The sequence below is a fragment of the Papaver somniferum genome, unplaced genomic scaffold (genome assembly GCF_003573695.1).
Source record: "Papaver somniferum cultivar HN1 unplaced genomic scaffold, ASM357369v1 unplaced-scaffold_139, whole genome shotgun sequence".
Taxonomy (NCBI): Eukaryota; Viridiplantae; Streptophyta; class Magnoliopsida; order Ranunculales; family Papaveraceae; genus Papaver; species Papaver somniferum.
The window spans coordinates 354,974-427,062 of NW_020623156.1; the positions used below are offsets into that span (position 1 = coordinate 354,974).

Genomic DNA, 72,089 nt, shown 5'->3' on the forward strand with positions numbered 1-72,089 from the left:
ATTAGTTGTGATTCTTCTGTGAATCTTGTCTTTAAATACTCTGTAATGTGCAGACAATATCCACACGAATCATTATTACTCTGCAGAGATTTTTCTCTCTTTCATTAGTGAATACACTACCATTACCATGTAGCAAATAATTAAATTCACGACGTAAGCATGGACGAAGCACTTACAAGCATACACCAATTGCATATAAGGATCCTCACATTTATTTGCTTGATTCAACAAACGGGAGTACTCCATCGACTGCAAGAGGAGTAGTGAGAAGAATTGATAAATTTTAACCGATAAGGAATAGTTATACATATGCACAATATCATTCACCTCTTCCCCTCTCTGAAGTTGGCTTCTTGGTTCTAATAATGAGACCGGAACAATCTCTAAATATGTAATATCCATTCCAATGTACTTCTTCACCATATTCTATATGCATAGACCTTCTCGTTCCTGCAAATGAAACAACAAATAACTATATGGATAAAAAGAAAAAAAATTGACGAAAACATAAGATCCATAAAATTGCTAAAAGGTTTTCCTTTGGTAGAAAAAAATGAAGGATACCCAAGTTATACCTCTAGCTTCCATCTTCCTATAGTAGCTTCTACTGCTGCATCCGTTATGTCTCCTTCTAGACTTATGACTTCCACTTTTCCATGACTGAAGAAAGCGGAAAAATTAAATTATCCACATGTCTCAATGAATAACCTTTTTTTGGTATAACGTACTGAGAGAATCGCTAAGCAATCGAAATTAATTCTACTTGGTACTCTTTCTTACCTGTTAGTGGATTTGTTCATAGAGAGGTTTCCAATACTCCACAAGTTAGACTTGATTGAGGAAAACAATCCACCAGTACTATTGGACACTGTAATACTGTGTCAGTAATCTGTGTAACAGGTCAATATTATTCAGCACATTGACTTGACTTTTATAGTGTGTATGTGTGTTTCACACAAGTGCTGTCTTATTATTACATTCCAATGATTTGCCTTAAATAGGCTTGTAAGAATACAGTTTTGTATTGTTTTACACATTATTGAATAAACTCGTTCTCCTTTGTATTACATCTTTTTCATGGTATCTTTCTACGAACAATCTTTTCACAACAATCTTTTAAGCAAATTACCGAATCACACAATTTTTTCAATAATAATTTCAGATTCGTTCTAGATCAATTTGTTCTTGTCTGTTTTAGGTCAATATCTTTCATATCAATTTTTGGGATTAAACAAGTTTCTGGTGCACATCCGTCAACAGTGATACTTTTCTTTTTATGTCCTTGATTGTCTACACAAGAAGAAGAAGAAACATGGCTAATTTTTCCGCTGCTTCAGATGGTAACTTTACTTTACCTTTCTCTAATATTGGAAATTTCTTTTCAGAAAAGTTAGATTCGTCAAATTTCTTGATTTGGCATGGATAATTTGAGTCAATTTTGTATTCCAGGTCTTTGTATGGGTATGTTAATGGTGAAGAACAAGAACCAGAAAAGCAAATTATGATTAATGGGGTTCTTTCTCTTAACCCAAAGTGGATATATTGGAAAAGGCTAATTCATTTGTTATAAGTTTTTTAAAAGCTACATTCACATCTTTTGTATCTGGTGATGTATTGGGTTTGTCTACTGCAAGGGAAGTCTGGTCCTTTCTTGAAGTTAGTTTCAAGAATCAATTTCTTGCACGAAAGAGTATGTTAAGAAATCAGTTGTTTGCTTGTAAGAAAGGTATTACATCTGTTACTGTGTATCTTCAAAATTTAAAGAAAATAGTTGATTCCTTAGCTGCTATTGGAAAAAAAGTTAGTGAGTATGATCTGGTAATGTATGTTTTAAATGGTCTTGGAAGGGAGTTTGATAATTTTATAATTTCTGCAAAAAATAGAGAAGTGCCTTTCACATTTGCAGAAATTAAACCTAGGTTGCTTCATACTGAACAATGGATCCTAGATCAGCATCAGGACACAAGTATGATCTTTGATTCTCAACAACCAACTGGTTTTTATTCAAGGAATGAGACTACTATAATTCTGGCAATGGTTATGGTATAGGCAGAGGAAGGAATTCAGGGAATGGTACTTATAATAATAACAAGAATTTGCAAACTTATAAACAAAATGGTGGTTCTGGCTCTTCTAGTAATGCTGGTACTTATGGTGGATCTTCTAGTAATGCTGGTGCTTATAATAGTGGTTCGTAACTGGCAGAAGGGATTTTTCTCACGTGGAGTGCCAAATTTGTCGAAAAAGAGGACACTACGCTACTAGATGCCATTTTCGATATTATCCTCCTCCCTATACTGCTACTAATGGTTCATCAAATTTATCACAACAACAACAGCATGCATTCACTTTTGTAGGGGAAGATGTACATTATTCAAGTTTTACTGCACCATGCACTTCTGAGACTCCTCAATGGTTAGCTGATTCTGGTGCAACTGCACATATGACTGGTAATGAGGGATTGCTGCAGAATACTTCATCCTACAAGGGAAAGGATCAGGTGCAAGTTGGTAATGGTAAGTCTCTATCAATAACTTCAACTGGAACTTCAGTTATTTAAACACCTACAACAAGTTTTAGGCTCAACACTGTTCTTTTGGTTCCAGATATGGAGCATAATTTACTTTCCTTAGCTAAGTTTACTAGAGATAATTCATGCTACTTTAAGCTTCTACCTTATGGATATGAAATTAGAGACTTGTCATCTGGTAGATTGCTTTCTAGAGGAACTGTTGTTAATAATTTGAATCCCATTCATAACTCTTTTATGTCATCCATAGCTCTCATTTCTTTATCTGCTTCTTTGAATGCTCCTTCTCATCTTTGGCATGACAGGCTTGGTCATCCATCAAGTGTTATTATTCAAAAGTTATACTCTATAAAGAAAATTGTTTTAACTTCTCCTCAATCTTCTACATTGTGTCATCCCTGTCAGTTGGCCAAAAGTAAAAAGCTTCATTTTCCATTATCTTCCTCTCATGAACAAAAACCCATGTCTTTAACCCATTGTGATGTTTGGGATCTAACAATCCCATCTTTAAATGGTTATATATATTATATTATTTTCATTGATGATTTTAGTAGGTTTCATTGGATTTATCCAATGGAACTAAAAACAGATGTTGCTCAATGCTTCACTCATTTTAAAACTCATACTGAAAATCAATTTTCAACTAAAATAATTTCTTTTCAAGTAGATGGTGCTGCAGAGCTTGTTAAAGGAATTTTCAAAACTATTTTAGAAAAGAGTGGCATTCTTATTAGGATTTCTTGTCCTAAAACACCAGAACATAATGGTCTTGCTGAAAGAAAGCACAGACACAATACTGAAATGGGTAATACTCTGTTATTTAATGCTTTTTGTCCAAAGGAAATGTGGTATGATGCTTATCTTACTGCCACCTACCTCATTAACAGAACACCAACTAGAATTTTAGATTACAAATCTCCTTTTGAAGTTCTTTTTGGTGTTTCTCTAGATTATTCTTTTCAAAAAGTTTCTGGCACTATTTGCTACCCTCTAGAACTGATAAACTTTCACCTAAATCTGTTAAGTGTGTCTTTTTGGGTTATAGCCCTTTACATAAGGGATACAAATGCTACATTCCCATTAATAAAAATCTTATATCTCTAGAAATGTTGTTTTTGATGAATCTCAGTTTTAATTTTCTAATTATGTGTCTACAATTTCAGATGTTTCTTTAAATGAGCTTTCATCTTCTTCTGTTTTTTTACTTGTTGAACTTTCAGTTGATTATCAAAATACAAATTCGACTTCCACTATAGTTACTAGAGATCAGAGAGGCACTTCCAAACCCAAGCTTTTTCCAGATCATGTTTCTCATGCATCTATTGAATATCCTATTTCATCTTCTTATGCATCTTTATTAACAACAGTTTCTGAACCTAAGACTTTTAAGCAAGCAATATTAGTTACTGAATGGCAATTTTCTATGAAAGAGGAGTATGGTGCTTTGAGAGATACTGATACTTTGGAATATGTGCCTCCAGAGTCTCACATGAATATTTTAGGTTGCAAGTGGGTCTATAAAATAAAGCAGAAACCAGATGGAACTATTGACAGGTTTAAATCAAGACTAGTTGCTAAAGGATATGACCAACAAGATGGTGTGGATTATAATGAGACCTTTAGCCTAGTTGTTAAGAGTACTGCCGTGAGAGTTGTGTTATGTATGGATATCTATCATGACTGGAAGATTAGGCAACTTGATGTGAGTAATGCATTTTTGCATGGATATTTAGATGAGGAAGTCTACATGTCACAGCCACAGGGGATTTACAAATACAGATTATCCTTACAATTATGTTTGCAAACTTAAGAAAATTTTATATGGATTGAAACAAGCTCCTAGAGCATGGTTTCATAGATTCAACTATTTTCTTTGTGCAAATGGTTTCAAAAAGTCCATTTCTGACAATTCAATGTTTGTGTTTACTTCAAATCTTGGAATGCTTCTTTTGTTGCTCTATGTTGATGATATTTTATTAACTGGTAGCTCATCTGTTATGATTGATGCTTTGATTACTTCACTTAAGAAAGAGTTTCCAATGAAGGAATTAGGTGATTTGGGGTATTTTTTGGGAATTGAAGCTGTCAGGAATTCAGATTCTATTTTACTTACACAGAAGAAGTATACTTTGGAATTGCTCACAAGATCCAATATGTTAGATAGTAAACCTTGTGATACACCCGTTGTGAAGGGGACTAAAGTTTCAGTTCATGATGGAAATAAGTTAGCAGATGCTGCTGAGTATAGGACAATTGTTGGCAGTTTACAATATTTAACCATCACTAGGCCAGATATATGCTTTCGAGTGAATTATGTTTCACAATTTATGCATTCTCCAACTGATGTTCATCTGCAGTTAGTTAAAAGGATACTCAGGTATTTGAAAGGGACAATTGGTTTAGGAATTATTTTAAGGAAAGATAGTTTATTACATTTGAGAGCTTATACAGACTCAGACTGGGCAGGTTGTCCAGATACAGGAAGATCTACTTCAGGCTATGCAGTTTTTCTTGGAAAAAATTTGATTTCCTGGTCATTCAAAAAGCAACCTACTGTCTCTAAGTCATCTGTTGAGGCTGAGCACAAATGTCTTTCAATAGCTTCTGCAGAATTGAAGTGGCTCTCATATTTGCTTTCTGAATTGCATATTCTGTTTCTAAACCCACTATGCTTCTATGTGATAATACTAGTGCTTTATCTTTAGCATCTAATCCGGTTTTTAATGCTAGGACAAAGCCCATAGAGATTCAATACCATACTATAAGGGAGCTGGTGGAGCAAGGATTTCTCGAATTACAACATGTACCTAGTGAAGAACAAGTTGCTGATATTTTTAAAAAGGGTCTTTGTGCTCCTACTTTTTCAAGATTATTGCAGGCTTTGATGGATAACTCTTTGCAGTATTATTAGCAGTCTTGGACACTGTAAGACTGTGTCAGTAATCTGTGTAACAAACTGTTCTGGTCTTACTTTTCAGAACAGTTTGAGGGGGTGCATTGGACACTGTAAGACTGTGTCAGCAATCTGTGTAACAGGTCAATATTATTCAGCAGATTGACTTGATTTTTATAGTGTGTCTGTGTGTTTCACACAAGTGCTGTCCTATTATTACATTCCAATGATTTGCCTTGCCTATAGGCTTGTAAGAATACAGTCTTGTATTGTTTTACACGTTATTGAATAAACTCGTTCTCCTTTGTATTACATCTTTGTCAAGTACCGTTACCTCCCTGTGAAGTCATCATAGTATGAACCAAGTGTTTTGAAATGAAAACAAATTCAAAATGATTCAATCCTTGTATTTTCTTAAGATTCCATGGAGGCTCAGATCACGCAATGTGGATCTAAGTCTGCATTAACAAATCGGTACAACTTAACCGCGATAATACACAGAGATGCGTGCGCGGTGATCATTAAAAAATGTAAACACATGGACACCTTAAAGAAATTAATTTAAATGCTTTCATGATTTCCTAAACTTTTATCCTGCTAGACATCATATTTACTTGGCATCAGTGATTCTATTAATTCAACTTTTCATTAAAAAAAAAAAGATTCTATTAATTCAATTCGACTCCCTTCGGACATGCCGCAACCCGCAAGCATGCATTTTCAATTCCATCGTGATTCGTCCCATGTTACTTACACACTTACACACACTGGCTTCCCCAGCGTGCTAATTAATGTGATAGCCGTGTGCTAATTAAGGAGACATTGTTGTTTAGTCACTGGCCCTGGCACAGTTGTTTTATGGTTTTTTTTAAAGGTACAAAACCAGCTAACCAGATTAAATATTGATGGGAAGCAATCAAGGAGTACTTGCCATAGGAGCAAGCTCCAGGTATCTACGGTTTTCCTATCTTAATTTCAAAACATGTCAGACATTTATTAAGAGTGACTTCATGAGGATTTAAAGAATTTGGGAACCCCATTCTTTTCACTCAGTTAAAAACACCTCACCGACCATTCTTATGCCCGAAAAAGAAAAAGAAAAAAACAGACGTAGAGAGCGCCAATTTGCCTAAAAAATAATTGCTAATGTTAGTCAGCTAATATTTGCTAGTTAAAAATATTTTGGGCTTTGGTGCTCCACATGAGTCATTAAATAGGTAATCTAAATGCGAAAAAAGGGTCATTTGTCCAAATATTTTTAAAACATGGTTCAAATGGACGAGTAAAAATTATTATGGGAGAAATGGACACCAAAAAAAATAGCAAGGATGAAACTGGATTCATCCTGACTTAAACTTAAAAAATAGCAAGGATGAAACTAGATGCATCCTGATGTAAATTGAAAATAAGAAAAAGTATTCGAAAATGGGTAGGATGAAACTGTTTACATCCTGGCTATTTTACATTTTTGTCCATTTAAACAATATCAAAACCTAAATGTCCTTTTCACACAGGAATTATTGATTTTGGTCTTTTAACCAATTTTGTGATCTAAATAACCCCTAGCCTAATTATATATAGAGTAGTTCTTGTTGAATAGTTCTTGTTGAACCGTAAAATTGGACAACATGAAAACCACTTAGACACAAGAATGAGTGGCCCCGCCCCCAAAAGAAAAACAGGGGTCCCTTTATGAGTTGCTTGTGAGGGGTGTGGTTTTTTCGTTGTTCACTTTCTCGGTTCATCCAGAATTTTTGTTATATTAAATATGGTTAATTTACCCTCCATTAGACTAGTGTTAATTAATTAAGGTGATTACAGTTATGATTAAGCATATCGATTAGGATGAATGATACTGTTAATTTCTGAAGATCGGAACTTTGTGTTTTTTTTCTTTTTTTTTCAATTTTAGAAGATCAAGAAGGCTGATATTGATGAAAATTTTCGAAAACCTTGTATGCAAAGCGGCTCGCCCCAATTCTTAAAATACTCAGGACGACCTGATAATCAACTCCTAGTAATAATTTTGTTGGATTAAACCCGTTAAAAATCGAGGAAAAAATCTGGGTTTTTTGATACAACGGCTTAGATATAATGTCGACCTAGACGCAATAGATTTTTACGACTGGCAATCTAAAAACTCCAATCCATCATTCCTAGAAACGGCTGGGTGATGATGAACCCTTGGGCGATTCATCATCCAGAATCACCCGTGTTTGTTTGACGACTGGTAACTCATTCGTGACTATAGGAAAAGTCTTGGTAACCTACCCGTGAGCACTGGCGGAACCAAAAAATGAATGTCGGGATGGTCCGAAAACAAATTGGCTTGACTTGGGATGGCTTAAGCCTATTGCTTAGGCTTGATTTTTTTTTACCAGACGCAATTGCACTACAAAATGTAAATTTTTTTTGCCATCCCAAGTCACTACATAGATCCGCCTCTGCCCGTGAGTGCAGTAAACGGCTGGGTAACCCAGTCGCTTTTGATGTTGAGACTCTTAACCGATTCATTTGTTTCTTTTGTTGACTTGGACGAAGATGGTTGAGACTCTAAGATGGCTTGTTTTTCAATACAAAAATAGCGGTTACATCATTAAAATCTATAAAAAGAGACTTTTTTTTATCATCTCTTACTCACCCAAATTCTAGTTTTAAGTTTTCTAATTACGAAGAAAATTCTCCTATTATAAGAGTATTGGTGACGGTCAGACAACATGATGAAGATCTTGACGTTGACACAGATCAAATATCTATATATATGTCTTTTCGGAATCGTATATTCATAGTTTTTATGACTTTAGACAGAAATCGCAACTCGGGATCTTTGGCACTCGTCAAAGAAAGATCCGAGAAAATCTTCAAAGAATGCGAAGTATTCAAATAGTAAATTAAAGTCATAAAGGAATCCCAACCCACTACGCCGTCTGCTATTAAAGTAAGTTTAGAATCAGACGATGTATTAGAAATAGTTTTCGATAATAGTATCTAACTTTTAACTGGTTTGTTTGTTTTTGCAATGGTGTAGGGCACTAGCCGGATACGAGGCAGTCCGTGGGAAAAGTTTGAGTTTGAAGATTGTTATTGTATCTTGGAAAACACTACCTATGATTTTACTATGAACCCTGAAACCTACTATTAAGCATTGTTATGGTCTATTACACTTTATTTCTTTCAATGTAACGCTATTTTATTTCCTTTAGTGAATGAAAAAACCGTTTTGATCTATTGTGTTTTATGTTAGTTTAATTTTATATTTGAAAATTTGAAAATTTATAAGCACTTTCGACTAGGTTTTAAGTCGTAAATACCTAGACGTTTTGACGTAAGCTGATGAACAACTAAAATTATCAGATCTACGACGTGGATAATGGACCACGACCAAAGTTTAAATACGGACAAGGATGGGTGCTTTACCTTACCTTAGATGTAATAAGTTTCCTACTCAATTTTCGACTGGGTATTTGTTGTGTCGGCGAGGAATAGTGGCTGTTATTTTACTATTTCCATAATTAGGACTTGGTTAATTACCTATTCGTACATCTGGTTTTCATATTTTTGTTGTCGTAGTTCATAAAAAATAATTACTTTCGTTCATCAATTCATAATGTTATCATTACATAGATAAGCTGCATTAAATCCCAGTATATTTAAATGGAATATGAAAACTTAGAGCATTACACTTAAATGGAAATACTTAAATAATAAAGTTTTGTTGAAATGATCAAGAAACTCTTTCGTGATCCAATTACATTGTTTATGCTCGAATTCTTTGCGGCGAGTAGTTTGGTATAGGGAAAGAGCCAATGCTTCCTAAAAAAAACATATCAAGATTACGTTAATATATTTTTCAAAACTTACTTGATAAATAACTTTTGCACATACGTACTCTACTTAAAAAGGACATTTCGGAACTCTTCGCCTTCACCCATTCCAATTGCACCTTTCAACACTTCTATTTCTAGGTAGATCTCCTCGAACTTTTACTTTATTTGGTTCACTTATCTTCCATTTTCATTACCATCCATTGGCACAAAAACCATAAATAAATGGTTCCGTTAAGAATCATTACTTCCATCCACGTTAATACCTTGATTTTCTTCATGATTTATGACCGTGAGCGTCGTTTTAACAGTTACAGCATCTTCTTAGGTAGTGTCACGAGTAACCATATTTGTTCTTTTTATTTGCAACAATTTGAGAGCTTGAGGGAGAGATTGTGCAAAATTTCTTTGTTGGAGAAGGAAAATTTTATAGCAAAGAATGACCCAACAGCTAGTGTTCCTTGAAAAAACTCAGTGCAATAACTCATTTCAATCCCAGATTTACGGTTAGGAAAAAAAGAAAAGACCATGCCATAACAGCACACTCGGTTGGGATGTATATGAACCAGCTGGAAAAGTCCATACTTACGGATTGATTAGGGTTAAAATCCAACCGCAATGCTTATACGACATGGTTTATTTTGAGTATCATTTTCGTAATCGCCTTGGTCTGTTCTATTTTTTCGGACCGTAAATCTGGAATTACCATGATTTAATGCATTCAGTTTTTAGAGGAAAAAACTAGCAGTTGGGTCATTCTTTGCTATAAAATGACCCTTCTCCAACAAATAAATTGTGCAAAAAGCTCTCTCTCAAACTCTCAAATTGTTGTAAAAAGGAAAAAAACATGGTTAGTCGTTGCAATACCGAGGTGTATATTGCAATCATTTGAGCGTGGATGACGGTAGTAAAGCATCACGAAGATGTAAACATTTACATAGATGAAACCTCCTATTCTTTTTGGAACGATGTGCTATTGTTTTGTGGCGCTAGACGGAAATCATAACGGAAGATTGTTGAAACTCATTAACAAAAGATACGAGAAGCTCTTTCCACGATCGGAAGCTTTCAAAAATGAAAGTCGTAAAGGAAAACAATCCCAATATACCACGTGCTCAAAGAGTAAGTTTTTCTATAATCCTTCCATCAAAAATTGTTCTGAATAATACTAAATTATAATTAATTTTTTTTCAGTGAGAGATGGTCGAAGCCATTACGAGGATACCCACCTTCATGGTTGTTGTCGTGTCTTGGAAGAAATTACTTATGCTGATTCGGATCACTAATATTGAGACTCATGTTTGCAATGTCGTGACTTTATCTTTAAATTGTTTCTTATGAAATATGTGTGCCTTTTTGTTTCAATGAAATGCTATGAAATATGTATGCCTTTTTCCTTTTTGGTTTTTGGAAAACACAAAACTAATAACGGTTAGAAAGTCCCAGCCGAGTTACGTCTCACGGTTAGAAAAACTGCAAAACCTAACAGTTATATGAACTTACGTCTGTGGAACTTGTGTCACGGCTGGGACACTGCAGTTTCGATTGGAAATTCCTAGCCGAGTCAAAAGAAAAAATTCTAGTTTCTGCAAATACAGAACAATTAACAGTTAGGTTAGTGACAATCGGAATTGTCAATTCACGGTTAGGAGTTCTTAGAGTCCCAAGCGCAACTGTCATTTCACGGCTAGATCGACAAGAAATTCTAGCCATAATCAACCCACAAGCAGTTTTCCTAAACCCTAAATTCATCAATCTTATCTATTAAACCATTCTAAAGGTAAAATAAATGATGAGTTTTTCAATTCTTAACATTCTGGAGGATTTGCTATTGTTTGGGCAGTTGATGGTGGATTTACAGAAACTTCAATTTGTGGTTTAACACCCTCGTAAACATTAGAATAACAACTCGTAAATGATGGGTTCATTCAATCAAAATCGCTCTGATTTTGTCATCTTGAGCTCATAAGTTTTTAGAGATTTGATCATAGGTTTTGTTGTATAATTTTGAGAAGAAGAATGGAGAAAGAGATGGGTGATTTTATTTATTTTTAATTATTGTTGATTTTAGGTAATAAAAATATTTAAAGAGTAAATTTGAGTTTTATCACTTATTTGGTTTCCATTTATCCACGTTTATTTATCCACGAATAGAGCAACTGCAGTGGTGCGAGTATAACCAAAGATCAAAGACCAAAAAAAACGACCAAATTTGAGTTTAGTCTGTAGTGTGACGCTACGGGTAGAAGACTAAATTTGGTGGAGCGTAAACTATATGTTCGCCCGATGGGGCGGAGATAAAAAATGAAGGAAAAAAATGGGGCGGAGGTATAATGCCCGCCCCACTATAAAGAGGTTTCAAAAAAGAATGGGGCGGAGGTATAAACCACGCCCCACACTAAAGAAAAAAAAAAATTGGGGGGAGGTATAAAGCACGCCTGGTGTGGGGCATGGACTTTATGCACGCCTGGTGTGGGGCGTAGATTATATACCCGCTGGTGGTAGGGCGAACATTATACGTTCGCTCGACCAGACCAAATATAGTATGGGATTTGGTCTTGGTCCGAATTTTAATCGATAGTCTGTTCCGCTGTGTCTCGTTTTTTGACCAAATATTTGGTTATACTCGTCCACTGTGTTGCTCTTGGGATATTAGAATCCTATGCGTCCCCAAACTTAAACCTACTGATGCTCCAAAAGAAGCTTTAATTGAATTTTATTTCTAGGAATTACTAGTTAATCCACTTTAGGAAGAACCGGTTACTGTGTAGTCCATCATCAGAAAACAATTACTCGCTGGTCCAAAAACATGCTTTTGGACCAGATTTTTTATTCTCTCGTCCAGCATACGTGCAAGGTGTTTTATGTGTATTTCATAAATGTCGTAATTATCCCTCCGTCCAATCAATACCTAACATAAAAACACGTCAAGCATATTATTTTTATTTTTCAGATCTGAATCGATTAAGAAGAAGAAGACCGAGAGCAGATTCATGAAGAAGAAGAACAAAGAAGAAAAAGATATAATTCAATTGAAGAAGAAGAACAACAAAGAAGAACAAGATATCATTCCATTAATAGATCAGCGAAGAAAAAAAATAAAGAGATATGGATTTAATCAATATTGGGATTCTTAACTTTTTAATCTATTTCCTCGTCTGGATTTGTTATTCAACATTGAAAACGAAGGTAGTCCATTCAAAACGATATGATTTAGTTTATTAAAATGAAGATTAATACTTCTTTCGTCTCCGGTTAGTTTTGATTTCAATTTTTTGTTAATTTTATCTTTGATCAAATTGTTTCGGGTTTTAGGTTCGTATAAAAAAGATTGGGAGATTTTGTACGATCCTACAATAACCCAATTGTTTTTCTTTTTTTGTACATATGTTCATTCAGAACATATTGAATCATCAACATTTTCCTTTTATACATATTTTCTTTCAGTACATATCAACATTTATTGTTGGATCATCTACTCTTTTTTCTTTTGTACTTTTTTTTCTTCTGTACATATTTTCCTTGAGTAAATATTAATATGTATTGTTGTATCAATATGTACTATTGAATCATATACTTTTCCATTGATACACGTTTTTGTTCAGTACATATCAATATGTATTATTGGATATGTATTGTTGGATCATCCACTCTTTTTCTTTGGGTATAAAATTTTTCTTTAGTACATATCAATATGTAGTATTGGATCATCTACTCTTTTTTTATTTTGTGCTCTTTTCCCCTCAGTACATGGTTTCCATGAGTACATATCAACATGTACTATTAGATCAATATGTACTGTTGAATCATACTTTTTCCTTCAATACATATTTTCCTTCGGTACATATCAATATGTATTGTTGATCAATATGTACAATTGGATCTTTTACTCTTTATTTTTCTTTGTACTCTCTTCTTCTACTGTGGTATTTGTGTATTCTTTGTATTCTTCGATCTTGTTTTTACCAGGATTCACCAAATGTAAATTTCTCCATGGTTTTAGTAAACTAGGGTTTTCTTCAATCTTTTTTCAATATGTATTATTGATCAATATGTACAGTTTGATGAGTTTGTTTGATTTTTTTGTTTGTCTGTTTGATGATTTCCTTTTTAACATTTCAGTTTGTTTGGTTGGTTTGAAAATTTGATTTTTCATTTTGATTATTTTTCCTCTAAACCTAATCATATTTTAGTTTATTTTTGATGTTTTGATTTTGCAGTTTTCATTACTGTTGATCGAGAAGAAAGAACGAAGAAGTTGTAGAGAAGAATAAAGAAGGAAGTAGTGGGAGGAAACGGTTAAAGCGTGAGTGAGGATAGCCTGGTAACTTTACATATGTTTAAACTTGTTTGGACTAAAGGATAAATGTTTAATCCCGCTGGACTAGCCACTAACCTGGATCGGGTTTAGTGGACTAAACAGGAAATCCCTCATTTTATTTCCCCGACATAATACATTATCAGTACATGGTAAAAGTGCTCTTACGATGGATTTGAGAGAAGGTTTAGTTCCTTTTTGAAGACCACAAATCAAAGCAAGCTTTTTTGTTTTACTTCTTTGCGGTCTCTTTTCTACTTGTGGTTTTATTAAGCCCTAAGTGATCCTAGTACTCAGCCGTGGTGGAAGTTGCGGTTATTTAAAGGACTCTTTTCGCATTATTACACATGAATGACCCTTTCCTTAACTCTAACCATCAAACCGTTCTTCATTTTAAGGACAATTGACGGGTTGGGCTCGATAATTTGACCCACCAAAACTTCCACATGGAAATTGAATATCATGGCTGAAGCTGCTAATTTCATCATCACAAAAGCCATTTCCTGGCCTAAGCAACTCCTAGGACCAATACTGAACCCAAAAAACTTAGACATGGTTTCATGGTTTAGCTTCCCATTTTCATTGATCGTTCTGGCTTAAACTCCAAGCAATATTTTCCCCACACATGCTCCATCCTTCCAGCGGCATACATCCAGATCACAATTATCATCCCAGGATCGACTATGGTTCCATCTGGAAGCACATCATTTTCCAGAGTGCATCTTCGGTTATGTGGAATCGGAGGGTATAACCTTAGAGATTCACATATTGTAGCGTGTAGGTATACAGCATCTTTTAAATCATCAATATCAAACACCAACGGCATCTTCAGACAGTTATCTTCCTCCGTGAAATTCTTCTTCGACAATACAATAAGCTTTAGTTCTTCTAAAATCTTTGCTTCGACATTTGGATTTTTCGCAACCAACCAAAAGAACCAAGTAAGAGCCGTGCCTGTTGTATCATTTCCGCCGATGAAAAACGACATAGCACTATCTCTAAAAAGTTTGTCATCTTGTATTAAAGCCTCATCATTCTCATTTTGTATAAGGTTGCTCATATCTCCTTCGAATACGCTACTTGTTTCCGCAATCCCTTTAATCATATCTTCTCTCTTGGCCTTAATATATATTGCCAGATGCCGATCTATAGTTTTCCACGCCTTATCCATCTTTCTTTCACTACCAATCATCAATCGACGACATAATTTCCAGCATGCATTTGGCAATACGTTCCTATAAAACAAAGCCTCCGCATCATCGAGACCTTGTGCAAGCTCATTAGGAAGAAGACTGGTAAAAAGATAATTTTCGCTTCTACCAAATAGGACACTGAAAGACGTATCAAAGGTATACCTCAAGAACACATCTTGTAAGTCGATAATTAACGATTTATTAACAGCATGATGTAGAACTCTTCGTGTCATCCTCCTGTGTTTATTCCACGATGGAGAATCCATTATCAGCGAATCACCAAAAATGTCTAATGTCTCCTTGAAATCATCTCCTTTGGGGAAGTTGGTTTTGAGTATGTATTCGATGTTTCCAGGATCACAGGTGACTAGTCCGCTGAAACACCCAAAAAAGGCTCGTCTTTCGACTATAGTGCTTCCCCACAAGTTCACAACATCGACAGTCCAATCATGAATACGATGCATGTTTTGGAAGATCGATGGAAACACACTCACAACTGGCCAACGAACTATATATGACTTGATTATTCTTCTTGTGTTTACGATACAACGAAATGAGTAACAGAGAAGGAACTAGGAAGTAAATTTCAGGCCGCACCCTCCAGTCGTAACAACCTATCAATGATAATGAAACCAGAACAAATTTGAGATACATGTTTTCAGTTGAGTACATGCGAGTTTAGATCTCTGTCATGTACAACGTACCAGCAGCTACATATTTGTATGCATAAATAATTTTAGAAAATTAAAATCACATAATTAATGAAAAACCTAGGATTCAATTTTCTATACACATTACTTTAATATTTATTTCTACACCGTCCAGATCTTAACTATCCTCAAAGGAAACAACACATGGTAATATTCCTTAGCTATACCGAAACTTTAGAAAATATCTGATATATATATATATATATATATATATTAAGACAGTACTACATATCATGTTGCAACGGTTACTTGGAATGCAGACAGCAGGAGAATTTAGTAAGTCTCTGGCCTGGCTTATGTTTGAGTGACGGTACTGAAGGGTCTTTGTAAATTACCATGAACATTTGTAACACCAAGTGATTTTATCATAGGACATGAATATATACTCCAATTCAGCTTTCATTTTACGAGTAACTTGGCAACAGACATGATTCAGCAGAAAGTAGCAGCTTTCGCTAGTACATAACAATTATAAGATGAACAAATGGTGCATGAATACGACTCTTAAAAGGCCTTAAACAACTCCAAAGTCGAAAAAGAGTACAGAAAGTCTATATAAGCTAAACAACCATTAAGGGAGTTGTACCTTGTCACTTTAAAATTAAAACGCACCATATATGATGGATCTGACAGGGGCCATAGGCTGGGAAACGGCCTGTGGAGAAGATCAGGTAACATGTACAAATGGAACCCATCATTTCCGGACTGAATCAATGCACCAACTATAACCAGCTCTAGTTGACTAAAACTAATCTAGTTTGTGCATTTTTGTAAGGTCCGATGTGAATGAATGAATACACGAATAAATGTGTTGTTAAACAATTGTCTAACCTGAGATCTCAAGATCCGGTATTATTTTAACTGTATACATATTCGTAAGATCCAAATATCAGAGATCACCACCTGTTGTGGGAATTTTAACGTCTTCATCGAACTTGACCATCCAAATTGTTTTCGTTTCCACGCTGCATCATCTTAACATGATAGTGCTGATCAGCATTTTTCCTTCTCCATGTATCACGTGATCAACAAATATTTAGCCTCCCAGACCAGTGACGGAACCAGAAGGTGGATCATTTTGACTGAAACCACCTAGCAAAGGAATAAATTCTAGTTGGCCCATTAATAACAAAAAGAAAAGCACATGGTACGTCTTTAACCACTAATTAGTTGTGTACCGGTTTAAGTTTGTTTTTTTTTCTGTTTTTTTTTTTGAAACAATTTAGCGGCTAACGTTAATAGGTAATTATTGTTGCCTTTCCTAGTGGCTGTATGCATCATAGCAGCTTAACTTTCTCTGTAGTTGCAAAATTTTAGTGGTCTTGGTGTTTGGTAGGTTTTATTGTAGTGTGTTTGGTCCTATTTGAAGCAAGAATCAGGTACTCATGGTTGCTGATATGAGGTACCAGTTTAGTGGGAAGGGTACCAAAATCCATATAAGAAGCTGGAAAGTTTTTTGTCCAGTAAACAGGCACCCCATGTTAATACCGTCGCAGGTACTCATCAAACTTTGTTGGCTATTGCAGGCTCCCTGCATTTCCCACTGTCATACTCTGTCTTTTTTTGCTTTTTTTTTTTTTTGAAAGTTAATATATTGAATTGAAGTAAAAAAAAAGAAAACGGAATTACAGGAGGCTATTAGATCTGTTGGATGCCCTTATCTCATTAGTGGAAACTGATATATGAGAACCTGCCAACAGATTGTTATCCTCAGATTGGGGATACACAACATTTAAAAGTAAAAACTTAGTCATAATCTAAAGCAGATTGAATGAAAGATGGCATTTGTCTTCATTGTTGTTTGTGAGCACCTTGATTTCTTGTCTGTTTCGCTAGAAGATCTACAACCTTATTACTACTCCTACGATTGAAGGTAAAACCTAAAAAAGACTCCCATGACTTTAAAATCCTCATGGCTTCAGAGATCATTGCTTGATTTCTCCATTGAATTGTGCTTGCTTGGCCTAGTGCAAATTCAATAACTCCATTGCGATCTCCTTCTATCCAGAAGAATTGACAGTCTATGGTCGTCGCCCACCTTGCTGCTTCCAGCAATATCAGTGCTTCTGCCTCTTCAGGGCTGGAGGCATGGATAGTCCCAGATCCAGGTATCCATTTCCAGAACAAATGATAAAATATGGGTTCAGATTTTTCAATCTAAACTTTTATTTTTCATCTAGTTGGCTCCTTTCAAAACTAACCCATGAATCATGTTCCTATACAAACTCTAAAACATCTCTCACTCTTATCTGGTCATTCACAAAAACTACCGGTAAACAACAAAAATATATACATCTCAAAAAAAGCTGTATCAATCTGTTTTGGTAATTGCTAATTCCATATCAACAACAGCTACCATCATAAGAATGACAATGCATGAAATGAGTTTTTATTTGTCTAATAATCTGCTGAAATTTTCATTACCCCAGTAGCGTTTCAACATGGCATATTTTCTTCATAAAGATGAAGATTTGATAACCTCAATGTAGGGATAGCAGCAAGAGGCGTTGATTTCCTTAAAACAACCCCAAACGTGTCCGCGAGATCAAGTTTAGTGCCCTCAGGTAATTTCCATGCGAATGAATGCAGAAGAGAAGCCAGGACATATATTACCATTCTTTCGGCAAGATTAATTCCTACACAGACTCTCCTCCCAGATCCAAATGGAATAAAATCAAAATTGTTACCTCTGTAATCATATTTCTTAAGAGGGTCATCATCACTTCTTAAGAACATCTCTGGCTGAAACCGTAATGGATCAATCCATGCTTCCGGGTCTCTGTGAATCGCCCATGCGCTGACAAAAATTCTGGAACCCTTAGGAACGGTATATCCACCAACTATTGAAGATGTACCAGAAAGATGTGGAAGCAGTAATGGTGCTCCAGGATGTAACCTTAATGTCTCTTTCACCACTGCATTCAAGTAATGCAACTTGCTCATGTGAGATTCTTCTACCACATTGTGAATGCCTACCACTTGGTGTAACTCCTCCTGAGCCCTTCTTATAACTTCTGGATTGTGCATTATCTCTGTCATCGCCCACTCTACTGTAGTGATTGAAGTGTCAGCCCCAGCTGCAACAACATCCTGTTTACATATTATCATCATATATTAGATAATTCCATCTCAAAACGGGCAAAGAGAATACCATACCACTCATAGCTTGATATTAAGGGTTAAACTAGGTCAGAACTCGGGCACAAAAAGTGAACCTTATGACTGTTAAGTAGATAACTGTACTTGAGATACAATTTCCATTCTAAATCGCCATTTAGAAAAACTAAGCAACTCTTTTATCTAATAATTTAGTAAAGCTAAAAATGACAGCTAAAAGAAGAAGAATATATACCAGGAGCAAGGCCTTAAGCTGGATAATAGTTATTCGTGTTTTAGAATCCTGTTTCTCCATGAGCTCCAAAAGAAACTGTAAGAAATCCTTGCCACTTTTCTCTCTGTGTTCATTATTCTCCTTATCTAATTTCAAGTGTTGATCAATGGCGGAATGAAATATCTGATCCATCTCCTGTATAAGCTTGGTTGCCTCCTTGTCAAATCCTTGTAAATCGAATCTTGCAAGAATTGGAAAAAAATCTGAAATATTGGGTTTGAGAACCAGTACATTCATCCCAATCAATATTCGCTGGAACTCTATCACAACATTAATCCTTTCCTCCCCATGAATTGTAGCACCCCATAACATGCTCAATACCACGTTAAGGATTGTTACGAACACTGGTTCACCAACATTTATAGGTGTATTGATCATACCATACACATCCTTCACCATTCGTCTAACCTCTTTTCGACGCAAAGCATAACAAGAATCAAGACTTGTGTTACTCAATAGTTCTTGGTTGCATATTTTTCGAAGTTTTCGCCATTCTTGATCATTGTGACCCCATATGATATCACTCCAGCCATAGGTCAGAGCTAAGAATGCTACTGGTCTATCCCTACCAGCAAAGTTAACATTTTGATCTTTAAGAATTTCCTTTGCTAGTGAAGAAGAACTCAACACAATTACGCACTTCCTACCAAACTGAAGTTTGATAATCGGTCCATATATTTTCGATAACTTTTCGATGTATACATGGAGATAGGTTCTAAAGAAAGAAGGTTTCCGATCAAGGGTAACCCTCTAGGACCCGGAGGAAGTCCCAATTCCCTGACGTTCCTCCTCTGTGACTTAACAATAACAACATAAACACAAGTTATTAGAACCACAACCACCACAGAGACATACACTCCCATGACTTTATTCTCACCCTTTGCGATGTCGTCAACCCACCGCCACCCTGACAAACCAGCTGAATGTTGTGAAATCATTTGTACTAAAACTGCAGAATATCAACAAAAACTTAAACAAATTTGGATTGAATACTAATACACCACCTTATATTTACAGGACAGAACATCAAAAAGGAGTGACAAAAGACCAGTTGGAGAACCTTAATGCTTTTGATTAAAGGGTTTTTTCAGGAAAAATAAATTCCTTCCAGAATGGAACTAATTCAATGCAGTGATCATTGACATACTATAAAAGCAGCCAAAGAATATAATGACTAAAGGACAAGTACTTGAGTAAGCTTCAAAATTTTATGTCCTAAAAATCTATCAATAAAATTGAAACCAAGTATTTTCTTAACTTGAGTGAGCCTACAAGTAGATAAGGATTAATAAATAGGGAGGGAATCTAATATCCACTTGTGCCAGCTTATCTGAAATGCCTACCACAAGTGTTCACACTCCACCTCCTTGTTTTGATTTTTCTTTTTGTTTAGCCACTGACCAAAAGAGGAGGTCAACATTAATTATAGTTGCCGAAATTTTTCATGCAATTTACCAACATTACCCCTCATTTGATAGAACCAGAGGTTTTCTCGACCACAGATGTTTGTCTTTACCGTCACCGGCAGAAACTTAAGCCAATTATGTTAAACTGATGGTTTGAAGAACTTTCCGACCAACAACTAAGAGAAAATCCTTATTTCAGGTAGATATTTCAAAACCACACCTAGCTAGCAGAATCCTAGACGCTTTTAAGCCGAGGATAGCTTCTCTGCTACCACCAAAAGCACGGAATTAGGCTGACGTAATGATGATGAGGTTCTATACTGATGCGGGGAATTGGAAAATCAGTGGAGGAAGAAATTATAGTGTGAACCTAAACTGAGTAAACTTCAGAAATAAAATAAATAAATGAAACCTTGAAAATATGAAGTTTAAAAACGAAAGAGATTTAACATGATGCATTGAATCTAATAGAGGAAAAAATTCAATGACAATAGAAACAGAAATATGAAACTTGTTGAGTTTTGGTTGATCTCATGAAGTCGTCGGAATTCAGCCATGAATCTCCACTGAAATTAAGTTGCCTCGGCCCCAGTTATAATAGGGAATATAAATTCATTTTTACTCAATGGCAACCAAATCATTTTCAAGAAAAGAAAAGAAAAAAGACGTAGCAACCAAAATATCTGTAGTGCAACTGCAAATTAGGTTGCTGGACCGAGCGTGACCAAAATTCGGGCTCTGGCCAATATTTGACCAATATATTATCAATGACGAAACATTAAAAAGATGCAACTCTGAGAGTTCACACTACAACATACTCTTCACTTTTCCATTGAAAGAAAAGAGTTCTAATGCTATGAAAGAAAAATCATATCATCATAACATAAAAACGAAGCACATCTAAGATCACAATGGAAATGGTTCCAGAAATGATTTTTGTCGTCATACCATTCTCGTGTTCTGCGAAAGTCTAGACAATGCTAGCTTTTAGACAAGTTTCAGTAGTGTCTGTGACTATGTTTATTCTAATACTACTTTTCTAAGGTAGACTTCCTAAAACCAGAGCTATGAAAAACTCATCAATGAAAACATTTAATGCGTAACTTTTTGTTGTTAGACTCACTCAATGTATGAAAACGAAAACAAAGTAGGAAAGCAGATAATTTCATTAATTGCATACAATTGTGCAGTAATACTAACAATACAAAACAAAGCCTAGACCTAACCCGCAGACTTGCATCATGGCAACCAATTTAGCTGTAAAGTGAGTAAAGAAGAAAACTATAAAATCCCAATGACTGGATGTCAGGGAAGAAAATCCCGCAACACACAACTCTTGGTTGGGTAATGTTCGCCCCCTGCTAGTCTCCGTGGGGGGTCCACACGACTGTGCCTTGCGGGATTTTTCACGGACCGAATTGTTGGATTTTTTATAAAGCTTTCAAGTCATAAAGCATGACATCATCTCCTTTAGGCCCTGGGTAGAATTAAAGACTTTTTACACAACTATGTGTCCGCACCTCTGTACATATGCAGCTGATACAGGGTGTTCATAATTGGATGCGCTGAAGGTCTTTCTTTATACTTAAATCGAAGGTTGATTATTTATATGAATAATTTCAAGCAAAATGATCAGATAATCCAAATTTCTAAAGCTTTTAAGTTAAACTAGCAGCTACAACCAGAAGTAAGATGGCTCTGTTTAGCCATTAAGTTGCTTCAAATGAGACTCACAAACATGATGGACCAGAATAACCTAATCTGAGTCACCCTCTGAACTAAAAGTACCAGTGCAAGCCGAAATATTGCAAGCAAATTCAGACAAAGCTAGCCAATGAATTGAGCTTTAACTAATTAAAAAGACGAACAAAGAAGTCCTCAAAATTTTCAGCAATGTAAAAGATCAAGAATCTTTCCGAAATTTAACGGTTTCTCTAACTGTAATATCAGAACTGACTTGGTTAATGTTATGCTTAAAAATTGAAATGTTGCCAAAATGTGCTCAATGAGATTTAAAACTACAAATTTGTTAAAAAAAAAAAAAAAAAAACCTCTTAGGCTTTCACAGGTATGGATAAAAATAATCCTGCAAAGAAGCAAATAACATACCTCTCAATGCTGTCATTCAAAAAACCTTGAAATCTTCTTTATGCATAATCTGTTCTTGCTGTACCTACAAGCATATACTAATTTATCCACTCTAAAAAGTTGAAGATAAACTTGAAATTGCAAGTTGCGAAAACAAGAAAGCAATCAAATAATCGCAAACTAAGGATGTTGAATGAATGTCCTCATAAATCTTCTATGTAATATTGTAATGTGAGTATGTCAGAAAATCTATATGATTCATTTTCATTACTCAAACGAGATAGCAACTTGATTATAATGTAACAGCATTAACAATTTTAGGTGAAACTTTGTCTTCATCAACAGATATTATATCATAACCAAGGTAATAACTAATAATCTACATTAGAAAGGCAAGCTGTGTTCTGCTAGGCAAATGAATCCTATATTCCAAGAACTATAATGCGTTGAACCTCCAGGGATCCCTTTCCGATGGGGGCAACAGATATAAAGTATGACTGTGGAGTATAAATGAAATGCTCAAAGGTAACTTTAGATGTTATTTGCCTTGACATATTGAACACAAACAAATTAACAAACTTCTAAACATGCTGCTGTTGATTTGGATATGTTTCGTACTTTTATATCTAGGCCAGTTCTATTAAACGAAGGGTGAATGATCGTATTGATATTTGATAATTATAAAAACATTATGGATACAAATAGTGGCTTCATGGATTCAAAAAACATGCCATGCCTTCTTTGGTATGGCACTATGCAAACAACATCATATGCACACTACATACAGATCCAAATGCATGAAAACACCATTAATAAGCTCAAGCATAGGTATTTACCGAGTGAAGCTGAGAATCACCTTCAGGAGTAAAATCAGCAATATAGATCCACATGAGTATTCACCATACAAATTTCAGGATCAACCTTTCCAGCAATGGAGAGCAATAGAAGAAGAAATTAACATCAGCATCCAGGCACAAATTATGTTCTTTAGACGCCATAACCACGAAAAGTTTCTTCCCAGTTTGAGTCTTAGCCGTCTTGGCTCTTTCTGAGTACAATACCCAAACCAAAGTTCCTTTGAAAGAACCTTCAGTGGATTTTAAAAGTAGTATAATTTTGATTTTTTTCTACGCTTAGCCTTGGGAATACTTTTACAGAAAAGTGGCTAGCAAAATTGAAGTATGGAACACCACAAACAGGTCCATAAGTAGTTACCAAACCATCGATAATATGAAAATCATAAAAGACAGATCTTCCGACGAGAAAAATCAAACACATGTGATAAATTCGGCATACTCATCATAAAACTTCTTCAGCTCATTTTGGTGACTCTTCTGCTTCTTCGTTAACAACTATTACATTGCAATCATCGATGGAAAATCCAACTCCATGGAAATAAATTTTAGTCCCTTCCAGACAGCATCTGAAGATGCAACATTAAGAATAGCACATCCATAAGTTTTCTCTTGAGTTTTGCCTCAACTAAATTCTTGAGATTCCATGACTAAAATTTCTGTTTGCCGATGAATGATCTGCTCTCGCTGTACGTATGAGGAAATTCTATCATTATAATCTTTGTAAACTATGCTGAACTTAAACTTGCGATCAAAAGATCAGAAAATTAAGGATCTATTCAAATAATGAATCACACACAAGTGAGTAATTCGATATATGTATGAACTGTAAATGAGCCAATCCATGATAACTTAACCAACTTTTTAGAGTGATGAAACAGCATTACCAACTTGGGTGAGTTTGCATCTCCTTCGCCAACAGATAGTAACTGAAACCAAAAGGAGGAAACTTCCATTCCTTCCAGATTCACCTTGTACTACACATTCTAACCCTTACACTCAATGCCCATTTCCAAGATTCCATTCCCAATACCCCAAAACCACTACCTACATCACCATAAACCGGAACCAAATATAAATGACCCCAATACACTTCAGACGAATCAATCTTTTCCTGCATAAACCACCTCTTACTATCCTTTACAAGCCTGCTGAAAACTTCCCTAATCACTTATCAATCAGCATAATATAAAATTTGTAATACGGCGATTCTAATGGACCCAATGCCAAACTAACATTACAGATGAAAGTAAATCCACGTTGTTTTCTTCACCCAGATCCCAGGCAAGATTCTGAAATCTTTGGTGAACGGATTTTAAACGAACAAACATAGAACCCTAATTCCTAATTCTGCAATTAGGATCCGTATGAATTTGTGCTTTTTTGACCTCTCATTCGCAAAACCGAGGGTTTTTAAAATGGACAGAACTATTGATGATCCCCATCATCAAAGACATAACCCTGGTGTTATCAAGCTAGTATTATGAAAGAAATGTTTGACACCATCATCGTTTTGATACTGATTTTGAATACAAGCAGAGATTTTAAAGGTAATTGCATCAAAAATCAATAGTAAGATATCGACATTCGAACGTAAAATTGATAACGATGATGAGTAACTAGGATCATTAGAATAGAAGATTTTACCTTTTCTCCTTCAATTTTTCTGAAAACCCTGAGATAATCTTTTCCTCTGAAATGAAAACTGAAATATTGCATCTTAAGCAGAAGAGAAAACCCTGAGATTTATTTAGGGAAACTCAGGCGCACACCCAAAAAACAAAAAATTCTTACGGCAAGGCCCACAATTAATTTTTGCTACGGTCGCATCCATAATTATCAAAAAATATTTAAAACGCGTAAAAGTATAATACCTAGCTTAATTGTGGGCCATCGGAATTAATTGGGGGCCATGCACTAGAGGACAAAAAAAGGTCACTAGAACCTAATTTGGGTCACCCCTTATAAAAATATTTTTTAAATGGCTAAAATGCCCCTAAATGATTAGATTTAAAATTTAATTAATTAGTGATAATCTTAATTAATTAGAGTTTAATTTTTTTTTCCAGATTTTTTGTCTGCAATTTTTAGTCTAACTTTTTTTCTTTTTTTTGTCCCAGATAATATGAAAAATCGTCAAGGTATTAAAAAATTTCATTGACGACCCTCAACAGTCGTTAATGTTTAGACTGTTTAAGTGACGACTCTAAACTGTCGAAGATTCATTAATGGCAGAAATATACGACAGTTTTGGGTCGTCATAAAAATGATCAATTCCCTGACGACCCTTTGGAAGGGTCGTTACTGTTTTGGTTACGCATTTGACGACTTAAACAGTCGTTAATGTTTTAGAAATGTCGTTATAGACTGTCGTTAATCTCTAAAAAGAGTCGTTAGTGTATGACAGTTTAGAGTCGTTATTGTTTTGATCATGATGTATATGACGATCCTAGACCTTCGTTAATGTCGGTGAAGGGTCGTTACTTGAAAAAAATATTAATCAAGGGTAAAATAATATATTCATCTTCCGATTTTTACACCCCTGAAAAATTTTGGGGGCAAACAAAATTCCATGACCCCCAATTAAGCTAGGGTACAATAGTACCCCTTCAGCGGTTTCCAGCAGTTTCATTAACTTCCCCCGAACGGTCACAACATTTACACTTTCGACCGTTTCTTCATCAGTTTCTTTGCTCCTCCTCCATAAACTCCTTAACGGATCTGCAAAGAAATTTTTTTCTCAATCATTCGAAGAAATCGATTATTAAATCGATGATTGAAGTTGATTAAACCCTAGAAATCAATTTCAATCTCTAAAAACCCTAGAAATTACTTTCAATTTACAAACCCTAGAACTCAGTTCAGGTAAAATGGATGAAACACCAACAAAAACTCGTCTTCAGAAGTCGAAAGAGAAGGAATCAGGTATGAAAACTAGTTTAAATCATGGTATTCTTGCATGCATTCAGTAGATTTGATTTTTTTTTTCAATTTTAACTTTTGTGTCTTGATGTTGATGACCTAAAAGACGAAGAAGAACAAATCAAGTCGAAGAAACAGAACAAAAATGATGAGATTTATCATCTTCTTCATCTGTTAGTGTTTGATTTTGTTTTTTCCAGTTTTGTTTTTTTTTTAATTTTAATTTTTGTTCTAGTAACTGCCAATGATGTACCAGAAGCCGGAAATCCGGAAAAAAAAAAGAACAACAAATCTAAGAAGAAAAATGCTTCTGGTGAGATTTTCATCCTAAATATGTTTACGCATAATTTCTTTTGCTCTATAACTTACCCAGTCTTTGATTTTCATAACTTGCCTGATGATGTTGAAGATGAAAAAGGAGAAAGTGATAGTGACCAACCACTGAAGGAGATGAAAATGAAGGAAATAAAAGATACTCTGAAGAGCAAGGAAGTCTCTGGTATGTATCTTCACTAGTTCATGTGTGATTCAAGTTTCCATAACATGTTATCCAAACAAAAAACATCTAACATGTTATTCAGAATAAAATACTTGTGCATAACCTGTTATGCAGATGCATAAATAACAAGTTATGCATGTTATGCAACAAAAACTGTCAAAAATAACAAGTTATGCAGATAAAAATAAAATGTGCATAACTTGTTATACAGTTGCATGACAGGTTATGCTTACCAAAATAACCTGCATAACACCCTGTCAAACTTTTACTTTTGCATTTGAATCTACTTCAGTTTTTAACATCATTTTTACCTGCTAATGATGATAACCTAGAAGATGGAAAAGGAGAATCTGATGGTGACCAACAACAAAAGGAGACTAGAACCAGCGTAAAGCACGACGTTGTTAAGAAGAAAAAGAAAGTCTCTGGTATGTATTTACATTCCTTCATGTGTGTATGCAACAAACAAAATCTGAATAGCATGTCATGCAGAATAAAATAAATGTGCATGACTTGTTATGCAGATGCATGACAGGTTATGCTTACCAAAGTTACTGCATAACCTTATATGAATAACAATTTTCTGTCTAGATCCTAAAGCAACCACCCCATCAAGGAAATCGCAAAGATTGAAAGATCATGTATCACCTAGTTCACCGAAGCCTGAAGCAGAAAAGAAAAAAAAAAGAGAAGACTAAAAAGAAAGCTGGTGAGAACATAAGTTGCCTACATCTTTCATATTTCAGAACATAACTTGATCTTTTCTAATTATGCATGATTTTTTTCTTATTTGCTATTAGTTTCTGATCGGCAAGCTGAGGAGAAATTAATTTCGAACACTAGTGCATCTAAAGCTACTAAGAGAAAAAAGAAAGCAGAGAAAGCTGCACCGAAGGAAGTTTTAGATGACGATACAGAGAATGAGGATGATACAGATGATTTTGAGAAAGCTGCACCAAAGGAAGCTGGTAAGATTTGCTTGTGATTTCCTTTTTGTGTGATATATTGTCTCTTTACTGTGATTGATTTGTTTCAATGTTGATTTGGTCTGTTTCAGTCAAGCAAGCTGTTGATAAGCAAAAGAAAAGAAAAAGATGTGAACCCAAACAATCAGAAGTCGTGAAAAAGAAGAAGAAGGACATGCAAATTGAAAGTTCCGAAAGTGAAGAAGAAGATGAAGAAGAAGAAGAACCTGATTAGCAATGTGTTGTCTATAAACCAGGTGCATTGAATTCCTGTTATGAATCAGTAAATAGAATTATGTTGATCATTTACCTGCTAGTTTTGTAGTTAACAACTTGTAAAACACATAATGCTTCTTTAAAAAAAAATGCATAATAGGTTATGCAGACAACTGGGTGTGCATAACAAGTCATCATAGGTTATGCAACATAGTAAAATACATTTTAGGGTTATTTTGTTTTTGATACTCAGATTTTGTCCAACTTTTGAGTTTGGTCTAACATTTGCCTAGCTTGCTGTTTGGTACTTGAAATTGACGTTGACTTGTGTTGACTCCATTGTATTTTGACTTCCGTTTAATAATTATCAGAAAAATTATATAAAATCAAATTATTAAACAGTTTACAGTTACACCCTTCTACTTTAAATATATTGAGCTAGTAAGTTTGGAACCCACTTCTCTATATCTCCGCCCCTATCGCCTCCACCACCATATCACTTACATCACGTAATGCAACTACCAGAAAATATATCTATCATTTTCTTTATCGATTACCACTACTGCACCCATCCTATCTTCAACAAACATAATATTAAATCAAATGAATCCTAATATTGTATTTTTGTAGGATATGAAAATTTTACATACAACATCACCACTGCAATAATGGAAGAATCATAAAAACAATAAAAATAAAACTGAATAGATCTCCCAAAATCTAAGAAACAGGGGGTGGTGTTGCACTGTTGCTGAAGATGCTTGAACTCGTGAAGGTAATGTTGGTTGTTGATTAGGATCTAAAAACACTAATTTTATCACCAGGAGCATCAAACAAATGCATCATCATCAGGAACATCTGATTTATTTGATTTCGAGATTTGGGGCTTTTAATTTGAACAAATCACTTTCATTTTAGAGTAAGAATTTCTTGGGTTCTATCTTTTGTCTGAATTTGAGTTGAGATTGAAATTTAGATTCGTAATTGAATGATTTGTAATCGGGTGTGTACGTATCTACCAATTGAACGAGATTGTGATTTGTGAATGATTCAGAATTCCGTATTATGAAGCTCATCAATTCACAAGAAGAATATGATTAGAGTTTAGGGTTTTTTTGAATTACGGCAGAAATTGATTTTGTTGTCAAAAATCGTCACGTAAGTGAGAAATGGATTGGATTATGGGGAGAAGCTTCTTTAATTGGGTTTTTTTGTTGAATATATTCACGGGAGTTATGCAAAGAGGAAGAAAAATTGATTGAATTTGGGAAACTGCTTCTTTAATAGGGTTTTTGGTTGAATCGGTTTGTGGAGTTATGTAGAGTAGTTGATTTTGTTCAAGGGATTATGCAGACAAAAGAGAAATCGATTGGATTTGAGAAAGCTGATTTTTAAATTGAGCTTTTGATTCATGGGTTTATGCAGAATTGTGGTGTCTGTGGAGGCCGAAGAAGATGAACCGATGAAATAGAAAATAAATTAGGTTCAGAAAGACTTTTTTTGGTAAAGTGAAAGAATACAAAAGTATATTAGAGTAGTAATTAGAGTTTTTTAAGTTTTTTTAAGAATTATCAAACGGAAGACAAAATTTAATAAGTCAACACAAGTCAACATCAATTTCAAGTACCAAACACCAAGCTGGACAAATGTTAGACCAAACTCAAAAGTTGGACAAAACCCGAGTACCAAAAACAAAATAACCCTACATTTTAAGAAGTAGTGCATTGTAGGTTATGCATCTGCATAAAATGTGCATAACAGTTTATGCAGATGCCTGAATAAGAGGCATAGGAGGTTATGCAGTCAAAATAGCGGTTCTAACTTAGTAAAATGCAATTTTTTTGCTTTTTTGTTTATGCAGTGAAACCTAAAACCAAACCTGCAACTCAAAGGTACTTATAGAGCAGGATTTCTAAAGGTAGGTACCTTGTTCACAAAAATAAAGGAAAGAGGTGGTTTTAATCCAACGCAGGCTAGTATGATGAATGTGAGTCCATTTGGGAAATTCTATAATTGGGTATCTACTGCGGAAATGGCATTATTTGATGGTAAGAGCAGCCAGCTGATGGATGAGGTCTTTTTATCATACAACCATGATTATTTGAGCCAGCATTCATTCAAGGTGTCCGAAGACAAGTGTATATCGTCAACATCCAGTGAGCTTGCTGCTACTTTTCTGATTCCAAGAGTTAAAATAAATAGAGGAAAAAGATATTCTGACTTTAAAGGAAGAAATAGAGCTGACTCAGTCACTTTCCTTGGTCAAGCAATTCCCACTCAAAACAGCGGCAAGTAAAGTGAGTACAGATCCCAAAGCACGGTAACAAAGGTGTGGGTAGATGATATTCAAAGTCTGGTGTTGGAAAAACTTGATAAGAAAGGTTGTGAAGAGGAAGTTTTCTGCCTTGTTTGCCTCTACATGCTAGTCGTCTTGTTCTTTTGTTGGTCAATGGGAGACAATTTGGACGTCTCATATGTTGGTTTGGTGAAGAATTTGTTGTATCGTTTCCTGATTTGATTCACGAACACCTGATGGACGGCATCAAAACTGTAAAACAAAAGAATCATCAGATAAAGAATATCCCTGGTTGCACTATATATTCTCTTGTGAGTTGGGTTTTTTTTTTTACTTAATCTTTGTCAATAAACCAAATCAATAGAATATCTTATGTATTAGTTAATGTTTTTTGCAGCTTTGGTTGGCTGAGCACTCTGACATATCTGAGTTGGCATCCGACATCAAGGTCAATGACATTGCTACTACACCAAGAGCTGGGAGGTGGGACTTTGCAGCAATGCTCAAGAAGCATATTACAGACTTAAAGGTATTCTTTTATGAACCTTTATAAATAATTGCATAACCTATTATGCATATGCAGTTGTGAATGCATAACCAGTTATGCATTATTTAAAATGATATCTTATAAGTGCATAATATGAGTGCAGGGTTGTAAAATATGAGTGCATAATATGTTATGAACCTTTATAAATAATTGCATAAAATTTTATGCATATGTAATTTTGAATGCATAACCGGTTATGCATTATTTAAAAAGCGACAAAGTGTGAAGCAGTTATGAAATATCTGCATAATCAATTATGAATTATTTGATAATGAGTGCATAATATGTTATGCAGCTCCAATGTTTAATGCATGGTCAGTTATGCATTGCTTTAAATACTTGCATCACATGTTATGCATATTAAATGAGTGCATAATATGTTATGCAGCTCCAACGTTTAATGCATGGTCAGTTATGCATTGTTTTAAAAATGTTGTTATATTTATTATGTATTACCTAATGAGTGTTATTAATCATGTTGCAGTTTGATGAGAACTTTAGAGATGCGTACAGTCCAATGGAATTGGAACTCTGTGAAGCAAGAGAACCAAGAAACAGGAAAACATTATATGAACTCATCGCAATGGATATGGAAGAGAACAGAGACAACTATGAAAACACATTTCAGGACGTTACAGATCATTGAAGAAGAGGAGTTTCCCGATAGTCCTGGAGCAAGGTTGAAGAATGTCCAAGAAATGCTAAAAGACATCAAATAGACTCAGGAGAAATATAGACAGACTGGAGGAGACTTCAATTCTCAGTTGTATGATAAAGTGAAGGAGTTTCTCGTTGCTTCAGGCATAAAATAGGAGGTGCGAGTGGACTCATCAGCTGGCCCTAGCGTCAATGCATCATCAACTGAGCCTAGCATTCGATTGAGTCAAAATTTTCCAAGGAATGAAACACATGTTGAATTGGTATCCTCAACTGAACCACCACCTACACAAGAATCAATTCCAGAAGTTATCAGACTTGATAGCCAAGACCAATCTGCTAGTCAGGGACTCCAGTCTTCACCTTACAAGTTCATGGACCTGGAAAAAGCTGTCAATCTCTACAGCGACAAGGAAACATACACGCCAGAGGAATTACAGACAACACCAAATCTGGCAACAACTCAAGAAAGAATTGAAGCATAGAAGAAATAATTCCTTGTTGGAGGAGAAGATGGTGATGATGGTGATGATGGTGCTGGAGGAGAAGATGATGATGATGGTGATGGTGGTAATGGAGGAGAAGATGGTGCTGGAGGACAACAACAGAATGTAGCAGAAATAGCTGAAGGGCCCACATTTAATCTCCATATTTCACAAGGAGAAGATGGTGCTGGAGGACAACAACAGCAAGCTGTTGAGATTCCAGAAGAGCCAGTCGCAGAAAAGCCGCAACAACCATATGTTGACACGGCCGTTGCTGAAAACAAAGAAGAAGACCCAATTGCAGCCGAACAGAATCCCTCAAATCCAGCCACACAGGAAGCTGAAAACAAAGAAGACTCAAACAAAGCTGCAGAGAAGGAGCTAAATACACAGGCATTGGTAAAGAAAATATAAAACAGAACTGCTTGAATTTTTTTTAATGTATTTGAAAAGCCATGAACTGCTAGAAGTTTGTTTTAATGTCGAATCAACTATATACTATTTATTATTTTTAAACTATACTATTTATTATTTTTAATCTATACTATTTATTATGTTGTTGTTTTTAATCTATACTATTTATTATTGTTTTTAATCTATACTAGTTACTTAATTTTCTCTTGGTTGTATCCAACACATTTTGGTTACATGAATCTGTAGGAAGAAGAACTAGATGAGGAATTTGTTCCAAGAAAAGAATTTGAAAAGAAGAAACCTCTGAAGAAATACGCCACTAAAGGGAAATCAAACACGGCAGAAGAGGCTGTGAAGAACCAACCAGGAAGCAAGGTAAAAATAATCAAGGATAGGATAACATGCAATCAAAGGACAACCAGTATACTACTCAAAGATTGTGAGCTAGGGAAGCAGCAGAAGCAAAAAGACAAGCCTGTTGAGAATAAAGTGGAAGAAGAAAATCCTCGTACGTCTGCTGGCTTGACCTTCAGAAAATTACCTCCGCTGGAAACAATGGAATGCTTTCAAGATTACAAGGATACAATAGAACCAGCCTTGATGGAAGTACTGGAGACATACTTTAAGAATGCCAACATCCTGTAAGTACATCAAAAATACCTTTATGCTTGTTTAAAAAATCAATGCATTACAGGTTATGCTTCTTATGAAGTAAATTCATAAAAAGTTATACTTAAAAAAAAACCATGCATAATAAGTTATGCTTCTAAAACAGTCCATGCGTATCACAAACCTCTAGTTTATGGTTCTGCCGCATGTCACTTGAATAAAACATCTCACTAATTATGTCGTCTGCAGAAATTCGGCTTGGAGTATCAAAGAAGGAGAAGACTCGTACTTGTGGGATATTCGGATTCATGGAGATATAATAAGGCATCTAATGAACAATTAATACCTAGAAGAACAAGTAGTACGCTACTATAGTTATAGGTTGTTCAGAAAGTGGGAAAATGAAAAGCATGTTGATAGTGTTGAACATAGGTATGCGGAGTCTGCATTCATGACGTCAGATGCTTGGGTAAGTCAAAAAAATAAAATCATTTTTCTACATAACAAGTCACCATTGCATATTATCTTATTCCCATATTATTACTTCTGGATAACATGTTATGCAACTATTTTTGAACTGCATAACAAGTTATTCAGCATTGTTTCCTACACCTGTTGTGCATCCTTTCAATTGCACCCACTAACTTTTTTTTCCTAAATAATATTTCTTTTGTAATTCTTTGTTAGAACAAAAGAGAAAGATGTGATTGCCAAATATGTTGGAGAATTCATCTTGAATCTCTCTATTAAAGTTGAGAAAATGTTCATTCCAATGAACTATATGACAAAGGAAAACCCTGCTGGTAGAAATTAGACATTGTTAGAGTATGACTTTTCAGAGGGTGAGTGGAACTTCTATAACACAGTGTTGATAGCTATAAAGTTAACTGCAAGAAACAAGCTGTTTTAGTGGCAAAGGCTTGTATGCCTTATTTGATCCAAAGATATGACAAACTGAATCTATCACCACAAAATCGTGGATATAAAGAGGGAACCGCTTGTATACAAGGATATTTTTAACAAGATTGTTCCTGAACAAGGTCATCACCCCGACTGCCTCATATTTGTATGCTACTATATGAAGATGAGTATGAAGTCAGGCAGAAATGGATGAACTTGGGAAAGGAAGATGCAGTAGAAAAAGCCAACAACAAAAGAGTAAGTATGGTATTGAAAATGCTGACGGATCTTGGAAACAGTTGGGCGATAGATGCCAATGAAGACATCTGGAATGATGCTGCGCGTTAATGTGATGAAGCTGCGCGTCAATGTGATGCCAATAGAAAGGTTGAAACGTAACTTTTTTTTACAACTTGTGTGTTGTTGGTAGGTTGAGAATTTTAACTTGGGAGTGAAAACTAATGGGAAAGTAGTTAGTGTGAAGCTTAACTTCAGTCAGTAGTTATGTGTAATGTGTTGGTTTGAATCTTGTTTGAACAACTTATATCTTGTTATCTTGTCGATGTTTATATATATAATTATTATATATCAATGCTTGTTTCAGTGCTTCTATTTGCTGCAATCTTATTTCATTTAACTGTAATATGATAACGAGGGGGCGCTGCCCCCCTCGACCTCCGATTATAAACATAACATGATATAAATCTTACAAGGAAAATGAAGGAACAACAGGTTACATATAAAAATATAAATATCATGTTATGCAACAAAAAAGCACATCATGAAGATGCAGATGCATGAAGGAACCACAGTTGAATAACTCGTTATGTAGCCATCTTTAAAAGAATAAATACATAACAGATTGTGCATCTTCAAAAAAGAATGCATAACAGATTGTGCATCTTCCAAAAAGAATGCATAAGAGATTATGCATCTTCAAAACATAATGTATAACACGTTATGCATCATCAAAAACTAATGCATAATCTATTATGCATTTAAGAATAAAAATCAAAACATTATCTGATAGAAGCAGAAAAACAAATAGTGAAAAAAAGAAGTACTTGTTCATAAAAAATAATACAGCAACTAATAAAAGAAAAATGAATAAGGTTCAAACATAAAAGTAATAGTCTGAAGAAACAAACAAAATAATTGCTCTCCCTTAACTTCCCTTAGGCTGCTTCGGCGGCTTTGGCGGCTTCTTGTAACAGGTAAGATGTGTACATGTTTGTTTGTTGTGATGACCAATCTCAAAAAAATTACCACAACGCATAGCTCTCTTGGGAGGCTTCTCATATCTGCTCAAATGCCTATTAGCTTGTGGTCTCCCTGGCGGCCTCCTAACATCAGGTACATCGATAATATCATTACCTTCATAAACTTCAGGCCTGTTGTAGTTCAGAATAGGATGAATTGCATGGTTGTAGGCATTTTGAAGTATTCAGTAGTGAAATAAGGTTCAATAAAATCATTTGGATTAGAACCAGACATTGTTATCGATGCGAAAGCATACGCACACGGAAACCCATAGACGCGCCACCTAAGACAGGTACATGTCCTTGCCTCAAGGTTAAAACTATGAGAACTCTCCCCTCCCTCCACTTCATAAACATGAGTATCAGACTGTATAACCATCCAGGTTAAACCCTCATCAATAAGAGCCTTCATCTTAGTTTCATTCTTCCGTGTGAGAAGTGTTATGAAACTTTTACCAGTATTCCGCCTTTCTGACATCATACTCATCACATCCTTCCTTATCTGATCCAGAAGAGCATTTACATGGAGTTTCTTGTGTACCTTCATCCAACTATTGAAGGATTCAACAAGAGTAGAAGATGTCCTCCCATACCTAGAACCCTGAAAAAAGGCATTTGACCACTCTCTGGAGGGATATCTTAAATATAGTCTGCAACCCAACCATAACCAAGACCCCTAATCGTAGCGACGTCAGTTTGGAAACCTTCGGGACTAAGATCATACGCAGCAGCTTGAAATGAATCAATAACGGCACCATACGTTTCATCAGATGCATTAATAGGTAAGTTCATCTTAAGATGATAATAGCAGAAACTATGGAAGGCTCCAGGAAAGTAAAATGGAATCGCTATCTTTAATCCTTCTGCACGATCAGATAGAAATGTAATTGGCCTTTGATCATGATCAAGAACATTACTCAAATTCCTCATGAACCACTCTCAGTTATCATTATCTTCACTAGGTACTAGGGCCATGGCTAGTGGGAAGAACCCTGCACAACAAAAAATATAAAATCAAGCCAGCGTCTACATGAAGTATATGCAGCTAAAAAAATATATAATTTCTTATGCATCTAAACTAAATGATGCATAAGACATTATACAAGTGCATAAGACATTATGCAGCTAAAATAAAATAAGGTATAATGTCTTATGCATCTAAACAGAAATGATGCATAACCAGAAAAGTGAAAACAAATAATGCATAATGTCTTATGCATCTAAACTAAATGATGCATAAGACATTATGCACGTGCATAAAAAGGATGCATAAAATCAATAAGTGAAAACAATAATGCATAAGACATTATGCAGCTAAAACAAAAAATGTATGATGTCTTATGCATCTAAACAGAAATGATGCATAACCAGAAAAGTGAAAAACAATAATGCATAAGACATTATGAAGCAAAAATAAATAATGCATGAGACATTATGCACATATATAAAAAGGATGCATTATCAGAAAAATTACTATTTTCAGCATTGATAGTGGTTGCAGCCATGAGGCATCCTCTATATTTCCCTGTAAGAAAAGTAGCATCGACATAAACCATGGGACGAAGGTAACGGTAACCATATATGCATGCCTCGAAAGCAATAAAAAGACGCACAAACTTATTTGAAGGTGACTCATCTTCTTATTCAGTTGAACTATCCTCGTTCGATTCAGGTTCATCCGTTTGAACTTGAAAATCAATCCAACTCCCAGGATTTGTGTTGCAAATGGAATCTACATACCATACCAGATGCGAATACGACATGGATTCATCACCAAATATATCCGCATATACTTTATCTCTTCCATTGTAAGCTTGGTAATATTTCACATTGATCCCGTAGCTAGTTTTAAAAAACTTTTTCAAATCAGAAGCCTTGAAACTCGGATCACTTCTAATTTCATCCTTAATAAGACTAGAAACAAATTTGTTGCTGAGCCTGTGGAAAAGCCTTTGACATCCAACACCACAACTATGACTGCTAACATACTTATTAACCTTAAGCATCATGTTTTCAACACCAACAACACAAACCTTATACTCTCAAGGGCAGTTTTCTGTAGAGCATTTTGCATAGAACCTGCTAGGTTCATTCTTAGTATATACAAGAACACACCCATCCTTTACCTCGTATTTCTTTACTGCAATACTTACCTCTGCTATACCTCCAAAAAAAACTTTACCAACATCACCAAGTAATTTATCCCAACCCTCAGTCCTAAGAACCTTATCAATAGGCACATAACCATCTTCAAGAAAATTCACCATAGCTTCTTCTGGTGCAGGTTCTATTACACGTCTACTTGATGAAGCTTTACTACGACTGTTGGAAGAATTGGAGCCAACTTCAACAAGTAAATAAAAGCTCTTCTGACCTTTGCAGTGGAAACGAGATACAAAACACTGAAGAAGGACATCAGAATCAACTTGCACAAACTTGCTTCCATCATTAAAAGAAAATCTGACATGATGAGGAAGTAAACGAGTCCACTTATGGAAAACGGTTGTCTTTAAAGTCTATAGAGTTGTGTGCACATCAACAGGATGTGCTAAGAATTCACTGAAGTAGTGAATTACAACTAGTGCTCTAGCAGCAGGCATTTCACCCTGCAAAAACAAAAAAGAGAAAAAAATCAAACATATCTATCCTGCATATTGCTTCACAAGAATTCTTACTCAAAATTAAAAGATCTAATCAACAATAACAAAGACAAGTGAAGACGATCTACATTAACCATAATCAGATCAGAAATCAACAAGATACCAAAATCAATAACATCTCCATTAACGTAACAGAAAACAGATCAAATGAAAAACAAATCAAATGAAAAATCGAATACAACAGAAAAAAAAACTAAAAAATTGGTGTATCAACATCCGAACATGAAATCGAAACAAAAAGATTGAATCGAAAAGATCTACATTGATCGTAACAATTTCAGAACCTAGAAAAATAAAAAAAAATCAAAAACAAGCTTAAAAGATCTAAAAACCGATTCGAAAACCTAAATTAAGCTTTGAAAACCTAAAATAATAGATCCTAATCTTACAGAAACTAAAACCTAGAATCGAATCAACATCGAAACTAAAAAAAAATCAGAATAAAAAACGAACAAACCTGAAAGATTCTATTTCAGATTATCTTTGCTGAGTAAATTCAATGTCTCAATCAGCTACTTCTCAGCTCTCGATAATTCAATCTCTCGCAACTGAAGCTTAGGATCAATGTCGTTCTCCATCTCCTTCTCGATCTCCTTCTCAAACTCTCAGTTATCTCTCGAAAAAAAGAGTTGAGGCTAAACTGGGAAATAAAATAAAAAGGAAAGGTAATTTTGAAAACTCTGGGTGACGGAATAATTTGGAGGCCGATTCTGGGTGCGTGCGTGTGAATTTAAACGCGTGGGTTTCACAGTAGAAAAAACTGTAAAAATGGGTCTCACCGTAGTTTTCACATTTATTTATTGTTAGGATACCGACCCTAAACTCGTCATAAGCCCATGGGTAGAACTCAACTCAAAAACCGGTTGACTAGATGAGGGATCACATTGACTTACAAACTACCCAATTAAGCCCCTATCTACCAATGTGGGACTAAGGTCCCAACATTTATTATTAAACATTATAAACCCAATGATCACGCAATTCTTCAGGAATAATCTTGTATCCGTGGTGAACCCTGAAAGAAACTTTGAGCATCTATGATGAACCTTAGAAGAAAGTAAGTAACCTTCGATTGCAATTTTTGTGCAGCAGGAGATGTTACAGTTTCATTTACATACCTGCGGCTGCCTAAATTGGCATTACACACCTGACACTTGGGCTTTTCTATTTCTACAGTTAATGAGCCCAACGGGTATGGTCCAGTGCAAGGCTTATTAAAAGAACGACTTTTTGGAGACCATTTTTTTCTTTTTCTTTTCTTTTGAGGGGACCATGATTTTGTTTTTGGTAAGACATTTTGAAGTAAACTGAATCCATCCTTATCCAAATTTTTATATTAATACCAAAATTACCCTTCCTAACTAAGTTTGTGTAATGATTAGTTGAAGATTAAGTTAAGTTAATTAGTGAGGTTAAATTAAAATATTGGTTTTTTTTTTATAAGAAGAAGATGATGGTGATGGTGATGATGATGATGATGATGATGGAAAAAAAGACATTTTTTTGGAGATGGGTGTATATGAATTGAGTGATTCGAGTGACGAACTTGTTACTGTTGCTTGAATTGGCCAAACTTTCCTAAAAATGAAAACAATTTTATGTAGATTTTGGCTAGGTCAAACAAGTTCGCATACAATATTTGAAGAACAAGTAGCCGAACTTATCTGGAAATGCAGTTCGGTTAATGTTTCCGAAGAAGCAGGTAGTCGAACTTTACTTTAATGGAGTTTTTGCTTTGTTCGACTATCGGGTTCCGAGACAGGTAGCTGAACTTTTATTCTAGAGTATACATAGTAGTGTTTGGTTTTCAAAACAAATCTTCGACTAAATCGAACTCTACACAAGAGTTTTGAGAGTGAAGTTCGGTTAGGAGAAAAAATTCTCGAATACAACGAACTCAAAATATGTGTTTGCAGAGTAGAGTTCGGTTAGGAGAAAAAAAATTCCAACCGAACTCAACATATCGACTTCCAGAGAAGAGTTCGATCAGCAAAAAATTTTTTGCAAACCAACCAAACTCAGCATTTGTTGTTTTACACAAGAATTATGTTAGGGGACAAAATATTCCAACTAAACTAACCAACCAAACAAAACATATTGGTTTTAGGGAGGAGTTCGGTTAGAAAAAAAAAATCGAACCAACCACAAAAGTTGTTCTATACAAGAGTTCAGTTACGAAAAAATCGTAACAGCCAAAGTGTTCTTCGTGTTCTTGGTTTCATAATGTTTGGTTAGTAAACTAGGGTTTTTTTTAAACTACCTCTAACCGAACATGCTACTGTAACTTCCATTTAAACCCTATTTTGATGATTTCTACTCAATCTTTTCAATCAAAAACGAATTAAAAGTGATGGGTTTTTCAGTCGAACGAGGAACGTCACGGAAATAGGGAAGAAGAAGAAGAGAAGATTTTTTTTTTTCAAAACATAAAAATTTCGGCTGCCTCTTCTCTCTCACACCCTTTTTTTTTGGTTAATGATTTATGTAGATTAGATATTTATGATTAGGTTTGGGTGGTTTTAGGACACCCATTATAAATATAGGACAGCTGGCCTAATCAAGTCATGTTCCCCCATAAAATCGTTCTATTAAAAAAATAATAGTATTTTAGTGTTGAAAATTACTGGTACTACAGTACTAGTTGGTTTCATATGATCACTTAATGACTTTATCATTGTACTATAGTGACACCGACAGAAAACCAGTGGTATACAAAGAGGATTTTCACGTTCCATTTATGCTTCTTCACATGTGGTGTACTATGTCTTTCCATCTATTTAGGTTTTGAAGAATGAAAATGATTTTTAGACAGCTTTGGTAGTTAGCTCCCACAAACAACTGTCGTCGTAGCAAATCAAGCGGCAAATGGTTTAGCAAACCGAGCAGCGGATGATTGTTCCATAGGGAGACTCACGACAACAATATGGGATCATACAATTCCGCAATCTATCAATTCTATTGTAATAGCAGACTCTATGGGTATTACGTACCCCGTGTAATTTCAGTCTAATTTAATAATTTTCATGCTTCAAAAAAAAAAGAAAAATGTCGTCGTAGCTGCTAGCTGAATATATGGACAAAATAAAATTTGACTTTGTTGACTCTATCTTTTAAACAGGGAAATTAAGATTTTATATTAGAAGAAGTGTATTTCTCTCACCCCTATTATTTCCATATTTCTCTATTCCCCATTATTTCCCTCGTTCTCTCTTTTGTAGCCTTGCTTCTTCGTTTCTTCGCCTCTTCTATTTTATGAGTTATAATTGAAGCACAAAATCTCATCTCTTAGCTGAAGTCCGTAAATAGCATAATTTATCGAAAAGTTTAACACTTTTTCTCGTTCCGTTGTTCTGTTATATGATAGTGGCTTACAACATTGCACTCGTTACAAAACAAAAAATTTAAATCAGGATTTAAGTTTTTATTCTACTTATTTATTCAATCCATAAGGAATTGGGTTATAAAACTTCGTTATATTTGGTTTTAGTAATATGATTATTCTTGATCTATTTGCCATAGATCACAAATGGGTTTTATGGTTTTGTTAAGATCTCTGTTTTTTTTATTATTATTATTATTATTATTTGTTAATTATAGTATAAAATTATATTTATTAGCTGAAGATCAGATATTAAATTCTATTACTATTCCACGGTTATGGCAGGAATAGAGGGGTTTTCAACTCTTAAGAAATCCTCAAATATATAATGGATTGAAGTTGAAAATTGGGGCCACGATCCTGAAGAAATGTAGAATTTTTACCTAGACAATGAAAGGGGGAAAGGTCTTTCAGCAAAAAGAACGAGCATCAGAAAAGAATAAAATAAGAATTGTTTGGTAAATAACATATTGTTGTGGTTATATATGTAGGATTTAAAATTCCTAGGAATAAAAACCCACTGAAGACCGGTAAGTATATGAAGTGTGGATGTCCAGCTAAGATGACTGCACGCTTAGTTATAATGAGTAATGTATAGGATGTTTGAATTCAAGGGCATAATATGTATGCATGTACTCTACGTGTTGTGTCGTAATTCTATAGACCGTCTTCTAGATAAATATATTTCAAATAGGTGGAGAAAACATATCCGGAGATCCTACACAAAGAAGAAGTTATATTTTAGTAGTTGTAAGAATTCGGACCTGCAACAACGTTACAGGGATATGTGTACTGGATTCAGTGAAATTGCCGATCATGTAGCGGAAAATGATGACGAATACAATGCCATGAATGCTTGGTTAATTGAGATAATGAAATCCTTGAAAATTATCAATATTCACCGTTAGATGAAAGCTTTGTATCTTAATCACAGATACAAGATATACACTTTGGTTAGGTAAACCGTAACCGAACCGTGTATAAAGACCATGTCCAACATGGTTAGCCGAAACTAGATGATTTGAACTTTAAAAGCTTAACATTCATTTTCATGTCCACTAAGACATTAATATTGAGTCACAATTATGTGATCAAATGAGTCTAGTGTTAGTTAGAGAACTGATCAAATGCAAATCACTTCATATAAATAATTTAATTACACTTGAATCATAATCAACATACTTTGTAAATGTTCTAAGTACAATTACTTGAATTATTCATGAATCGGCTGAGTCACAGTACGCGAACCGGTTTGTAAAACTTATATGCAATAACCGAGTTCCGGAGTGACATAACATTTGCATCTCACGTACCGGTTTGCAAACTTAGGTGCAACTTAAATTTCCGGAGCTGACAGATTTTCAGTTTACGTACCGGTTTGCAAAATTAAGACTTTTAACTGGTTCCGGAGTTCACAAAACTTTTTCAGTTCACATACTGGTTTGGGTATTAAACTGGTTCTAGAACATAGAACTGTTTTGGCTCGCATACCGGTTTGATTATTTTAACGTGGTTCCCATACCACAGTTCCAAAATGGTTTGCATACGAATATGCATATATACCTATCTGGATCATGAAACAAACATATTTTCCCATGATGTACATACGAATATGTGAATCACACAAATCTGAAATTCGATATATAGCTACTCCGCTACGTGTACGAATACATGTAATACGGCTTCAGGCATATAACAGTTTTCTCATTTTATAAGACTGATAACAGTGTCTTGTATTCTGAATATAGTAGTTATATATTTCTCTAAATCAGTTCGAAATATTCTGTTCCAGGCTATTTTCAAATGATGAACTTGAGTCATGATTTGGTTCCGAACAATAAATTGTTCTCCACCGAAATTTGATCAAGTATGAAAAATGTTTATTAAGCTTAGTCATTATATTTCTAGAAATTCGTAAACTAAATATATTCTAGACTCGAAATTCTTGTCTATGCAAGCTAGTTTAATTAGTTATACTACAATCGTCTCAAGGATAGGAAAGTGAATATAACTTGAGAAATAGGTGGTCCGGTCTTCACTTACCTTTTGTTGATGAAGTTCTCGAAAAGCTTCGGTTGATCTTCGTCTTCAAACGATAGAACACAAATGATGATTGGCTCGTTTCTCAACTACCTCTATCCTAGACCGAGACTTAACTAATTGTAGACTAGAAATCAAGATATAGTTTTGACAACTAAATTTGAAAACAAGTTTGATATAGCAACAATTGTGAGTTCGACCGAGCAATGCTCTGACACTATTTTTCCTTGTGTCATCTGTTATATAAGAAGTCCATTGTTTCCATAAAATTAAGTTACAAAAGAGTTTTCTTATCCTCTTATCATCAATTAATGAGTTGAAGTTTCAATTTGAATTGAAAACAAACAAACTTGGAATGCCATCTAGCCAGGATCTTTAGATCTCTCGGCATAAACTGAGGAAACACTAATTATTATATTTTCTGCATGGTAAAATCGGTTTAACAACATGGTGTTTTATTAAAACAGTAGGTGACATTATGAGCTTACCAGAACCTGCAACCAAAAGTAGTCAGATGAAAATTTAATAGTTGAATTCTATACTCAGTTAAGAAGCAAGACTTACTAGCTACCGACGCATTGTGAGCAAGATTTCTCTTGCGTAATCAAGTAGTCTGGTGTATCCTCCCATTGGTTTTGCAGTATGTATTCTTCTATGAAAGTAGTTATCAAAATGTATATTTCGGAACGTTGTTAATTATTTTTGTGCTTTAATGCTTAATTAAAAGGTCACAATCATAAGAAGTCCAAAGTTTCAACAGAAAGAGATTTAAATCAAAACAGTGGTATAATCACAACTATCAAAAGAATGACACAAGAATTTATAACTAAATACTTGTCATTAACTTTTATTTATAGTATCCAATAATCCTTATAAAAATATTAATTGATACTAATCAACAATCTTATTAGTCTATTTCCTTAGAAGACTAATCAATAAATCAATCATTTGATGCACTCTGATTGTTCATTGATGCTTCCTCGGTGCTCAATCTTCCGAAACTGGTCTCATAGGACTTGTCAACAACCATCTCTTATTTTTTACACTTTATCCTCGAGTTATTCTTTCATTAGAGCAAGTTCAACATTTGTCTCTTCAATTTTCTCCTTCAGCTAATCTTGATTTTGAACGAAGATGATGAGGTTATTAATTTCTAAGTTTCTCAAAACCAGCTATCTAGTCCATCATTCCATTAGTTGGAAACCACGTTGTTTCATTAAAATCTTTCCCTTTAAAAGCTATGAGATACGTTTCCTTCCGACATCCATTAGAATTACTGGAATCATAATGCACAATGAGATTATTTTCTTTTTCCTTTCGGTATCGATCCCTTTAGAATTCTTAACCATTAGAGTTTCCTTCTTGTTTTCCTTCGTGATGTTGCGAGTCACTGGAGGCATACTCAAAATCTTTTACAAGAATTATACAGGTGATTTGATATACCTACAGTAAGCAGGAAATTTTCTTAAGAGATTAATTGAGAATATATATTCGTACCGAAAAGAGCATAGGATTTCACTTGAGAAAATAAACACAAATAGATTTGATTATTTTCTTACCAATTTTTAAAAACAAAGTATCTTTAACCACCCTGGTTAATTACATACTTTGTATCTTTAACCATCCTGGTTAATTATATACAAAGTAGGAAATCGACGTACGGAAGAAGCACCACTGCTTGAGCGTTATCTTTAACCACTATTTTGTACAACTCATTCACGCTAGACCAACTAATCCTAAATTTAAACTTTCTTAAACTCAAACTATCACATCTATGTGGTATCGACCCTTTTCTTTGAGACGAAGTCTCAAATATAGACAAATCGAATTCCTCCATTTTCTATTCTAGCAAACACTAATGGATGCACAATCAACATATGATACCCCAAAATAAAATAACATTAAGTTATGCACAATCGACATATGAAAACCCCCCCAAAAAAATCATATTAACAACATCAATTTCACCTACTTAATCAATAACAAAACAACTGAAATAGAGTTAATCCTCAAACTCATGAAAAATACACCAAAAATGCCCAAATAAATTATGTTTACATATATATCAAATTACAACTACATTAATCTTAACAAATCACATTGGAATCATACCAATTTCATAAATTAAGTATCATAGCATAACTATCAATCAAGTTTCATAACAAATTTGTGCCCTAATTGAACCCTAAGTTCATATTACAAAATTTCAACTCAATAACCTCAATTGAAACCTTGAGCAACTGCTATATGACATCATATCCAACTCAATAACATCAATAAATCGAAATCAAAAGACTTAAACCAAAACCAAAACCGAAATCATAACATCAATAAAATCAATCAAAAGTTCTTTTCATACCTAGAGTTAATTTGTTGATGAAAATCTCCCAAAACAGCACCAGTAAAACCTCCACAGCAACTACTTTAGTCCCTTTAAAACCATCCCATAAAAACGTCCTTAAACCCCATGAATCTCGCCATGCAAAGTCGTTTTTTCGTCTGTGGAAGAAGAAGAAAGAAAAAAGAAAAGAGAATGAAGAAGCTCTCTTATGTTCAATTTGTTTGAGTAAAACTGGGACCCTAATTAGATAGCGCCCAATGCCAAACCATTCATCGTTTTGACCGTCTTGACCGAGTCAAGACGCCCACTGTTTGGTCGTCTGCGTGAAATTTGGGGAGACGCTTAAGGCGTTGGTGTCTGACCCTATCTGGTGTGGCGTTTTAAACCTGAATCTTGAATCCCCACTACGCTTGGACGTTGAATTTTGATTACGTGTCATGGGGAGAAACTTAAATCTTGGATCACGACTAGACTAAGCCTGAGATTAAAGACTTAGTCTAGTAAAAAGGATAATAGCGAAGAAATCATATAAGAAAATCGAAAATATGATTTATTTATTTTCTTCTTTTAAAGTAGAAAAAAAACTAAAAAAGTGATGTTTACATAAAAGGAATCACATAAAAGAAGTTAACAAGAAGTGTCCTTAAATCAATGACTTCTACAAGGATTCACGACTTATTTTTTCCTTTTTATGGAGCATAGGATTCACCAAAGTGAATGCCAGATTACGCGTGAAAATGTATATAATTGAAGGGTGATTTTTGTTTTGTATATGATGTGGTTCTTATCAACTTTCCACAGTTGGTCAAAGATTCATGGTAAACGACTAGAAAAACAACTCCAAAGCAATCCCTTTCAAACTATCACCTATGGATAGTCTCATTTGGAGACTAAATCCATCATTTTGAGGAGAATTCGTTTGATAGAAGGAGCGAGGCTATTATGGGAGAAGAGTTTCAGATACACCATGACGCTTGAAAATGCGAAGAACGGGTCATTTGTCCAAAATCCATAAAGTACGGGAGTATGGACTACTGAAATATGAGTTTGGGTGAAAAAACATAAGAAAACTTAGTTAGGTATACCCTTTAAATTTATTATCTTATCGTTTTCTCTCTCATATTCATTTTCACTCTTCATGTTAAGATTAATCGCGAGAAAGGTCTTAAGTTCCGAAATATAAATCGGATTTCAATAAAATTTATGTTTTTGTAAAAGGCTCGAAAAAATCTACAAAACAAGATCCGTTATCGATATGAAATTCGAAAAAGAAAAAAAAAATTGAAACCAGACCGATAATACATTATGCACCCATGTGCACCATGGCAAAAATTTATTTCCCATAAAAATATGCATTATGCACCTAGGCGCAACGTGGCCAAAATTTATTTCATATGAAAATATGCATTATGCACCTAGATACAACCTGAACAAAAATTATTTTCCATAAGAATATGCATTGTGCACCCAGGTGCAACCGGGTAAAAATATTTTTCCTATAAGAATCAAATATATAAGTGCATCTTGTGTACTTCAGGATAAATCTAGGTTTATTTATAATACAAAATAGAAGGGCTTTGGACGGTCGGATAACATTTTGAGAGACAAACGCTGCATCCGACCATCCCAGTCTCATCTTAGCGAAAGACATCTGACGGATGCAAGAGTCGTAATCTATGATCATTATGAATATACATTAATTGGGTTCTGTCATAATTAGGATCATAAATAAAAATTAAATTCAATTAAACAAAACCAAATTTCTTACCAAAAGATAGTCTTTCTGAGTTGTAGACGATATTTTTATGAACTTTGAAATATGGAAACAAAAATAATTAAGACGTTTGGCTTTAATTATGTCATTATTCTATTTTTTCATTGTATTTCTCCATCTACAAATAAACAATAATTTTCTTCAAAAAAATAACCAAATAATTTCTCAAAATTAACAATAGAAAATTTCAATTAAATCCATAAAATTTAATGAAAACTAAGTTATTTCTCCGCCACTGAAGGATTGTGCATAAAAAACCAATTATAGAGAATATCCATGATAACGAGTTATTTTTTATTTTATTTTTTAAATCATGCATCAAAAAGAAAAATAATTTATAAATCATTTATAAATAACAAAATACTCTAACATCTATCTTACAAAAACAAATGGTTTTTGAACCATCTAACGATTGTAAATGTACCTTTTTGAGCCATCAACGGCTCTTAATCTTCTCATAATGGAAAAGATAAATCGTGGGTGAGAATGCAACCCCTTTTTAAGCCATAATCCGACCGCTGAGATCACTTCTTTCACTTATTCTCTTCTTCGGTTACCAAATCTACTTAACGCCAATTTCATTAAAATCCAATTACAATCCCTAAATTAGAGATTTTGTTCCATAAATTCTCTCCCATTGCTCGCCGGTTACACAGGACATTATCAAAAACCATTAATTCAATCCCTTTGATTCATAATAATCAATTTCTTCGGTTACAGAAACCCTTGAAATGCTCGACTACATAAATCTTCCCATGTTTCTCCATTTCATCTTCCCATGTTTCTCTGTTTCTTTCTAACTATCATCTTAGTCTGGATTCTTGCATTCGAACTTCCACAAATCAATTAGTCTGGATTCTTGCATTCGAACTTCACAAATCAATATTTTGTTTGAGCCTCTTTTTCTATTGTATGGGTTCGAATGCGTAGATTTTTACAGTCACAGATAAGCCATGTCTGGTTCCAGCTCATGTAGGGAAGCTTCATACCAGAATTGTTTGTAAGTTTGCAGATTGTGTAGAATAAATTTAACATATAAATATGCTTTAAATCTTCATCACTTTGTATTCTGCTTATTTTATCTAACTTAATCTCGGTGTAAAGGCAAGTTTTGGTACTCATTTATGTTGCTTGCCAGTTGATATTTAGCTTTTCTCTTTGTTATATGGAATGTCGATATCCCATCCTCTCAAAGAATACTTATTTGTGTGCTTTATTGTATAATTTTCGCTTTCACTAATTCATGTTGGTAATTCATATGCAGATGTCTATTCAGACTTGGTATCTCTTGATTTCCCTGGAAAAATCATATGGTATGTAACCAACTACGGGCTCCATCATTTAATTTTCTCTTAGTATGATGTGTTTTCCTAATGATGTTTTTGGTTTTCTCCTAAAGTTTCCTTATGGTGTAGTACTGGATAAGATCATTCACCAACTTTTTATACTGATGATTTGTAGCGAATGATGATAGATCTAGCGAAAATAAAGAATTATGAAAGTGTTGCTTGAAATCAGTTTATGGTCGTATTCTGCTACATCTTTGGCCATATTAATGTGTTTCAGGGTATACAGTGGCCCATAAACTTACAAGATCTGTCCTAGGAAAGTAGCTGGCAAGGAAGGTCACCAGTGGTGCAAGAGATGCGAAGCTCAAGTTCCCGGCACCGTACCGAGGTGACATCTTATCTCTATTACAAGAAGGTTTTGTTCAATATGCATAGGCGTATGCATTGGCGCAATTTCGATTTATATTTATGGCAGTTCAATTACTTACTCCCACTGCACTTACAAACTCAAATTTTTTACCTAATGTTAAATATCTACTTGCTTCATTTTGAATTTCAAGACCCTACCGAATCAACTATTTTTGTGTCCTTCAAATCCGAGGTCGAAATGATTGTTCTCCACCTAGCAATATACATGGTGTTGATGCCAGAAGTGCACTACAAATTCCCAGCAACTCCTGTGTGTATTGATGTTCGTTTTTTTGGCCATCATTAACCTCTAGGGGAATTTTGGACCCAAAAGTGGGTGACGCATATCTGTGTTTTCGTCGTAACCCATATGACAGTTCTTTGAATTTTGATGGTCTTATTAGTGTGATCTGGCGTCAGCATGGGCTACAAAATCTTAGATTTTCCTTTATTCTTTAACCGACAATTTTCTCTTTGTTTTGGTGCTTTGCAGTTTTACTTTTTGTGCTTGTTCTTGCTATGATTAGAGGTTCGAGCCTTCCACGACTCTGTTGTTTTAGTTGCTCTAAAAATAAAGCATATAAATTAAATCAGCACCTAGCAAACAAGGTGGAGAAATATGTTACTGAAGGGGTTATATATGGCTGATAAAATTTCATAGATATGTTTTACAATAAGGTTAAGCTAAGCTAAATTGATTCCAGGACAATAATCATTATGTGGTCACTTATAGTGTAAAAATAAAAATGATACTCACAGTGATATTTTTTTAGCCTGCATGTGGTGTCCACTTCACAATTGATATATCTATTCTTCACAATGGAATATATTGTGTAAAAGGTTTCTGATATGTTTTGGTTTTGTGGTTTTGTTATTGGTCTTTAGATAACATGTGAAGTTCAAGGTGATATCTTTGTTATGTGATGAAATTTTAGTGGTTTAGGCTCATGAAATTCAATGGTTTTAATTACAAACTTGACACTTATTTCCGGTATTGGCTATGTTCCCATTTTTTATGTTTTGAAAAGTTATAAAGCTATATATTTTTTGAATGGGTCAAAAAACAACACATGGTAATTTGCTTTTGGAGTCACTCTATCTATTTTTTTAATCGGGTTGTACAAGGTGTTCCTGTTGCAGTATGGGGGTGAGTCTGGTGTGTTGACTCATTAGTTAAAGAGTATGAATGTTTTTGTCGATGTCAGACCAAGCACACAAAGATTCACTTATTTATCAGATATGGTGTTTGCAGATATAAATGGTAGATGGAACATGGTGTACGGTACAAGGCAGGTGTGAGGTGATTGATGAAAAACGGGCATTTGGAGTAATTGAAGACTATGCCATACACCTAATGCTTTATCACTCCTCATTTGCACTAAACTCTTTGGCTTTGACTTGCTCTACAGAATCCGAATTCCTTAAATATCAATTACATTTTTAAGGAATCTTATAGTTTTGATATATACAGGTACCAACTACCATTTCTTTTTCTATATTTGAACTTACTCAAAAATTTCATATGCTTCCCTGTTAATTAGTGTAGTTAATTATTATCATGTGTTGTTTTTTCTTAGTCTGGAATTCCTTTTTTTTTTAACCTTTATTGTACTGATATGTTGTGGTACTTCATAGCACTGCTGATTTGAGTAGTTATTGGAAATAATGAAATTCCCAATAGATCGAAGTGAAATACCTTTGATTTAAGGTTGGAAGTAGTTTCTATCCATCCAACTATAGTTGGGTGCTATATCTATTTTTTGAGTGAAATACTGCCTGTCTATTTTTCTGGTGTGTTGGATGGAGTGAAATATTGCCTGTCTATCTAGAATTTTTGATGTAGTGTCATGTAATTTGTGCCTCAGATTTTGTAAACGGCCTGCAAAATTTGCTTGAAGAAGATGATTTAGTGGTAATCTTCTTCATAGGTTTCTTCATTTCGTTCTTCGTTTAGTTTGGATTAATTAGATAAATTAGATTTGTACTCGATTGGTATATTTTCGTAATGTTATCGAAGTGAAATACCTTCAAAGGGAATTCCACAAAAGCATGGGTTGTTTCTTCCACACCGTACAGAGGAAAATCAGCAAAAAGATTAGTAGAGCGTGTAGCGAAGGCATAAAAATACAAGATTAGAAGAATTGCGGCAGATAACATTTCTACTATCTGCCTCTTCTTTGATCACTCTTCTGCACATCCCTCTTCTTAGATGATCAATTCCACTTAATTTATCTAGACTGCCAGAGTAAGGCATGTGAGAGACCTCAAGTTCTAAAACCGGTAAGTTTCACCATTTTTCTGTCTTTGTTATTGTTTTGATAATCAGTACCAACATGATATGTTTCTATATACATGTCTGGATAAATCTCACCATGTCGTGTGTTCTTAAATGAACCGTGGGGTGCACTCTCCCTCTCCATGTGGGGAGCGGTTTTGGGGAGTCCCATCCCATGGTTCATGTAGAATCATCCAGGATCCTTTGTAAATTAAGAAAAACAAACCAATTTTAGGCCTTAATTACGAACATACATGACATGGGGACACGGCTAATATCATTTCTTTAAAATTTTCGTCGTAATGACAATCTACTATTTGGGCAGTGGCGGAAATGTATAGATGACACTATGAGTAGAATCAATAAATCAGCTGATCTGTAACCTGGAAGAGCATGGAGTCACCCAACAACTCATTGTGGTTCCTTTTGCCTGGACACATGTCAAAATATACAAAGGTATAACATATGTTGCCTACTCAACCAACAAGGCTGGAATAAAACTAACAAGGCTTACCGAGGAGAAATAAAATTGGTGTCGGACGATGAGGATTGAACGGTGCATCTATAGTGTAACTTGAGTGGTGATATGTAACATGTTGACTAAAATATTTACTATTCCATGTTGATGTTTTTTTGTTGGCTTTGCTTTCTGTATTGAGAAAATTGGGAATATGTCCCAAAATTGACTGTCATTTTGGGGATATGCCCAGGATTCCAGTTTATGGGAATATGCCCAAACTAACGGTTTCCGTCAAGGAACCATTAAATAGTCAATTTATCGTAAATGTGTTTGAACTTTTTATCTAATTTCTTCGAGATTTTTTTAGTCGCAATATGTTCCCGTCAAAGGTATTATTCAACCTTAAATCAAAGGAGTTCTGATCACCATATTGGTGAAGATAATTAGACATCAATGGATATGTTGCAAAGATCATGATGGATTTTGTTTCACTCTTTTCCTATTTCTTGAATTATAAACTTTGTTTCAAATTGTGCATGTTGGAATGGATGGAATAGACAAGACGGTTGTTGCTCAGTTGTTGTATAACCATTAGAAAGCATAATTTAATTTTGGCACTGGAGTTTGGGTGTCTGTAGTCTGTACTCCTATTTCCTGTGAAGTATACGAAATCCAGGTTAGTCAGGATGCAAGTTTGAGAATGTGACTACTCTATTTTCTGTGCATAAAATTGTAGCTTGGATTATCACCCTTTTAAATGGATAGGCTATGCAGTAGTCTTACTATAAAGGCATGAAGCAACTGCCTTCGTCATTATGTCACCAAAGGACCATGCACGTTGTAAGTGGCTCAGTACTCTATGTTAGCACTAAAATTTTATAGTTTTTTTTTTGTGGCTTTGATGATTTCTTAGGCAATATATATTTGGAAGTATGTTTTGTTTCCTCACCAATGCTATTACAGTATGTAATTTTCAGGTAAAAGTTAAACTTTCAGATGGAAGAGATTTGTTTCCAGAAACCATCATATTAAATGCATCGTCAACCCTTAAAGCACCATTATTTCTTTCTCCACATGGTGATTAAAGCAGGAATGTTTCCCCCAGACAAAGATGGCCAGCATTAATTTCGTTCTTGAGGTAATACGACATCAATACAAGAAACATCTTGGAAGTCTATCGAAAACCTAAAACACTGACACAACATTTCTCCTCAAAGGCAAGTGACTTGAGTAGTTTTTTTTATTCTTGGGATAAATGAAGTTTTCTGGGGAAAGTGACTATAGTTGGTGTTAAAGAGTTGAAGATTTAAGATCTACATGTGCCACAAGGTTTGAACATTAATTGTAATTTTGTTATTAATACATAAATTAGAATTGGTAAATTTTGTTAATCCAAAAATTTGAATATAATTGTTCGCATGAGTATAATACCGTTGTAATGGAGTCGAATGAACTTAGAATAAGTTAAATATCTTAAATTAATCTTACCAGCCGAGAAAAACTTTGAAGAGTCACCATAATACGAAGTAATAATCCAAAGCCCGGGCCGTTACGGCACGGGTCATGTACTAGTACCTAGAAACAAAGAAGTAAATCAAAGCACAAATATTTTTGTAAATGATCTTGGTGATATGAAGACGTTTCGTGCAAAGAATCACAACCAGCATTTACATTCCTATGAATCAAACCCTTCAATTAATATATACAAAGAATCATAGTTACATAACGAGTTTTACATGTTTTCTCCTCGACCACGTCGCACACAACACAAATCAGATTTATGAAATCACTAAATCGCCATTTCCAAATAATTTAGTAGATTATATGAGATGGAAAATCAAAGAATGGATTTAAAATCCGTTCAGTTGATCTGCATCACCTGAGAATTTGAAGGGTTTCACTAACTTATCTGAAGTGAAAACCAAACCCGTAGTGGAGATCTTGAACAACATGATAATCACTAGTATGTATGGTGGTATTAGAGATGTACCTTTGCCATTGATGTTGATTACAAGTAATCCTCCAAGAACACCCGTATCACATAATATCTTGTAGAGCTTCTTAGTTTCTCCTTCTTGACCTTTTGTGTAATGAATCAATAAAATTCATGAACCAATACTGATGGTTATTGAGTTCCTTTTATAGGTAGAAGGGGGACCAAGGCTCATAGATTTATAATTAACATTCAATCTCGACCGTCCATCAAGGAAGAGGGAATATGAAAGGATCCCAAAATTGTAACCAACATATTTAGCAATATTCATAATTAACCAAGTTATCACATGGCCCAAGAGGATATTTCTATGTGTAGAAATATTCTTACATTCTCCCACTAGTCCATGTGATAATTTGTATAATGGTTAACCGTAGAAAACATAAGGCGCCCATAATTGCTAAACAAAATTTAATGGTTAACATAATACCTTGATCAAGAAAACTACTCATGCCAGTCATAGCGGTGGCACATTATCCTGTTATCAACATGTTCCCTTCCATGTACCACAACACAAACAACTTACTTAATCATGCCTTAAATAGGGATATCTTAATGGTCCAGTGATGTCTTCAAAAGAAAGACAATTTATGTTAACATTCATCCATTCACATAAGTGTATACTAAACATGGATACAGAAATAATTCAGAACGACATTAATAAGATCTCAAGAAGTGTTCATAAATAGGCACATATATTAGCTGAATTCAAATAATCAATTACTCCCACAGACCCAAGATTTTAATCTTTTCTTAAAAGGTCTTAAAAGGTAATTGCTCAATAAGTGCATCTCCGATGCAATTGTGCTTAAGTAATACATGAACAACTATTGTTTCTGAATTGATTGATTCACGCATATATGCTCAAGGTTCATGTGTTTTGTTCCTTTTGTATCATATCGTGCTTTAATGCTGCGAATCTAAGACAGTAAATTTCAGCAATGTGGAGACGAACCTTAAGGCCCCAAGTCTCGCAGACATATATAAATATTCAAAATTTTGGACTAATAGTAATGGATTCTTTCTTTATAGAATCTGTAAATCCACCAAAATTGAGGTTTGAAAATTCAATCAACTCTAATTGGATAGGCTAAATAATTATAAGACATAATTCAAGATTAGTATCTCAAGATTCTTGATAACTTTCCCATAATTTATTCTTTATTTCTGGCATTTAGTTAACATATCAACATCTTCTTATATGTTCCATATTGGAATTATAAGAGATAATGAAGATTAAATTTATATCTTGTATCCAACATGAACCAAAATTCGTTAAATATGTTATTATCTCTAAATTCTTTAAATATTTGATATGTGCTTTATATGAGAGCTTTAGTAATCCATATGATATGTATTATCACAGGGTAAGCTCCACAATATCTTTTATTTCCAAAAAAAATATAGAGATATGCATAAATTCAAAATCACTACTCGTAAGTGTCTTAACATACAAGACCAAGAGTATGAATTTCTCCCACTGATCTTGAGGTATATGCATAAATCTGTAATAAATTCATCCAAAACTAGAAACACTTATAGTTTTGTTGAATTTCATATACCATTAACGGAAGCTGCTTAAATTTCATACTTTGATTTCTAAAATTTGTAGACCAAAATTTATCATTAATAAAGACCATTTTCACATTTAGTTAATGCAATTCTTAGGTACTGAGCTACAAATAACACTATGACAATTCTGAATAATTCTTTCTTTGACATGAGAGAAAAACTTATTTATAATCGATGAATCATTTCAGAGTAAAACTTTGGCTACAAGTATTGCTTTATACCGTTTAACATTGCTATTACAGTCGTGTTAGGTCAGAAAGACCCACTTTCATACAACAGATTTGTCCTTCGAGCAATTAAACAATATCCGGGACTTGACTTTCAACCATTGATTTTCGCTCACATAACATTAATCCATTAATCAAAATTATTACACATAATATTTGTGAACCGGAAACCGAGTCTTTTCCATTCCATACCAAAATGAAATAATTCTTGTAAGAAAATTACTGAAACAACATGAATAACTTCCTTTCAATCTCTTTTGAGACCTTCTTGATGCCGGTTAATGTTGTTATCAAAAAATTTCTTTATCGGCAGTAGTTATATTATGGAGTATTGGATCAGTAATTTGTGGTCATTCATTATCTATCATTTCGACAATGAGAAGATTCACAACATCTGTAAAAGTCTTAGATAAAGGGATTATCATGGCTTCTCAAACAGATATATCCATGTACTCCCACATATTAATGCCATCACTAATGAATTGACATTTTCGGTTTCAATAAATCTCATCATACTATGGATAAAACATTAAAATATACCCTTGGATTATTTAGGAAAACCAATTAACCAGTAATAGTTTTCAAATCCATTCTTGAGAATGTAAGCCCTCAAATCCAACTGAACAACCATAACTTACAGGTAGTTTGAACTAGGTTTCCATCCTTTCACAGTCCAAAGTGTGTCTTTGCAACTTATTTACTGAAAATCTATCTAAATTACATAGTTGTAGAAAGAACAAACATTCACAAATGTATAGCCATTATGCATGGCTCATCATGCTTCTAACCATTTTCACAAAAGTATGATTTAGCCTATTGATATGCACCATTATGCCAAGGATATGTTGGTCGTGTGTATTAAGCAACAATTCCAAACTTTTGGACATACTATGCAAAAGATTTAGGATATCATCCCGTTTTGTCATACCTTTTACAATATTCACCACCTTTGTCAGACTTTATGATTTTAACTTTATCTATAATTTCCTCTCAATTTCAATAATGAATGTTCGAGAAAACATCCATGGATTGAGATTCATAATGAAATCGATAGATTTACACAGTAACGCGAAAAATCATCAGGTGATAAACAATTTTATCTTCCAAAATTTGGACCATTAAAAGTATACAAAATAATCATAATCAACAATTAATAAGAACAAATGATGAAATATATAATAGAGATAAATGACATTTAAGCTTACAATAGTTTCATACCTTCAATAAGATTCTTCTGCGGGTAAAACCTTATCAAGGAACAATGTGAGACATGAGAAAACATCAATATATATTTTACCTTCTCATCCACACAACATTATGTTTGTTTAATACCACAAATAGAGTCACCTATGGGTGAATCACGTTCTAAAATGTATTAACAAACTCGAATAATTCTAAATATGTTCATCCTAATATAATGTGAATTGTAGTCACCTGTGGGTGGATATTATTTCACATATGTATGAAATATTTAGATAACTTTAATGTTTAATTAAATGTGAACCAAGACCACTTGTGAGCAGCATTGTTCTAATCGTTAATTCAAACGAAAAGGACTCAAAATACACTCACTTACATGATAAAATTTTAGTATCACTGTGGTGATAACTAAACAATCCAGCAAAGATATACAATTGCAAATACCACACTAACTTTTCTTGTGATATTGCACAGTCCCACTCAATGATATGTACATACTTGATCTGATCATAAATTTAGTCGATCATAGATAATTATGAGTATCCCTAAAACATTAATCACAACCATTTATTCAAAAGCATGTCATATATAAATTATGAAACCATCAACACCCCTTAATTGAAAAATCCAAACATGGCGAACCTTTCTTAACCCAAAATCAAGTATTAAGCAAGTTTATAAGTAGGTTTCAGTAATGAAATCTCATTGAAGAAAAAAAATTCTTTAATGCATCACTAGTTCAAATGCAAGTTTGAAAAACAAATCGTAATGAATATGGGATATAGTGTGGATTAAAATGCAATGAACATCATATAGTTTCACAAATATGAAGGAATTTATCCAAAAATAAAACCTCAATTTTTTTTATAGAGGATGTAATCAGTTTTAGATAAAACAACATAATAAAATATTCATGAAAATATGAAAAAATACATAATGGGTTACTCAACTCGATAATGAGTTAGTAAATTTTATTTTATGCATTTTATAACAAATAATAAAGAATTATGCAATATTTACTTAATCTTGATCTTTACTTTTATCTCTAGTATATGCAATCAACATTATAGCATTCAAGTTAGAAAATGATGAGAAATCACATTAGATGCTCATTAAGGCATAAAGTGATTCAGATCCATAATGTATAACCAAAAATCATATCCTTTAGTGTCTTCTTAAACATGTGAACTCGAATCACCTGTGGGCAATTTTTGTTCTAATGTATTTAAGCAAAATAATATTACAAGCACTTTGGATATGGGTAAAAAAAAAAGTTATTTGAAATCACTGTGGTGACTGCCAAATTACTTAAAAATAATTCCATTAATATAATAATTCAATGATCGCTAAACCTTACCTTTATAGTTCGCGAATTCGTGCTTACAATAACATTATGATTATTGCTAAGATAAAAATACTCAAGCATCACTGTGGTGATAGCTAAAGAGTTTCGACATAATAATCTTAAGCACAATAATCTTATAATCAAACAACCAACATCGAGGAAGAATAATGAAATATGTGAACACATAAAAAATTTCATAATGCACACACGAATTTAGTGATGTAAATAAAAAAATTGATCATAAATTTTCTCATTAAATCATTCAATAACAAATCGTCTTAGGTTGTGCATTAATATTTTCAATAAGGCGGAAGCATATTAATTATTGGTTTCACTTGTGATAATGTGGTTTTATAGTAAAAATTCAATAAGAAATCGTTTTAGAGTTTCGATAAAATGGAAGCATTATGGTTAGTTACCATTTCATTAACTAAAAACCCCTTAATAATTTCTTTAATTTCTTAATAATAGAATAGGAATTGGTTTCAATTACAAACCGATTTTATTTATTGGTTGGTTCCATATATAAATATAAATTTTTCACTAGATTAAATTTGAACCAAGGAATTTTTTTTTAACCCATTCAGATCACATTTAAACCAAAAATCAAGCCAACAATCAAACAACAGAAGTCAAATAGACAGTCAAAGTCAACAGTCAAACAATCATCAGCAGAAGTCAAACAGACAGTGAAAGTCAACAAAAGTCAAATGGACAGTCAAACAATCAAGAATTTCGAGAGTTTTCGAAGTTTTCCACTTCATGTCAAACATACGTTAAGCCTGACTTTTGGAAAAGGTCTCAAACATAATTATTTGGTCCGCATTAAGTTAATCCCAAGATCCTTAAGACAACAAAACTTTATGTAAGTCGTACCGTATATAATTGAATATCAAGAAAAGAAACTTGCATATTTTTGCCTGCATGAATCAAATAAAAAAAAGTTATATTGATCATGAAACACTCACATCATATCACCATGTTAAGAATCAAATCATAACAAGTCATGTTTAAGATCATGAATCATTCACACATGTCATCAAAATTTAATACAAAAATGGGTTTTTTATTTTTCATCATTTCTTAATAATTCATGGTATATAAACATAAACATGATTATTAGAAATTGAAAAACAGACATGGTGATGGATACAAATCAACAAAACAATTCCATACAATCATCATGGAAGATCATGGAGTTCTAAACCAAGCTCTAGATGCCGAATATAAGTTTTTTAATTTATACATACATAATTTAGGATCTTGAACAACATGATAATCACTAGTATGTATGGTGGTATTAGAGATGTACCTTTGCCATTGATGTTGATTACAAGTAATCCTCCAAGAACACTCATATCACAGAATATCTTGTAGAGCTTCTTAGTTTCTCCTTCTTGACCTTTTGTGTAATGAATCAATAAAATTCATGAACCAATACTGATGGTTATTGAGTTTTTTTTATAGGTAGAAGGGGGACCAAGGCTCATAGATTTAGAATTAACATTCAATCTCGACCGTCCATCAAGGAAGAGGGAATATGAAAGGATCCCAAAATTGTAACCAAAATATTTAGCCAAGTTATCACATGGCCCAAGAGGATATTTCTATGTGTATAAATATTCTTACAAGTGTACGATGGCCTTCATCGTCTGTGACTTGCCAAAATATGGAGATATATACAAGATAAGATGAAGGAACAAGTTCTAATCCAGGCGATGATAACGAAGAACATTAAAGAAATTCCCAACTTCTCAATGGAGGGGTACTTTAGTCAATGGAGGGGTACTTTAGTCAGCTGTTATAAAACCAGATTAAAAAGTTTGGGAAAAATGCCCCCAAAAAATATTAGAATCATTGTAACCAAATTTGCATTCATTTGACCAATAGTCATATTTTGCTTGTCTTATGGATCCAAGAATTCAAATTTAAGGGTTAATTAACCAAAAAAACAGTCTGAAAAAATAAATAATTAGAGTGTACGACACTCAGTCAGCTGTCCATAGGTCCGAAAAAGTTTTATCAATTATGTGCGAGTGGGACTCAATCTGACCCACCCAGTAAACAGTTCTGATTCTTATCAAATATACCCTCCCTAGTCAGTTAGGTACAGTACCGGGTACACCCACAGAAGTTAGACCGATGCCTTCATAAACGTTCTCACTTTGTCTTCCCCGTCTCAAATACAATCCAATCCATCTCACCACCGGAATCCTAACCAATTTTTTCCGTTTTTCTTTTTCACCACTGCCGCCACTAAAGGAGGACCCAAGGCTACTGGAGATTCAAGGGGAATAATAATTAACATATCGGACCGCGAGTTATAACCCGAAAGGTGTCACTATTCATATACAAAAACTCCAACAAAACAAATTTTTCACAAAAACCCCATTTAATATAAACTGTCTATATTACCCTTCTAGTTTAAATCACCCCAACAAAAACAAAAATCAACCACACTTTAATTCTTATTATATTGTCACCCCCAACAAGAAATAAACAACCACCAATAAGCACCGCCGCCACCGATAACCACCGCCACCACTTCCGACCACCGCCGCCACCGCCACCACCTCCGACCACCGCCAACGCCACCTTCCGCCACCGCCGCCACCGGCCACCGTCGCCACCTCCGACCACCACCTCCGCTGCCGCCACTGACCACTACCGCCGCCGCCACCGACCACCACCGCTCCGCCGCCGCCGCCGCCCGCCGCGCCACCACCGACCACCGCCGCCGCCACCACCGACCACCATTGCCGCCCGCCGCCGCCACCATTGACCACCGCCGCCACCACCGAAGTTATAGTGGTCTATGCTGGGGAAGTCATAGTGGTCTATGCTGGGTCGTCTGTTGAAGCGGATGTCGGGAAGGAGACGAATATTGTTGCCGCTGAGGCGGTTTCCAGGTGGGATGTTGAGGCGTCGACTACTGCTGATACTAATTTCGGATGGAACCTTTGTTGCCCGAGAGATTATTGGGGAAAGTGCTTGAAGAATCTCTGACAGAGGCGTTGGCAAGTCGTGTATTTGCTTTCGATGACCAGTTTCCCTTTTTGTTGTTTCTCTTTGTTGCATAGACATCTTGATGCTTTTGCGAACTTATTGTTATATTCTTCGTATTCATGGAGAAGTTAGGGTTTCGCCAATTAGCATCCCGCTTGCGGTTTTACATCTTTGAAAAAATTCTTATTTGAAAGACCTCAATCTTCCAGTAGATTAGGTTGTTCGACCTTCCAATCCCTTCAGATCTCTTGAATAATGGAATAAGGCATTTCTTGTATATTTTCGGCTTTTTCTGGTCATGATTTGATGGCTGATCGTGTCTTCTGAGCTTCGACAGTGAAGGGCTCCCGTGTATATTCCCAGTCCCCAAGTGTAGTTTGCATGTTTCCATCTTGTGTGGTCAGTGGGTTGACCATGATTAGGATACCACCATCGTGTATTCGTACTTGTGATTTTGTTACTTTTTCCACGCATAACTAAAATATGGAGGAGTACGGGTTACCGTTACAGTGATTGTTTCCATGGTGAAACTCTGGCTGGTATCGACAAACGGGCGGCGACAGTTCTTGGCAACAGATGTGATTAGAAGAGACTTTCCATGGAAGTAAACGGATTGTCTGGATGCATAAGTGAGCAAATTTGTAAGGAAAGAGTGGTGATTACAGCACGACCCTCGGCAAGGAAGAGCGGCGGCCGTGACAAAATCCTTAGAAAGAAAAAGCAGCGGTTACGACACGATCCTTGGCAGGAAGGAGGCGTTGAAGTATCTTCGGTTCTCGGAGAGGACGTTGAAACTCATGGAGTAAAAACGCTGGAGTTTCGTCTTCGGATCCTAGAGCATCTTATGGAAAGAACGCTGAAGCGGAGCGGCTGTTGGAGCGAATGTTAAAGCAGAGTGGCTGCTGAAGCGAACATTGAAGCGGAGCCGCTGGAGAGGCCGCGTCAATCAGTGTGCTGTAAGGATGGACGCCCTTCAAGCGGACAGTGGTTAGGAGTCCCCGGTTCCATCTATCAATCGTGCTCTCCAAGATAGGTTGGGATTTGGGAACGATTTCTCTGGTTGGAAAAGGATACTTCCCTAATGCGGTGCGGTTGAGAGCTGCAAATATGTCTTGACGTTGTGCCTTGGGGAAACATAAAATCTCATATAAATGTTTCGACTGCACAGTTTTGTGGGCGAAGTCCCCAGAAATCATGCGTCTCTTGACAGGAAGAGAGTCTTCGTGAACTCAGGGGGTTTGCTGATTTTCTTTGCTTCGATTTTGGAAAAGTCGTTCCTGACCTTTACGTGTGATGAAATCGAATTGTTGATTCCCTACAGGGCATTCAAGTGCAACGCTAGAAGGATGCAAGCTACTAGCTCTGGGAAGATGCAAGCTGCTGTAAAGATGCAAGCTGCTGCAAAATGCAAGCTGCTGTAAGGATGCAAGCTTTTGTAAAGCTCCGAGATTCTTTGAAGATGCAAGCTGGAAGTGAAAGTGTGACGCTGGAAGGACGCAAGCTGTCAGCGCTGGAAAAGACGCAAGCTTCCGGCGCTGGAAAGATGCAAGCTGCCGGTGTCGGAAGGACGCAAGCTGTCAGCGCGCTGGAAAAGATGCAAGTTGCTGACCCTGGAAAGATGCAAGTTGTTAGTGCTGTTGGAACGAGCGCTGGCTTGACATGGACGCTGGCTTAGAAAGGCGCTGGCTTGGCATGGTACTGGCTTGGCGCCGGCGCTGGTTCCGGTGTGGGTGCTGTCTTGGCGTGGCGCGGTAGCAATAAAGTGGGCCAGCATATTCCAGGTATTTACTCCAGCTTTTCTTGTGTTGGTGCAAACCCTATCCATAGGTATGCCTCCCATCTGTAGAAATATTGTTCTTCTCTTCGAAGATTACCGTGGTAGCGTCAGCTACTTCATGAATAGTGACTGGTAATCGTTATGATGCAAAGTAGGTACACATGGGCATGCAACTGATTCCACGAAGACTGGGCGTTAGGGTTTCTATGAGATCCAAGGTTGCAGGCCAAGGTGACCGAAGGTCCTTCTGCGGACGTAGTCAAATAACAAGAGGCGGAGGTTGGAAGGCTGTCCAAAGGATTGGAGCTGAAACAGATAGTCCTCCAAATGACGAAGGACGTCTTCTTCGAGAAGAGAAAACCACTGTTGAATGGATTCCTTTGGATGCACTTCTGTCTTCTGAAATTCTTCTGTTTTTTTTTTTGAAAGACAAGTGAAACACCTGGATTATGGTTTTGATTTTCTGGATTTCTAGGTTGATAGACAAGTGTTACCTATGAGGGTTTTGGGTTATTCTTCGGGATGAACCGTTTTAGGATGATGTCGTTTTTTGGTTATGATTGTAAGTGATACGAACATCCCAGGGAAGATATGGAACCGTGAACATTGCGTGTTGGTAGATGACATGGGATGAAACGTAACATGGCTATGGGTTTTATCATTCCCATGAAAACTTGAAATTGTAACCATATATTCTGTCTAAGAAAGACTTACTCGGTTTCCCGGATCTCTTGATGAAAAAGGGATCCTCCGTGTGTAAGATCGAGTCTCGTGGGAAGCACCGCCGCGATTGTGGAAAGTCCCCGGTCGTTTTGAGTCACTTGATGATTGGATCGTTTGCTTTCGGTTTCTGTAAAGTACCCAGCCGTCTCTTGCGGTTTTCTACTGGTAACCAGGTTGTCTGGTAGTCGAGTTGTGGATCCCTGAACAGATCGCTTGATTCTGCCATCCTGATGCCTGGATCGAAGTATGAGATCGAGGATTGAAAACTGACATTGTAACCGAAAGATCAATCTCCCACTGTGGTCGCCAATTGTTTATGGGTGAAAATCGTTTCTGCCGATTTTGGTAATTCCAGTAGGTGAGTGAGAAACAGATCTAAACCCTAAACAAATGTACTGCACGGGAGTACTTTAGATTCGAGAGATCAATCTGCACAACTCCGTCCTAAACCAAAAAATAACCGTTCCGGATTTGCTTCGGTCACAAAGAGGAGGAGAAGGGCTGGTTTAGGGAGGGAAGCTAAGAGAGTGTTGAGATCAGAACAGTTCTGGAAGAGTATTACTTGACTTGTATCAGAAGGTGAAATCTTTTGGGGAAGCTAGCAAAGTTTCCTTTCTGAGTATTGTATTTCTCCTGACCAAAAACTTGTTGTCTTGGTGGAAATAGGTAAGACCTATTTATACATGTCTAAGTGAAACGTACTCTGACCTCGTAAGAAAAAGAAACAAATGAGTTAAATGGGAAGAGGTGGTAACGCCTGGTATTGATGGAATTTGATGGAATTGATGTTCCATAATGAAAGAGCGTTTCACCATTACTTCCTGCATTTACTAACCGTTTTATTCTTAATACACTGTCTTGAAACGGGCATTTGTGTATGCCGCACGCTGTAAACCGCCAAACCAAAACCCTAAAGAGCATCCCCCAGTTTGTGACATGTATTGATGTCTCGAGTGTTTTCGTGGAAAACGTGTAGCATGTCGCTGGTGTTTGATAAGTTGAGCTTGAGAGATGCGCCGGCTCAGTGGCGACCTTCGACAGTCGAGATTTTGCATCTTGAGAGGAATCGTGGCCTTTGATATAGGCGCGACATGCCAAAGTGCAAGGGTCGCATGGCATGTGCTAATGGCTTGTGTGGAATGCCTTGCGCATCGGGTGCAGGTGGCAATGCAAAAATGCAAGTGTTGCATGGCATGTGCCAATGGCGCGCGTAGTGGCTTTGGCCCTAGGTTTGCACGTCTTGGCATGCTAGGTTGCAAGGGTCGCTTGGCATGTGCCAATGGCGCGTGTGGCGGCTTGGCACTAGGTTTGCACGACTTGGCATGCTGGGTTGCAAGCGTCGCTCGACATGTGCCAATGGCGCGTGTGGAGGCTTGGCCCTAGGTTTGCACGGCTAGGCATGCTAGGTCGCAAGCGATGCTTGGCATGTGCCAATGGCGCGTGTGGCGGCTTGGCCCTAGGTTTGCACGGCTTGGCATGCAAGGTCGCAAGCGTCGCTTGGCATGTTTCAATGGCGCGTGTGGCAGCTTGGCCCTAGGTTTGCACGGCTTGGCATGCTAGGTCGCAAGCGTCGCTTGGCATGTGCCAATGGCGTGTGTGGTGGCTTGGCCCTAGGTTTGCACGGCTTGGCATGTGCCAATGGCGCGTGTGGTGGCTTGTCCCTAGGTTTGCACGGCTTGGCATGCTAGGTCGCAAGCGTCGCTTGGCATGATCCAATGGCGTGTGTGGCGGCTTGGACCTAGGTTTGCACGGCTTGGCATGCTAAGTCGCAAGCGTCGCTTGGCATGTGCCAATGGCGCGTGTGGCGGCTTGGCATGCTAGGTCGCAAGCTTGGCATGTGTCAATGGCGCGTGTGGCGCAATGATTGTGCAGCTCGAATTTGGCATGGTTTCCGTGAAGCAAAATGATTGTGCGGCTTGGTTTTGGCATGGTTGCCATGATGCTCAACGATTGTGCGGCTTTGGTTTTGGCATAATTGCCATGATGCGCAACGATTGTGCGGCTTTGGTTTTGGCATAGTTGCCATGATGCGCAGCGATTGTGCGGCTTTGGTTTTGGCATAGTTGCCATGATGTGCAGCGATTGTGCGACTTTGGTTGGCATAGTTGTCATGATGCGCAACGATTGTGCGGCTTTGGTTTTGGCATAATTGCCATGATGCGCAGCGATTGTGCGGCTTAGGGTTTTGTTTGTCGAAACCCTAGTTTAGCATTTGAAAAAAGATACCCTGGTAATTTTTTACATAAGTGCATTAAATGTTCTAATAAATGTGTTTAGCATCATCGGTGACGTCATGCTATGCGTAAGGTTTTACGATTTTACCCCTTGTCTAAAAACCACCATCAACAATAGCCAAAACAACTCACCGTCGTTAACATTGACATCACAAAAAAAACACTTTTGTACAATAAGGTGTTGCCGTGAATCTTACCCATGGCCACAGATAACCCTGTCTCCCGTTCATCACATTAACGCGTGATTCTAATGTAAATGTTATTTTTGGGACTTTTAACTTGTTACTAACACTGTTCTTTCACGTGTAATTCTATTATATTTCACCACAAACGTGTCAGTATATAGGGGAAGTGTATTCCTGAACCTCGTCGTGTAGGTAAGTATTTTTTTCTTTGACAAAGTATAGGGCATAGGGGAGGATAAGGCTAACCCCTATGGGTTAGATTGAACCGCTAGATTGGCCAAAAAGTGTTGCAAATCAAGAAAAAAGTGTGGGAAAAAAGTTAACACTATTTTTGTCTACTTCTCTCTCCTAGCATTGCTCGCAGTTCAACTAGCAGCGAGATTGAAACGCTGAATCATTCATCGCTGAAAGAGTGACATAAACGCTGAACCATTTAGCGCTCTGTATTTTTTACTAAATTTGTAGAGAGAATGTGATGGAGAGAGAGGAAAAAGAGAAAGAGAGAGAGACGGGAAAAAGAGGGAGAACGTGATGGAGAGAGGAAAAAAGGGAGAAAGAGAGAGGAAAAAGAGGGAGAGAGATAGGAAAAAGAAGGAAAGAGAAATGGTAATGATTAGTTGTTTGGAAAATAAATTCATGTGACGCTGTTTGGTTCAGCGTTCAGTGTTGTTTTATTCAGTGTTTCGCTGCTAAATTAGAAATACCATAGGACTTAGGAGGTTGTCCTACCTGACGTGGATGACCAATCTAGTTGCTAGATTAGAGGATCATAGGAGTTAGCCTAACACCTTTCAATGGCATCCTGCAAAGTTCAGTGGAGATGTTTCAAGAAAAATAAAAACAACTGGCCCACATAGTGGCTTTTATTAAGAGCATGCATGCGCCGTAGGTACTTAGTTTTTATGCCTTTCTTTCTCTGGACAGCCAAACAACCTTTCGATTCCACCGAGCTTAACTTTTTTTTTTGCCTGCACTCTGCACTGATACATTATGAGAGGCAGGATCCCATCAACAAACACCGAATTCAGGATCCCATCAAGTAAGGAAGTTGGAGATACGTAGTTGGGCAAGTCTTTGTCGTAAATAAATCAGTTGAGGCAAACTCAAAGACTCACGATACCACTCCCAATACAACCGCACCATTAAGTGTTTCTTTTTTTTTTTTTCCTGAAAGGTGCATCCTCCCAAGTCCAAAGTTGAATGGAGACTTTTCAGGCAAAAGAAAAGCAACTGGCCCACATAGTGGCTTTTAACAGCATGCATGCGCCTAGTTCCATGTTTTAACCATATAGGTACTTTGCTAGGTATCTATTTTCTTTCTCTGCACAGCACATCAACGTCGATTAATTGGGCCCAAAACTAATTACGGGCCTCATATTAGAGGATCAAAAGAGAGATTTCCTGTTTAGTCCACTAAACCCCCGGATTATTGGCTAATCCAGCGGGAAACAACATTTACTCCTTAGTCCAAAAAAGATTTGAAAAAAGTAAAATTACTTTACTAACCCTAACATATAATATATTATGTATGTTAGTAACATATGTAATATGTAGTAACATATGTACTAGTATTAATACTAGTTTACTAGTATACTAGTATACATATGTAATATGTAGTAACATATGTAACTAGTATACATATGTAATATGTAGTAACATATGTAACTAGTAATATGTAGTAACTAGTAACATATGTAATATGTAGTAACTAATAACTAGTAGTATACTAGTAACTACTAGTATTAATATGTAGTATGTAGTAAAATATGTAGTAACATATATAGAACAAATGTAGTATGTAGTAACATATGTTACTAGTATCAATATGTTATATACTGATACTACATATTAATATGTAGTATGTTATACATTGGCACTACATATTAATATGTAGTAACATTATTAATATGTGGTATGCTATATATTGATATTACATATTAATATTGATACTACATATTAATATGTAGTATGTTATATATTGACACTACATATTAATATGTAGTGTCATATTAGTATGTAGTATGTTATATATTGATATTACATATTAATATGTTACTAGTATACTAGTTACTATTAGTACTACTAGTATACTAGTATAGTACTAGTTACTACTAGTAAACTAGTCTACTAGTACACATGTTACTACTAGTATAGTAGACTAGTTACTTAATACTAGTATACTAGTATACATATGTAATATGTAGTAACATATGTAACTAGTAATATGTAGTAACTAGTAACATATGTAATATGTAGTGTCATATTAGTATGTAGTATGTTATATATTGATATTACATATTAATATGTTACTAGTATACTAGTTTACTAGTATAATACTAGTTACTATTAGTACTACTAGTTACTACTAGTAAACTAGTCTACTAGTACACATGTTACTACTAGTATAGTAGGGTAGTTACTTAATTTACGAGTAACATATTCTTTTTACTATTAATATAGTACATATTGATATGTAGTATGACCATATTGATACTATTAGTATGTAGTAACATATTACTAGTAATATTAAATGTGTTGATACTAATTAGATCTGTAAGGGTGTTTTAGGCATTTAGAAAATACACTTTATAATCTCCACAAAGTTTTTGGACTAGCGAGTAAATAATCGTCCAAAAACATGTTTTTGGACTAACGAGTAAATGTTTTTCGTGGGTGGACTAGCCATTAACTGGGTCATGAAAAATTGGACTAAATAGTAATTCCTACGGACCAAAAAGGTCACCCAAACCTAATTTCAATAACCCTTTATCTAAATATTTTAGATAATGGCTAATCAATTCTTTTTAATCAGTGATAATCTTATTTAATTAGTGTTTAATCATTTTTATTTTCCAATTTTTTGATCTCTTTCCCAGATTTGCATGAGAAGTCGTCGTGATATTGAAATATTGTTATTATAGAGTCGTTATGTCTATTAAAGTGTCGTTATTATCTTTGAAATGTTGTTATTGTCTAAAAAGAGTCGTTATCTTCGTCAAAGAGTCATTATTATCTTTGAAGTGTCGTTAATGTCTAAAAAGAGTCATAATGACACAAATGAATTAAAGGGTCGCAATACTATAGAATACGACCATGACGACCCTTTAGAGTCGTTGTTGTCGTTGACGGGTCATTAATTTAAAGTCGTTATTTACTTTGTAAAGTCGTTGTATTAGAAAAAAATAAGAATAAAATAAAAGATGTTGGAGCCTAGCTTGTCGCTAGATTTCCTACTACCTCGGTGTACGAACCTCTTTTTTTATTTTAATAAAATATCCTGTCGGCAGCCTTTCTTTACAAAAAAAATTATTCAAAAAAAATAAAAATAAGTATTTATTTATAGAAATAAATAAATTAAATCTTTTTTTTTAATTAATTAAAACAATAAATATCAATAGGGTGACACGTGTCATAATCCTATGGATTGGAATAATCTAGTCTTTTCATTATATCTAGACACCCGTATCCATTTCCCATGGATGGGGATAGGAGTTTAGGTCCCTAATTAGTTTTTTGGGCCCAATTAAACGACGCAAATCAACCTTTCGATTCCACCGAGTGTAACTTTTATTTGTAAACAATTAGAGTCTGTTTGGCAAACTAGTGTTGTCAATGCAATGACATTACCGATCATATGGTACTTGATAAAATTCTGACTTTAAAATCTAATTATTAAAAAAAGAGTTATACATAAATAAAATTGAATATTGTATGTTAAATATTTAAGCAGTAAAAAAATAGTGGATAATAATTTTATATTAAAAAAAGATATATGAATTTTTTGAAAAGAATGATAAAAAGAAAGACAACAAATTTAAAACTATAAATTAAAAAAGGAATAGTAAGTTAAAAAAAATAATAATAAAATATAAATGAACATTTAATAATAAAAAAGTTGACATTTGTACTTAATAAAAATGATATTTAAAAAAATAAAAATATATCTGATTGTGTAATCAAAAAAAAGATAAAAAATTATATGCAATCTTAATAAGTTAAAGCAATAAAAAAAATATTTAAAATTAATAATAAAAAAATGTCGTTTAAAGTAAAAACCAAAAAGACCAAAAAAATATATAATAACAATAACAATAAGTTTCGGTGCTCCGGCGACCTTCTCTGGCGATTCATGCCGGAATTCCTTCGCAATCACCATGAATCCGTTATTTTCTTTTTCTTTGATTTTCGATTCCCCTCTGATTGATTTTCCATTTTTCTTTCCACGTTTTTCACTTGGTTTTCCTTACAGTTTTGGTCGCTTCTCTTTGGGTTTTTGTTTTTTTAGGGTTCGTGTTTTTTTTTTTTTTCATTATAGAGTTTTTTTTCTTCATCGAAGCCGTAATGCCTATTACCACTAGAGCTTCTTCCTGCACCAAACCAGATGTTGTTTCTTCTTCTCAGTCGTCTTCTTCCTTGGGTGAAGCCACATCAGATGACGGCCTATGCCATTGTCCTTTCAAGTAACTTCATGGTTGCCCAGATGGAGTTAATGGCAGAGGGTATGTAAAAGGATCCTTCTTGAAGAACGTTTATGACAAGCACCTCTTCTCTGAAGATAGTAGGATCATTTGCAGGGAATTGACTGCTCAAAACTTGAACATTTACGCGGCCTGGGAGAATGTTTTGCGTCGTCTGCGTATGTGGCTATGTTGCAGCTGTATGCAACTACATGGGTGGAAGAAGGCCTGCAAGGGGAGGAGTGGAACGCATAGAGATGTCATCGCCGGACCTCTCTACGGAGCTGAGGTTGATTTTCTCATTCACGGAATGGATAAACCAGGTGAGAGCTCGTCAGGGTGTTTGGATTCTGCCTGTTCTGTGGCCAGAGATGCTGTAGATAGCATTGTTGTTTGCACTGAGGGTGATGACGTTGTAGGAACCTCTGCTCTAGGATCCTCCCTGTCAACTGATCTCCTTAACGCTGTACTTCAAAGGCAGTTCACCACGGTCACCGGCATCCCTCATAAGTGCAGGTTGGCCTTTGCGAGAACTTTGAAGTTTTGTCTTGACAGGGTAATCGTTAACCCTGGTAGCCTGAATGCTTGGATACACCTTATCCTTCTCCCAATCTATACATTAACCTTGTACAGGCCGAAAAGCTCAGCTGAGAAGAAGTCCAGCAATAGGAAACGATTGCAGATTGCAGCCATCAACCAAGTCCTTGCTGTTTGGAAGGATGCTAATGGTTGTTTCAACCTGTTGAACAAACTTCAACATCCTTTACGCAATGGGTATAATAATGCAGATGAGAAGAAACAGGGAGCAGCTGCGTTGTTAGCATGTCAGAAGAAACTAAATTGTGGCCATTTCGCAGCTTCTATCAGGGTGTTGTCTTCGTCTGGGGTGGCTCCCTGCAACGAGAACACATACCACGATCTGCTAGACAAGCATCCACCCGCGCCCCCTCCTATTGTTTCTGGTGATGCTTCCTTAGTTGATCCAATCACAGTGGAGTATAGGGTTGTTTTAGGGGCTATCAAGAGCTTCCCTAAGGTCACTTCGTGCGGCGGAGATGGTTTGCGCGCTCAACTGCAATCAGTGGGGCAGCTGCAGCGGTCGCAGATGATCTTCTTGCTTCGATTACAGGAGTTGTCAACCTTTGGTTGGCTGGAAAATGTCCTCCGGTTTTGGGAGAGTTTATCGCAAGTGCACCTTTAACTCCTTTGCTTAAACCTGGGGGTGGAATTAGACCCATTGTTGTTGGCACAGTATGGCGTAGGTTGGTTACGAAAGTGGCAACCTTCTCGGTTGGAAAGGATATGTCTTCTTATCTTGGTGATTATCAATTCGGGGTTGGTATTCCTGCTGGTGGAGAAAGTATTTTACATGCTGTAAATCGTTTAATGGAGTTGAAAGGTCACTCGGACAAAATGTCAATGCTGCTTATTGAATTTTCCAATGCTTTCAACATGGTGAGCAGATCGCACCTCATCAATGAAGTCCGCCTTCAGTGCCCAGGTATTTCTCGTTGGGTTGAATTTTGTTACTTAAGACCTGCTAAACTCTATTACGACCATTATATTTTGTCGTCTGCACTTGGAGTTCAGCAAGGGGACCCTCTCTCGGTCCCTTGCTCTTTGCATTGACACTTCACCCACTGGCGAAGATGATTGCTTCTCAATGAAAACTTGACCTGCACGCTTGGTACCTAGATGATGGTACAATTATCGGTGATATTTTGGAGGTAGCCAAGGCTCTGAGTATAATCGAAACTGAAGGACCATG

General features: G+C 35.5%; 2 protein-coding genes, 1 long non-coding RNA gene and 1 pseudogene across 3 annotated transcripts; 2 read left to right on the plus strand and 2 right to left on the minus strand.

Moving 5' to 3' along the window:
* Nucleotides 1–13,906: 13,906 nt before the first annotated feature.
* LOC113335211 lies at nt 13,907–24,953 on the minus strand (annotated as a pseudogene).
* A 1,124-nt stretch (nt 24,954–26,077) lies between these two features.
* Nucleotides 26,078–27,828, plus strand: LOC113335212 (ABC transporter F family member 4-like). Its single transcript, XM_026581332.1, has 6 exons — nt 26,078–26,132; nt 26,365–26,442; nt 26,503–26,621; nt 26,921–27,056; nt 27,429–27,596; nt 27,686–27,828. Exons 1-6 carry the CDS (start codon nt 26,078–26,080, stop codon nt 27,826–27,828), a joined length of 699 nt encoding a protein of 232 aa, XP_026437117.1.
* A 7,290-nt stretch (nt 27,829–35,118) lies between these two features.
* Nucleotides 35,119–35,454, minus strand: LOC113335213. Its single transcript, XM_026581333.1, has one exon. The coding sequence runs from the start codon at nt 35,452–35,454 to the stop codon at nt 35,119–35,121; it is 336 nt and encodes a 111-aa protein (XP_026437118.1).
* A 12,283-nt stretch (nt 35,455–47,737) lies between these two features.
* Nucleotides 47,738–51,835, plus strand: LOC113335342. Its single transcript, XR_003353290.1, has 5 exons — nt 47,738–48,170; nt 48,435–48,483; nt 48,737–48,847; nt 50,120–51,147; nt 51,468–51,835. It is a non-coding gene; the product is annotated as an uncharacterized LOC113335342 (long non-coding RNA).
* The last annotated feature ends 20,254 nt before the right edge of the window (nt 51,836–72,089 follow it).

Coding starts and splice junctions, on each gene's coding strand:
- LOC113335212 (XM_026581332.1), top strand. CDS start 26,078: ATGGATGAAACACCAACAAAAACTCGTCTTCAGAAGTCGAAAGAGAAG. Junction 26,133..26,364: donor GTCGAAAGAGAAGGAATCAG/GTATGAAAACTA, acceptor TTTTTGTTCTAG/TAACTGCCAATGATGTACCA. Junction 27,057..27,428: donor GAAGAAAAAGAAAGTCTCTG/GTATGTATTTAC, acceptor ATTTGCTATTAG/TTTCTGATCGGCAAGCTGAG.
- LOC113335213 (XM_026581333.1), bottom strand. CDS start 35,454: ATGTCAGAAAGGCGGAATACTGGTAAAAGTTTCATAACACTTCTCACA.